The 72,089-nt window shown below is 35.7% G+C and overlaps 4 protein-coding genes and 1 non-coding gene across 11 annotated transcripts; 2 read left to right on the forward strand and 3 right to left on the reverse strand.

Annotated features, from left to right (window-relative positions):
* Positions 1–26,030: 26,030 nt before the first annotated feature.
* LOC145570446 (G-type lectin S-receptor-like serine/threonine-protein kinase At1g11330) lies at positions 26,031–30,556 on the forward strand. The gene is made up of 8 exons (XM_081629530.1): positions 26,031–26,156; positions 27,009–28,286; positions 28,429–28,539; positions 28,982–29,148; positions 29,231–29,441; positions 29,537–29,774; positions 29,882–30,032; positions 30,146–30,556. The coding sequence occupies exons 2-8, from the start codon at positions 27,029–27,031 to the stop codon at positions 30,458–30,460; spliced, it is 2,451 nt and encodes an 816-aa protein (XP_081485656.1). The 5' UTR covers positions 26,031–26,156; positions 27,009–27,028; the 3' UTR covers positions 30,461–30,556.
* On the reverse strand, positions 30,475–34,841 carry LOC145570445 (G-type lectin S-receptor-like serine/threonine-protein kinase SD1-13). Of its 7 annotated transcripts, none has more exons than XM_081629529.1 (9): positions 34,621–34,840; positions 34,442–34,501; positions 33,133–34,353; positions 32,838–32,945; positions 32,483–32,646; positions 32,183–32,393; positions 31,795–32,032; positions 31,486–31,636; positions 30,476–31,260 (listed from the first exon to the last, which is right to left on the reverse strand). In XM_081629529.1, the coding sequence occupies exons 3-9, from the start codon at positions 34,301–34,303 to the stop codon at positions 30,955–30,957; spliced, it is 2,349 nt and encodes a 782-aa protein (XP_081485655.1). In that variant the 5' UTR covers positions 34,304–34,353; positions 34,442–34,501; positions 34,621–34,840; the 3' UTR covers positions 30,476–30,954. The 7 variants fall into 7 exon arrangements, with proteins under 7 accessions (XP_081485652.1, XP_081485651.1, XP_081485649.1 ...); XM_081629528.1 differs by having other exon boundaries at positions 34,442–34,508; XM_081629527.1 differs by having other exon boundaries at positions 34,442–34,532.
* A 1,640-nt stretch (positions 34,842–36,481) lies between these two features.
* Positions 36,482–42,884, reverse strand: LOC145572209 (uncharacterized). Its single transcript, XM_081631210.1, has 6 exons — positions 42,554–42,884; positions 39,174–39,309; positions 38,642–38,726; positions 38,514–38,564; positions 36,875–36,975; positions 36,482–36,776 (listed from the first exon to the last, which is right to left on the reverse strand). Exons 1-6 carry the CDS (start codon positions 42,717–42,719, stop codon positions 36,644–36,646), a joined length of 672 nt encoding a protein of 223 aa, XP_081487336.1. The 5' UTR covers positions 42,720–42,884; the 3' UTR covers positions 36,482–36,643.
* Positions 42,885–54,093: 11,209 nt separating this feature from the next.
* Positions 54,094–54,899, forward strand: LOC145571044 (uncharacterized). The gene is made up of 3 exons (XM_081630143.1): positions 54,094–54,577; positions 54,699–54,713; positions 54,841–54,899. The coding sequence occupies exons 1-3, from the start codon at positions 54,094–54,096 to the stop codon at positions 54,897–54,899; spliced, it is 558 nt and encodes a 185-aa protein (XP_081486269.1).
* An 8,567-nt stretch (positions 54,900–63,466) lies between these two features.
* Positions 63,467–63,572, reverse strand: LOC145573504 (small nucleolar RNA R71). The gene has a single exon (XR_014097509.1). It is a non-coding gene; the product is annotated as a small nucleolar RNA R71 (small nucleolar RNA).
* Positions 63,573–72,089: the final 8,517 nt, after the last annotated feature.

Genomic DNA, 72,089 nt, shown 5'->3' on the forward strand with positions numbered 1-72,089 from the left:
TCAATTCATTAACTAAAATTCTTATCTCTCTTGCTACATTCACATAATTTAAATGCTATAAGAAACACCAATATCAAGTATAACTACTTGATAACCAACCATATTGAGTATAATCTATGTTTTGCTAACTTGGAATAAGTGCCGGTTCCTGTTGGATTTGAAAAAAAAATAAATAAAACGACTAGGTCCATACAAACTGCTCAGGCGCCCAGTGGCTCTTCTTTGACAGAGAAGGGCCACTTCCGTCGGATTTCTTATTCTTACGGTTCTTAGCCATTGGTACTAAGATTAGAGTAGAACGATTGAGATTGGCTTAATTTTTTAAAAGTCTTCCCCACAGACGGCGCCAAATTGTTTCGGGTAAAATAATGGGACCTTCGGCGAGGTCCTCAAAAATGGGCTGAAGACTGGGCTCGGTCCAAATGATACTGGGCCGAGGATTTCCTGCACAGCAAAACACACGTAATCTGGCCTCGGGGGTTGTGCCGAGGAAGGCCCCTCCAATGCCAAAGTCAGTACAATGCGTAAGGAAGAGAAAGCTATGCAAGAGAATTAATAGCTTGAGGCTATATGTGAATAAATGTAAAATGGGACAATTGATGGCTTTTATACCTTAGCACATGAGGAGAAATGGGCCTAAAGCCAAGTGGGCTTGCCATGTTAACCGGACCTCGACTTGACTTGGCATGGATTGGAGAGTTGAACCTTTGACCTTGGGCTTATGATTAAATCATTTATGGACTGGCCCAATTGGGCTAAATTGGACCCAAACATGTTGTAAGAAAGTATCTAATAAAAGATAAAATATAATAAAATATTATCTTTGACTAGATGTTTAACGTTGATCTAATCTCCCGATATTGACCCACTTTAAAACACCCCGAAACCACCGACATGGGGGTCTGTTTTCGAGGTGGAAACTGGTAAGGCTAATATTGGGATGGTTTGGGGATATTTCAAGTTGGTGGGGTAGGTTCAGGCAACGGAATGTTGGTTTGTGGGGTAAGAGGAGTGGTGGTATTGGGGTTGGAGGGTGGTTTTGGCATAGTGTAGGCATTTTCAAGCTGATTGTGTTGGTTTGAGGAAGAAAGCGGTGGTTTCGAGGGTGTTTTGAGGTGCAGTGAATCAACGTTGGAGAACTATGTCAACGGTGGAAATCCGCCCATATATAGTAATTTACAACATTTTGTTTTTTATTACGTGTTTTTTTACAACATTTTTTTAATTACGTAGTTTCTCACAAATCTAGGTTTTATTAGGTGGTTTATGACAAAAAATTCTTGGAAACAAAAGATGATTGAAGAAATGGATCAAATGTTCCTGTTTATGATGCATTGCTCCTACATTCGAGATCGCGATAATCTTGTAGATCATGAATCTGCATCTCTAAATGGCGCCTTATATGTGATGACACCATGGTTTCCTCAAGCCTAAGTGGAGTCCTTCACATTTGAGTATGCATGTTTATGGGTGCGTGTGGAAGGGCTACCTCTGAATGCATCGTCACCGGATTTCGTTAAGGCCATCTTAAATGACATTGGAAGAATAATATACTTTGATGAAGAATCTTTGGGTAGTACCCCGAAAATTCCCTTATTTTAAATTACTCTTTTTATTCTAATTAAAACTATTTTAAGGAAATAACCAAAATATTACCACCACCGTGATAACAGCTAAGGCTATTTTTCAAAGTAACACAGCGGAAGTCTGAAAAAAAAAAAACTTGAGTTCACAACCTCAAAACAAAATAAAAATAATTAAATCACAAGTTGGAACCATTCCAAACATGGCCCTTTTAAAAATCCAACTTTAAATAACACATAAAGGTTAGTCCATAATAAAATAATTCAAAACATAAAACTAGAAAAGCATAACAAGTAACTCTCGGTACTCATTCCCATCATGCTCTTCATGCTTTAAGTACCTGTCACTTCCCCTTTATTTCAACCCCCTACTCACCATATAAATGGGTCATAGTAGGGCCAACCAAAGGAAAGCCAAACATACAAAAGTACAAATCAGCAAAAGCTGAGTACATATGCACCAATAAGAATAATGATACTAACATGAATATCCTACCAATAGACAATAAAATAAATAAATAAACATGCTTTCCATACAATACAAGTCAACTTATCTTTGACTCATGATTAACAATATTAATTATCAAAAATAGCTTTGGATTACGCATCGAACGGGTTTCCTTCTTTAAAAATAGTCCATTAAAAATGGAGCTTCCATTCAGGGAGCTACCCCAACTGGAACCTATTATGTCACACCTTGGTGACGGAATTCCAGTGCATAAATAATAATAAAAGAAAGTACAGCGTCTTTTACCCCTGTAGAAGCTATGGTTAAATATAAAACCTCATAACTCCCCCTATATGTTCATACTCAAGGTATATACGTTACAAGAGTTTTGGTGCGTATCCTCTTACACTTTACATGATTTATCAATTTACATGTGAAGACTCCAACCAATCAATCAAGAATAAACATAATAATAATCGACACATACTTCCAATTAATTCTTGAATTAATTAGTGAGCACATACTATTTATTTTAATTAAGGTTCCTTGCCTAGTTTTGTGCACAAAATTGCACGATTACTACCTTGGTGCATGAATGCACTAATAAACTTTCTTGACTCGATCTCAACTAACTTGAGTGAGCAAATAAATAAACTAACTTCCTTGACACAACACCAATAATGAATGGGTGAAAATAAAATTCATGAATCATGTTCAATATTTCTAATTATAGCTCTTTTAAATATACATAAGCCTTGCTTATTATTTTCATGCTTCCTTGATACTCAAAAATAAAACATACTTCCATGATTCACATATATTCTACTTGTATTAGGCTTTAAATATCATATTCACATGCTTGCATAATAATTCATGTTCAAGCAACATCAATTCCAAGCATATAATCAACCAAACATGCTACTAATTCATCACTTCAAACACAATTCACAAACCTAGCATGATACTACGCATACACAAATATCCTTGTGCACATACGTACCTTAAAGATCGCCTAAACTCGGCAACACTTGCTAGAAATCACCTAGCTCGAAACTTCTTACAATTAAAAATACATAACTATTATTAATCCACTATTCTCACAAATTTCCAGCAACTATAATACTATTTAAACCATACTAATTAACCCTTTTTAATGACATAAAAGCCATAAAACCTTTTCTTTAAGTGGGTACTTTAAATCCTTTCAAAAAGACTTAATTTTTATGACTTAAATAAAATTCCAGCATACTTATTTAGTATAAAACATCACTTTTAGACTAGGAAATCATATATAAATCATTAAAACCTTTTTCCTTTTATGGGTAATCAAACCCTAACTCAATAATTAAAAAGTAGTGTGTGTAAATAATTTCCAGCGTAAAATTGGAGGCTTTAAACACATTAAAAACATGATTAGACCATGAATTAATCAATAACAACAACCTAGCCTTAATCCCTAACCAATTATACAAAATCCCCCATTTCTAGGGTTTATAATTTGGATTTTTGATTAAATAAAAATCTAAAATTTATATCAATAAATTAGCAACATTAAAATCCCAAAATCAACACCAAAACATAATAAAAATCATTCCTTTAAAACAATAAATCAATAGAATTAATTTGAGGATTAAAGAAGTTTTTTTTTATATACACAAATCGAAAAAGAGAGAGAGAAGGAGGATGAAGGCGTCGACCGACTGAGCTGCCGGCGCCGTCGATGGGCCACCGGTGGTGGTGGTGGTGCCGGTGGCCGGCCGTGCAAGTGGAGGGAGAATGAGAGAGTGAGCATGGGATTTTAGGGGAAAAAAAAGGAAAAAGAAAAGAAAAATAAAGGAAAAAAGGAGAGAGAGAAAATAAAGAGAAACCTTTGAATTTTTATGAAATCTGACAATTATGAACTTGTGTGGAAAAATCTTGAGGTTTTAAAGTATTTATACACTCCTTTTAAAATTAAAAATCATATTTACAACTTTGTCATTACTAATTCCTAATCCCTTACAAATTCTCCCTTTGGGCCAACTTATTGGGCCCCTAAATTCCCAATAAGTTGGTCCATCCTTTTAAATAAGATTGACCCTATTAAAAATACTTTTGTTGCCTCAATTCATGATCCATTTTATTTACACACTTATAATTTATTTAAATAAATAATTTCTTTTTATAATGAATTAAATCATTTTAATAAATAAAATAATTAATTTATATATAAAAAAAATAAAAAAACTACGGAGTATTACACTTTGAGCCCTACAACAAAGGAATTTCTTATGGTCAAAATGCGTGTTCCTTTAAAGTTGTCTCTTTTTCCAAGATTTTATTTTGAAACAATTCTTGGGGTATTTGTTTGGGTTTATCTTCGTTATGAGAATATTTTTTGTGTATTGTTAAAAATGCGGACGGATTGGGCATGAGAATGATGGGTGTAGAGTTATAGTGGGGTGATATGCATAATCTACTAGGTAAAAGAATGAGTATGGTTGCCAAAAGCCAACAAAACGTTATGATCGAAGATTTTCATAAAGATTTGTTCACCGCTAAGCTCATTGGGCTTAAAAGGTCCAACATTTACAAAAATTCTTGTATTAATTTGGTTAATTACAATAGATGGAGACCCGAGCGAGTTATAAGGAGGAAATATCCTTTGAGCAATGACTCGAGTAGTAGTTCTTAAGGGTCTGAGTCAAGTTGTAAAACAACTAAGAAGAGAAAAGTCAGAGCTCCTTGTGGGGAAAATATAGATGGAGGAATAGGTTGGGAAGAACATGCTGAGCAAGGACTTGTTAGCAAGAGGATAAGGATAACTATTCCAATTTACATATGAGGAGTTGTCCAAAATGTTGCCCCAATTTATGTTGAAAAGAGGGAAAAGGAAGAACCATCTGATGAATCGTCAAGTGACCATATTGGGGAACAAAATGGTGGTAATCCAAGTCAATCTGAAGACAAATCTGCCAGTATTTACTTTGGTTAATAACAACTATTAACTAGTATTTTAGAGCATTTATAAGGTTAGTTTGTAATGCTGTTGTTGCTTTATTTACAAAACTGTTGTACTAAGCTTGTGAAATGTGTTTAACCATTGGTCTTGTAACAATGGCATTTAAAAAAACATAAACGAACGTCAAATAATGGTAAAATATCTTTTTAAATGTTAGATAAAAGTCCTAGTGTAGCGTTGCTGTATTAAAAAAAAATTGTCAGATAAAAGTACTCAAACAAGGTGGTTATTACAAAAGAATATAGTGTTCTTATATGCCTTTGCATCAGCAAAATTGGAATGAATATTATATGTGACTCAATCATGTTAACGGATGAGTCTACATTTGTCTTTTCTCTTAGGATGATTTTTTCATTTTTTTTTAAATGCTTGGTCAAATCTCTATTTTAATTTTTTCTCTAAGTAATTCCGTTATAAGTTTCAATAGTTTTATTTTGGATTGTCGAAAATCTATTTTTATTTTAATGCTTCTTTAACTATAAAACATTTTAAATTTAATCAAAAATATAGATTGTGAATTAATTAAGAAATTTGAAATAAAATATTTTACAATCTTTGTGACTCATTTAAAATAATACAATCGCTCATTAATAAAGATTTAATATCTCGATGACAACAACCATAATCATCATAATCTTTGTCAGTTAATATATTACAATCTTTGTCACTTAATATCTATAATACTATCGCACATTTTTTTTTTTTTTTTGTATTTCGAATTCAAGGTGTGAAGAAGAAAATGATGAAGTTTCTAGAACTAATAAACCTACTACTATAATTAGTGGAGTACATATTAGAATCTGATAATGTGGAAACTAAGAATTTTGACGAATTTAAATTATTAGTAATGACATAATCTTGACCATTGGCTTTTAAATCATTACTTTGAGTAGTATGTATTATGCTTATGTTCTATCTTTATATGTATTATGTTCTAAAGATTCATTTACACTTATGTTCTAAATTTAGGTGTATTATGCTTATGTTCTAAATTTGTTTGTGAAGTTTTTGCTGTAACACAGTCGGTATAATGAGGGTGGAAATGTGTTGTACATGTGGGTGGTTTAGGTTGTTCTATTTGGATTGTGCAAGGATTGTTGTGTGATTGAGGAGTCATAGTTGTGTTGTGTATATGTAGGGGCTTGCAAGGGAGTTTGGTTAAGTAAGGGTCGAGTGTATTCATGAGCTATACATATAGTGTAGATGTTGTGGCTATTGATCGAATTGGGTTATTTTGGAATGTGTATGAGGCTGCAAGAAGTTTGCTCTGATGTGGCTGCACTTTGAGCAGCGAGTGCAGATGCTATATAGGAGGGTTGTAGAGTGTTAAATGGGTGTGTTAAGTGCAAAACAAGTAGCTAGTTGTTGGGGCTGTTTGAGTTGCCTAATTTGTGGAGTTGTGCTGCATACATAAAACAATTGACTGAATAATAAGATATGATACATTGATTTATATCATCCACAAGGAAAAGAACAAGTAAAAGTTAAGAATCAAAATTTAAAATATAGGGAAAAAAATTAGAAGATAATAAGTAGAACAAATTTAGAACATTGTTTAAATAAATTAAAACATATTGGGAAAAAAAAAACATAGGCTTAGATCATAGGGGATAAAAAAAATTAGAAAATATGATATTAAAATAGGAAAAAAATTTTGGACAAAAATTTAGAACATAGGCAGAAAAACTTTAGAACATAGGAAAAAAAAAATTAAAACATAAGAAAAAATTTAGAGCATAGGTTTAGAATATAGGGGAAAAAATTTAGAACATAGAAATTAAAGTTAGACATAGGTTTAGAACATTAGAAGAAAATTTAGAGCATAGGCAGAATATTTTTGAAAAAAAAAAAAAATTAAAACATAGAATTTAGAACATAGGCAGAAAATATTTAGAACATATAGGTTTAAAACATAGGCGGTAAAAATTTAGAACATAGGGGAAACTTTTAGAACATATAGGTTTAGAACATAGGCTAAAAAACAAAAAAAAAAAAAAAGGAAATTAGAACATAGAATAAAATTTAGAACATATAGGTTTAGAACATAGGTAGAAAATTTTTAGAACATGTAGATATAGAACATGGGTAGAAAAAATTTAGAACATATAGGTTTAGAACATGGGTAGAAAAAATTTAGAACATAGGGGAAAATTTTAGAACATATAGGTTTAGAACATAAGCAAAAAAAATTTAGAACATAGGGGAAAATTTTAGAACAGATAGGTTTAGAACATAAGGCAAAATTTAGAACATAAGTAGAAGATTTTAGAGCATATGTTTACTTGTGTCCGTATGTTAAAACCTATTAGCTCAAAAGTAGAGCACTATGCAAAATGCATAGAAGATGTAGGTTCGATTCCTACATAGGTTATCTCTAAAAATATCTATCTAACAAAAAATAAGAGGAAACCAAATTATCTTAAAAATAAACTATAATAACTCGATAGGTAAAATATAAATTTAACTATTGCTATATTTTACAAACTAAAAATTGGCTTATGTTTTTTACAAACTAATGTAAAATTATATTTTCAGCTGATATTCTAAATTTTTTCCTAAGTTATGAATTATTTTTTCAACTTATGTTCTAAATTAATTTTCTTATGTTATAAATTTTTGTTTGCTTATTGTAGGGAATATTTCAAGCTATTACCCCAAGCTTGATCCCCACTGTGATCATACACTTAAGTATGGTGGCGTCCAAAGGGAAAGAAAAGAGAGCAAAAGAGTCGCCAACAAGTTTTAGGAACTTGTAAACCGTTCTCAAGGTGAAGATTACACCCCTTAACGATCCATGAGACCGTCAACTCCAAAAGGTCTTGAACCAAATAGGGTTCGGGGATGAGGGTACAAATCCAACCTAAAAGAGATTGAACCTGCCCTAATAATAGGCCTCTACTTTATTCTTCTCGTATTCATGTGCGCTTTCTGACTAACATGCAAACAACAGATTAACCCTAAACCTATTTATCTATGTTGGTTGAATATTAATGCACAAACAAAACTATTATTGCGATCACTTGAATTATAATCATATTAGCCTAAACAAGATTATTAATTATCTTATTAAGTGTGATTATAAGTACAAATTCCCTTAACAAACCCTAGCATGTCACTAAGCAATAAAAATCAAAGCTTTAAACCTAACATGGTACTAACATGATATTAGAAAAGAGTAAAAGGCACCCTAAACATGATACTAGAAAGCAATAATAACATCCTAACATGATGCTAGGAATTAATAAATAATAAACATGCTTTCTACATGAATAGAGCAATAAGATTACATACTTTGATGCCTCGTACCTCTTTCTAATAACAAAATACACGCGTTAGTAACTTCAAGGAAAATATAAAATAAAACAATCAAATTAAATAATTGAAATAGAGATTAGGGACCAAACCCTCAGAAATTATAACCTTTCACGTCTAGGGCGAAGGCAACTTCGAACTCGGCTAGGTGCTCCTAGATCTTGTGAATGCAGAATTTTGTGAAAAGCTAGAGAGATGAGAGCTTAGAGAGAATTTAGAGAATAGACTGATTGATGATGAGGATTGATTGTTGATGAATAAAAACGGAGGTTCAGGACCCTATTTATAAGAAAACAGTCCGAAAATAAGTAGAATTTGATAAGGAATAAAACTCCACTCTATCGCTGCAAAACCGACCTTGTCGCGTGGCGACAATCCTGTCGTTTGGCGACAGCCTGGATTTCTACGCGCTTTCAAACACGGAGTCCACTTATCAATAAAAATTGACTTGTAAAGTCCGTATGAAAACTGAAATCGTATTTTTCATAAAATAATATTTTATTCCAAATAAAACTTATCAAAATATAATTATTAATTCTAATCTTATTAGGATTAAAGAGAACCTTCTAGAGAATTCTAGAAAACTATCATTAATTCTAATAACTTTAGGAATAATAATTAACATTGGGCCCTCCCCTAGATCATTGGGCCACATGTAAAGATCAAACCGGGCCCAGTTTAGTATTTTGGCCATAACTTCCTCATTATTCATCGGAATTAGGCTTATAATATATTGTTGGAAAGCTCTTTGCAAGCCCCATCCAACTACACTATTATTGGACCCTTGTCGTGGACCAAACTAAACTGGATTGGCTGTTTTCATAAAATAGAGTTGTTTTCGAAAACAGAAAGAAAGAATTTTTAATAAAAACCAACCGCAACACTTGACCTTTCACACTTTCACCTCGTTCGATAATCATTCAACGCAAAAGGTATTCATCACTGGGTTTGGTTTTGGGGAGACACATTTGGGTGTCTACACTTATGTTCTAAATTTTGCTATGAAATGTTCTAAATTTTGCTATGAAATGTTCTAATTTTTTTTCTGTTTATGTTCTAAATTTTTTCTACTTATGTTCTAAAAAATTTTCTATGTTCTAAATTTTCTTTCTTAGCTCTAAATATTTTTTTAAACTTTTTTTTTTTTTTAATGACAGATTCTTATACTCTAAATTTTTCTACCTATGTTCTAAAATTTTCTTTACATATGATCTGCTTAATAGTAAGAAAAAAAAGGAAAACAAATTAGCACTAAGTTATACAAGAGAAAAATTAGCTTGAAATGATTAATGACTATGGAAACTTTGTTACAATTTAACTCTACATACTCATACAAACTCTTGCATCCACATTACACAAATGAGCCTACGTAGGATTCGAACCCACATCTTTTGTGCATTTGCACAATGCTCTATCTATTGAGCTAGTAGACTAATGTATATTGAATTCATTATAAGTAACAAACATAATCGACACATCACAAAAAGAATAGGCCAGGGTGGTTCAGTTTTTCAATTGAGGAATTTAACATAGTAAACAAACCTAGCAACAACACTAATAAGTAAATACAAAACAAAACTTCTATATGAGTACAATTCAAAAGCCTACAAAATCTATATCCCTGCAACAAATTTAGTGGCAAACATATTATTATCATCTTTTCCATGTAAATAAATACTAGAAATTACTACTTTAATACTACATTTCTTGGAAAGCACAAGTAGAAGCCACCTTAAGTGGCTACAGCGTTTATTGATGGCACTCTTGTTGTTCTTCTCCAACTGTCACGGCCGGTGACATAACCAAATATAATATAAGTTTTTGCACTCAAATATACATGACATAACATGACTAAGAATTTGTAGTATGAGTTGTTTGTTATCTCCATACAAGAGGTGATCATTTGCGGGCTTGGACGGGTAGCGGGCCGGGCCTATGCTTATTTTTTTGTCCAACGGGCTTTATGTAGCAAACCCGAACCCTTTTAAGCGGGCTTGATACTTTGTCCATGCCCGCTTGTTAAACGGGCCGGGCTTGCCCGCGGGCTAACGGGCCTTTATTTTTGTTTTATTATTATAACACTAACTAATCTTTTTATTATTTACTTGTGCTAAAATTATTTTGGTATAGTTGTCTTATAATTTTTTGTTCACAAATGGTAATAGAAATTAAAAAAAAGGTTGAAATTATGACATATGTTATAAATATATGTAAGATAAAACTTATTTAATAAGTGTTAATGATAAAATATAAAATTGAAATGAATAATTGTAACTAATAAAAGCTTATAGTTCAATATAGTCTCTTTGTACTTATTTTTAAAATTACACAAAGTATGTCATAACTAACTAACTAAATAAAAATATTAAAATAAGAATGTTATTATTATTATTATATATTAATAAACGGGCCGGGCGGGCTAGCCTGCGATACATATATGTTGTCCATACCCGCCCATTTATGTTAACGGGCCGGGCCTAGCCCGCCCAAATATCCAATTTTTTTCAAAAAGGTTGTCCAAGCCCGCCTTTTTTGCGGGCCAGGTTGGGCGGGCTTAGCGGGCCGTACCGCCCATGAACAACTCTACTCCATACCCCAAATAATGACCTTTATATGAGCAATATTCGACTCCGGGGTCTCTATAAATTCGATTTAAGCCCCCACCATAATGCTACATTGCTACCCACTCCAATCCTAAGCACAAGCTACATAACTCCTAATCCCATACCCATCTCACCAAGCATATTAGTGTCTAGTTTAGAACACAGGAAAGTAATTTAGAACATAGGCAAAAAATTTAGAGCATAGGGTGAAAAAATTTAGAATATAGGTTAAAATTTAGAACATAGATAGTTTAAATTTAGAACACATGGAAAAAAATTTAGAACATATATAGAAAAAATTAAGAACATTGAAAATAAATTTAGAACATAGAGAAAAATTTTGAACATAGGAAATATATTTAGAACATAGACAATAATATGTGGAATATAGGAAAATAATTTAGAACATAGTAAAAATTTTAGAACACATGCAAAAGAAAATTTAAAACATAGGAAAAAAAATTTAGAATATAGGTAGAAGAAAATTTAGAACATAGGTAAATTTAGAACATAGGCTAAATAATTAAAACATGGAAGAAAATTGAAGGCACATGTTTAGAACATAGGAAAAAAATTTAAAGCACATGTTTAGAACATAGGAAAACATTTAGAACATAGACAAAAATATAATTTAGAACATAAGAAGAAAATGTAGAGCACATGTTTAGAACATAGGAAGAAATTTAGAACATAGGGGAAAAAAAAAATTAGAACATAGACAAAAGAATTTAGAACATAGGTAAAAAGAATATTTAGAACATAGAAAAAAGAAACTTTAGAACATAGGTAGAAAAAATTTAGAACATAGGAAAATAAAACTTTAGAACATAAGTAGACTAAATTTAGAACATAGGAAAATAAAACTTTAGAACATAAGTAGACTAAATTTAGAACATAGGAAAATAAAACTTTAGAACATAAGTAGACTAAATTTAGAACATAGGAGTAAGAAAAAAAAATTTAGAACATAGAAAAAGAATATTCTGTTTATGTTCTAAAGTACGTAGTATGATCATGCAAATCTTTTTTATATTCTCGTTCATGGTTTAGAACAAATTCAGTATATTTTAGAACATATGCTAAACCTATTAGCTCAATTGGAAGAGCACTATGCAAATGCATAGAAAATGTAGGTTCGATTCCTACATAGGTTAACTCTATAAATAATTTCAAAAAGAAAATTAAATAAGCACTAAGTTATATTTTGTACAAGAATAAATTGGTTGAAATGATAAACGAATATGGAAACTTTGTTACAACTTAACTCACATACAACCTCTTGTCTTGACACTATGAAAAGGAACCTACGTGGGATTCGAACCCACATCTTTTGTGCATTTGCACAATGCTCTACCCGTTGAGCTAGTAGGCTAATGTATATAAATCATTCAAACCAAAAAAATTACTAAAAAGATAGACATTAAGTTTGCTTATATTGTTATTAGTAGTCCTTTAGTGCACATTTTGGGAGGGCAAGGACTATCCCATGTTAATACTAGTACTAACCAAGCAAGCTTTGACAAAAATATGACTAACAATAAATTAAAGGGTAGTGCTTAAATCAGAAAGTATACTCATGATCGATATGCATACTATGTGAGGTTATTTGAGAAGAGTATATAAAGAGGGAGTCAATTTAATTGTTTTTCATCAACCGCAAACCAAAAGTATTCAAGCTTATAAAGAGGGAGTAAAATCATGTACAAACACCAGTAGAACCAAAAAGATTATGTGAAGGGCAGGTTAACTAATCTGGAAGAACTATTCAAAAAAAAGGAAGAAGACGATTTTAACAATTTAGGTGAGCTTGCTGATGAAACAATCTGCAATACAATGTATGATAAAAAATCAAACAAAAAAGAAAAATTCAGAAAAATAGATGAAGAAATTGAAATAATTGCACACAAATTGATAAACATAAATTCAATTACTCAAATTGAACTCATAAATAAAGAAACTCACAATTTTATCCAGCAGAAAAGAGCTCTAAAAGACTTTATACCTGTTAGTATCATATAATCCTTCCCCACCATATCCACTAATGGGAAGTATTTCTCCTTATGTTCTAATTGCCTCTTTTAAATCCACTAATATGTTCTAAATAATTTTTTTTCTCTTCATTAAAAAAACCCAGCAAGTTAAATTGAAACAATCTAACTATAAAGTTAGGCAACAAATTTAAAACTATAGATTTATAATACTTGATTCATCAAAGTGAAATTCAAATGGAAATTGGCTAAAAAAATAGAATTCAACGAAAACATACAACATTATAGACTCAATAACACTATATAATGCAGAATGTTTAGCAAAATATCATCGATAATTCGATCAAAAACAGCAAACAAGTCAAAAATATATAAAACTTATAATGAATGAACACAAAAACAAAGCATGTATTGAAATATCATCCTATTAGAACAATCTGACTATAATTCAACAATTAGAACTATTCTACATCAGACATAACATCAGTGAGATGCATAGGAATATAATTTTCTATCTAAACATGAAAACTAAGGGGAATCATTGTTATTTGTTGAACTGATGGCAGACAAGGACGTATAGAGTAAACCTTCAACATATAAGGTAAACTTTAGAACATAGTAAGATAACTTTAGAACATAGATTGAAAAACTTTATAACATATAAAAAAACTTTAGAACATAAGAATTAGATCCACCATTGCTTTGTTCTAAATAGATTTTCTCTTCTCATCATAGTATCACACATACATCCAGAGAAAAATCTCAAGCAAATTCACAAAATAAAAAAAAAATCTGGAAAAAAATTTAAAAAATAAAATCGAAAATTAGAACGAACAAATTGAAAATAAAAACGAAGAAATCTAAAGATGTTAACTCTAAAATTGATGAAAGTACGAACAAAAATAAGAAAAATCGAAAAAAAAAACAGAAAAATCGCAACAAAAAATCGCAATTAAAAATCGCATGAAAATCTGAATAGAAATCTGGAAAAAAAATCAAGGATTAAAATGAATTCAGAATTTTTTAAGAATTGATAAACTTACCAGAGTATGAATTCGTTGATGAAGATGATGAAGTTTGGCTAGGTTTGAGTTTTGAGGAGAGAGAAGATGCTGAGGGAAGAGAATCAGAGAATATGTTGAGGAGAGAGAAGGAATAGCCTTGAGTTATATTTTGTTTGAAAGGGAAAAAAAATTGTAACGAATTACAGAATTGCCATTACTAAAGGATCAATTTAGATGGTAAGATCAAAACTAATGAAGATTGGTTCTTATATAAGATTGGGTTCTTATATAGAGGAGGGTTCTTACATGAGCCTTCCTCTCTCTCTCTCTCTCTCTATATATATATATATATATATATATATATATATATATATATATATATATATATATATATATATATATATATATGTATATATATATATAAACTTTAAATTATGTTTATGTGTAAGCAATTAAACTAATTATTAATATGACATTACCTGTAAGGCTGTAAGCCTGTAACGGAGAAATTTATATGAAGAATTATTTGTCAATGACTATATATTGTATGAACATACCCAATTATTAGAGTGTCCTATACTATGTTGCTAATAGTATATGCTAAACTATTCAAAGATTTAAAATAATCTTGTATAATTAATTTTAAAAATATTATGAACTCAACATATATTAAATTTTAGAAACATTAATTAAATGTTTAGGAAATGAAAAAAGCTTTGATTCTCTTGTCATGAAAAATAAATTGTATATATAAGTAAATAATAACATGTTTGACTTGCTTGCTTACTTCTTCTTTGAGGTCCAGATATCCAGCTACTTTGTTAACTTTTAATTGATAAATCAGATTTAGTTAAGGCCCCAACCTCTAATTTGTAATTTCATATATTAAAATAGCTAATGTTAGATATAATATATAGTTAAAATCAATTTTAACCAAAATAATAATGATATACTTGAACAGTAATTTTTGTTTTTTGGTAATTTTAATTTCAATCCAATTTAAATAGTAGACACAATATTTAAAGCACATAGTCACCATTTGAAATTTAGATTAAAATTGAAGATGTTATATTTAAGAACTCTATTTAAGGAATATTACCTATATGATGATAATTAATAGCATATGTGGACATATGGGTTAACTCCAAAATATATAATAAACTATAATTGAATCCAGATCAATTGAACAATGAGGTAAATGGACTGAGTTACATTATTTGTGGTACAGTAGGCATTGTTGCTACAGGTCGGCCTAGGTCCGAATAATAACAAATATCTCTTTATAAATAGTACACAAAAATATTTCAATCGATATAACAAACAGAAGAAGAAGGCTGGTTATGCGGACTAATTATGAAGTTGTCACTCACACGCTGCGTTTCAATTCCTAGCTTTTTCTTTAATATAAAAAAAATGACACAAGTGTTTAATGCAAAAATCTGGATGCCATTTTTGAGTTGTAGACGTAAGCAAATGGCTATATTACTATAAATAGATATAATGTTGTGTGTGAATAAGTGTTAATTAATTTTGTCAAAAAAGTGTTACTTAATTTAACTAAATAAAACGGTAAGAACAACACAAATAAAATTCAAACTAGCGAATGATCTAGTCATTGTAGAAAAACATAGTAAGTCTTAACACAATCATACAAATGTTTAAAAGCATGTTAGGGATACATAGGACATAATCACCAGAAATACATTTGATAGATAAACAAACTTCAATGCCCAGCTATTTCCTCGCACTAGGGATATGATACCATGCAACACCAATCACAGTCTAGGCTTCTTTGTTGCTCTTGAAGTTGTCTTTGTAGGACGAGCGTTAGTTATTTCATTTGTGGCCTTTCGCTTATCCTGCAAAATTACACGGAAATTCTTAAGTGACTTAAAATTATGGAACAACAATTTAGGCGGCATATGTTGGTTACTGTAGGGAATATTTTAAGCATCCCACACTTGAACCCCACTGTGATCATACACTTAAGTATAGTGGTGTCCAAAGGGAAGGAAGCTAGAGCAAAAGCCCGCCAACAAGTTTTAGGAACTTGTAAACCGTTCACAGGGTGAAGGTTACACCCCTTCACGATCCATGAGATTGCTAATTCCATAGTGGTCCTGAACCATGACTGGATATTCGGGGATGAAGGTACAAATCCAACCTAAAAGAGATTGAACTTGCCCTAAGTAGGCCTCTACTTTATTCTTCTCATATTCATGTGCGCTTTCTGACTAACATATAATCAATTGGTTAATCCTAAAACTTGTTTAATCTATGTTGGTTGAATAATAATACACAAACAAATCTATTATTGGTGATCATTTGAAATAAAATCATCTTAGCCTAAATAAAATTATTAATTATCTTATTAAGCGTGATTTCAAGTGCAAATTCCCTATAAACCTGCAAAAGAGGGCGTGATCAAGTAATAACAATAATATATCAAACAACATGATAGTATTGATATAACAAATCATCATCATCATCATATTCTTATCAAAGCATAATAATATCAGCAAGATCCTAGGCATGATACTAACAAGATTAATAACAGATCCTAGCATGTCACTAAGCATTAAAGATCAAAGCTTTAACCCTAACATGATAAAAGAAAATAGGAAGCAACCTAAGCATGATACTAGAAACATACATGATATTAGAAATATTAGTTAATACCCTAAACATGATACTAGGGATTATAAAGACATCCTAACATGATACTAGGAATTAAAATAATCTAAACATGCTCTCTAAAGATATATAGAAATAAAACAACTTACTTTGTTGCCTCGTGTCTCTTTCTATCAAAACAATACACACGTTAGTAACTTCAATAAAATATTAAATCAAACAATTAATTGAAATAGGGATTTGGGACCAAACCCTCATTATTCATCGGAATTGGGCTTATAATATATCGTTGGAAAGCTCTTTTCGAGCTCAATCCAACTACACTATTATTGGACCCATATTATGAACCAAACTAAAATGGACCGGACATTTTCCATAAATAGAGTACGAAAAGAAATATTTTCGAAAACAGAAAGAAGTATTTTTATTAAAACGACCGCATCACAAGACTTTTCACATTTCACCTCGTTCGATAATCAATGACGTGAAAAATATTCATCACCGGGTTTGGTTTTTAGGGAGACACAATCAGGTGTCTACAGTTACCGTACTAACCTTTTTTTTCATGTGTACTAATGGCACCAAATTGTATAGCAATTTAACCTTAGGGACCTACATTAACATAAATCATATAAATGGGTAATTTGAAAGAAAATGGTAGACATGTAAATTTAAATAATACATTTGTTAGTGGTACCTTGTTTGATGTAGCCATTTCCTTCCCTTTTGTTGATCTTGTGACGCTACCATTGCCAGTCCGAGGAATCACTTTGTTACTCTTTACACCACAAGTAGCGGTTTTCACCTTTCATGTACACTTCTGTAATTGTGCAATTGTTTTGCTCTTTGGGTTGTGTGTGCCTGCTACATTACACCTTTGTTAGTGTTAACCCTAGTGGTGTTCTGCTTTTTCTTTTCACTCTTTCCAGGTATCTTAAACCTTATCTCTGCCAAAATCTTATTTCGAGATCCCTTAGGCCTACCACGAGGTTTTTTTTATTTAAAATAGGATCTTTTACTAAAATATTACAGGTAGGTTTGAAATATTCTGGGCATTCCATCTGTGCATCACTTGTATTATCATCGCGTTGATGAGGCTCATTAATAGTTGACACGATATTCCTATTGTCATTTACTAGCAATTCCGGATCAGTAGCCTCATCAGGAAATGATTTGGATAACTCTCTGCCGCCTTCTTATTCATGCACTCTAGAACTTCATTCCTAATATGCATCAATGACTTGCATACCATGGTAACTACATCATCATTCACCATATCAGCTGCGTCACATAACTATTCAAACTCAACCATCAACTTATTATATCTTTTCACAGCCGCATATATATTAGGATCGTGGTATGAAACTGCAACTCGTGTGTGTTTCCTAAGGATATCCTTGTGCCATCTTCTTAGAACATATTTTTCAGGAATTTCAACCACATGATTCTTATCAAGTATTTGCATCATATGTTTGCACATTATACCATGTGTGACAAATTTCTGGCATTGACATTCAACCTCCAATGTATCCTTGTTGAATGTGGCTGTAAAATACCTTCTACGATCGGGTTTTACTTCTTCACCACTACTACAAAAAGTAGCAAAGAGACCTGTTGAAAAATGCTTTACAAACCGCCAAGTAACGGGTCTCTAGCTAAGGGGTCTGTCAGATAAACAAACCGCCTCTTTGGAGGGGTCTGTTTTAGAAACATAACAGACCCGTTAATTAAGAAGCCAGGTTTGTCAAACTAATACTTTGATAAAATATTTAGAAGGATAAGAGACCCGTTATTTAACATAATAGGTCTTTTCAGTGGGGTATCAAACAAACCCCATATGCTACATAACGGGTCTTTTACTTCTTTCTTTTTTTAAAAAAAAAATTCTCGTGATTTTTTTTTATTAAACGTAGTATTTTGAAATTTGAATTTCATTGCTTATTGAATTGGCGGAAAACTGAAAATGCAAACTTTGACTATATAATTAAACAAACCGACATATATTAATTATTGAAATTTACAGAATAATTACTAGAATTTACAAGTGGTAGCTTATTGAATTCTTTACAAGTATATGCTACTCCAACCATACATTAATAGTGTATCTTGTACTCCGTATTTCTTCCATAATTATCAATAGCATAATATGTCCAATGATATAAACAATATTAGGAATAATAATACCCAATAATATAACAATATTAGGAAAAATTAAGCAAATTGTTATGTAGTTATATGAAATTAAAATATATATCTTGCTAAATTCAGAGCCAATAAACAAGTCAATATTCAGTAAAATGAAGAGCAATAATCTAAGTTAACATTCAAACTAATTAAAAATAAAAAATACCAGATAAAGATCAGAACACCAACAATTGAAAGCCAAATCTAAATTTTACTCAAACAAAAAAAAATTGCAATTGACAACAAAAAAACGATATGAATTTCAATGAATTGAAAAAATTAGCAATTAAATTTTTCAAAAAAACCAATAATACTTGAATCGGTGGTGAAACATTAATAGATATCAAATCCTCAAACTTCTGCTTTTGCCTTCACTTTCGTCCATTAACATAGATCTTCGGACCTTTACTCAAAAAATCCGGATCCAAATTATTAGGGTGTGAATTACCCAATCACATAATCTTTCAATAGATCCAATAAAAGGATAATTACAATCAATTTAAAGTAAATTCGAGAGTACAAATAGAATCAAAACCTGTTTTCGTTGTTACCGGCATCTCCATCATTGGAGTTGTTTCTGGGTTGTACCGAATCCCCATCTGGAGTTTGAAATGGTCTTGAGCTATTTTAAGAGCTCTCAATCTCTTTCTCATCTCAAATACTGCTTGTTCAATTGAATCTTCTTCCGTCACCAAAAAAGCATGCTCAAACTACTTCAGTATTTACAAATTCAGGTAAATAAAGATAGAATAATAAAGATAATTTCAATAAATAATGGGCTATAGAATGAAAGGGGCGTTGATAACTAAGAACAAAATCAAAAAGAGAAGGGAAGAGATGAAGGGTCAACTATCCTATAGGAAAATATGAGTGGAGGAAATAAAGGCACGAGTGATAAGGGAGTATGATATAAAAGAATTAAGAAGTTAAGAAACCCCTTCAATCTCACAACGGGTCTCCTAGACTTCTATTGTTTTTTCCATCCCAAAATTAGTGGGCCCTACTGTATTTTAGAGACCCATTAGGTTTCACAACGGGTTTCATATCTCTCCTCTAAATAAATTGGTGGGACCTATTGCACTTAAGAGACCCGTTATCACTAATGTTGGATCTCCTACATCAAACAGATCTATTATTAAGATGACGGGTCTTTTATTAGAGGTCCTTTTTCCAGATTTTGTAGTAGTGCACTCTTACCTTCTGGTACAATCCACACACGGTCTTCTACATCATACTCAATAGTATTTTCATCTAACATTTTACTTTCCTTATAGTAACAATACATCATTCGAGTACATTCATTCTGCACCTCCTGAAACTTGGTGTCTGTGTACAACCTCTGAAAATACTTCTCAATCATAAAACCAGTTACTAGCCTCCTTACATATTTGGCACAATTTGCATCAGCAGCTGTCTCATCACACACACGCTTCTCCATGGCCTTTGCATATTTAATCATTGGAAATTCAAATAGCTTGGTGTGACAATTGACAAAACTATCAAAGAAACTATTTATACTTTCCACCCGTTGAGTGGTCTTCATCCCAGCCCAAAAATAGTCTCTCACGTATGCGGGAACCCACATATGCCTTTCTGTATAAAGGTTTGACAACCAATCATTGTTCTCTAAATTATATTCAGTTATAAGATTAGCCCAATCGTTCTCGAACTCTTCAACAGTCAAACTTTCATAAATTATTGCCTAGGTTTGAAATCTTTGTACCTGCAATTCGTACAAATTAAGGTTTTAAATTAGATTTAATATTCGTAATAAAGGTTTAATCACAATCTATAGACTAACAAATTAATGTTACTAACCCTTTGCATTTCCCCAATTTTTCTAGAATTTTTCTCATAATGTGCCAAATGCACCATCGATGTCGCGACTCAGGCATCACCTCTTCTAAGGGCTTCCTCATTGACTAATCAGTAAGAATTGCTCCCGCGGCTTTGTTATTCATACATGACAACCACTCCTAAAAAATCCATCTAAAGGTATCACAATCCTCGTGGGAAACCAATGCACATCCCAACAATATGGTGGTTTACACCCACGAAATTAACAAATGGTAATTTGTACTCATTTGTTAGTGACGAGGGGAAAAGACTAGGTTGTTGACTAATCCTCCCTAAGTCAAACTAAATTTATAAACACTTAACAAACCTAAATACAAGTATAGAGGTAAGTCAAGGGTCGAACCCAAAGGAACAGTTATGTTCAAGCGCTCTCAATTATGCGCCTAAGCTAGGTCGAAATCAAGAGTAAAGAAGTAACACTAACAACTAACAAACAAATAACCAAACAAATGAAAGACTAGGAATGGGGATCAACAAGTAATCATGACTATTGCAACAACTTGGGACAAACATGCAAATCAGTGGTTGTGAAGACTAATGATAAGAGCTATCAATTGGAATCAAAGAGCTATCTCCTAATCGTTAAGCTAGATGTCTCTACGAATAACAAACTAAGAGAATCACAATCCAAACCAATCGATAATTGCAATTCCTAAATCAATTGGTCGTGTCATTAGCAATTGCAATGCAATTTGCAATTTAGCATAATTCTCAAGGCCTAATCGAATTACACACATGCAAACTTACATTAATCACTTTAATCTCAACAATCAATCAACACAATTTCCAAATTAATCACAATCAATCAATCATACAAGTTTCACCCAATTCCTAGCCAAACAACTACCCAAGAATCATCATCTAATCAACAAACAATTAAGAAACCAAGAATCAACAAAATATCAAGAACAATTACACTAATGAAGATCAAACATCAAAATCAAACCAAACAAACATGAATCTAAACAAAACAATAAGATGAGATAGAGTTAGAAATGCTCATTGATAATAGAGAAGATCTTCAACACAATTGTCATCCTTGTATCATCAATCTCTCACATCACCATTGAAATTCCTCACTTTCTCTCTCTAAATCTACTCCTAAACTAACCCTAAAACCAGAGAGAGAACTCTCAACTAAGCTAAAATTATGATCAAAATTATGTCTAAAAACTTCTTTAATGATTCTCTCTCTAGAAATGAAGGAAATCTATATATAGTAAAACTAACTAAGGAGAAGTTAGTTAGACGTCAAAAAGAGACATCAAAAGGCGCGGCCTCTCACTCCATTGTGCTACCACAACAAAATGGGTACGGAAACAGGGAAAAGAGGGAGCGCGGCCGCTCCAGGCTTGCGCGCAGCCTCGCAGGTGCTTGGCGCTGCCGCTCCTCTCTCGCGCGCGCCCGCGCCAGGGGAGGCTTCATTGTGTGGCCGAGAATGAGCCCGTGAGCTCCGGATGAGCCATGATGGTATAGGCAGTCCCTAGAAGCTATCTTGGTGGGTTCGACACCACCCAATCATGCCCACACGGTATGAGGGCGCAAACTTGAAGACTTTGCCCTTGGACTCCATTGCTTTTGTGCTTCAAAAAGGAGAAACGGGACATCTCTTTGGCTTGAAAACCCCGAGAGGAAAGTTATTGAGGCTCTCAAACATCGCCAACTTCCTAGAATCAAAGAAAAACAAGCAAGTAAAGAAGAAAATGCAAAATAAACTAGAAAAGCAAGAAAATAAGTAAACATCTAAAGAAAATGCAAAGTAAGGAAAATACAAGCAAAACTAGAGAAAAGGAAATAAAAGAGATACAAAAATCATGTAAAATCATCCTAAAAGAAGCAAAATGAGTGCCATAAATGACACTCATCAGTTAGATAAGTGGCATCAAAACGTACAACATCACCAAATTCTTCATCTGCTGCCCGACTTCGCCCATCCACCCAGATTACATCTTTCAACCTACCCTCTAGGTATAGGCGTTCGGAATGAAAGATATTCGTGTTGCCTTCTTCCATTTTCTTAAAACAAGTCATCATTGTTCTTGAATCACCCCCAAGCATTTTCAACCTCCTAGCCTTGTATACCTCATGCTGCAAGTCTTTAACAATAAATCGGAGGTTATCAAACCCATCTAGTTCATCGGAAAAGCACCCATGAATTTGTGACACAGGCACACCTTCTTCGAAAAAGTCCACCAACTGCTTCCCAGCTCTCGATGTTAAGCCCATCATTCTATACTCTTTCACTAAACTTGCCTTACGTGGGGTAGCATCGTGCGTATGTTCTAATTCCACTCTCTTTATCTCCTACTCCCCACCATGGTTAATACTAGCATATACCTTTGCCAGACACTCACATTTTTTGGACTTTCGCTTATGTTGGTTTAGCTCATCCACACACATGCCACCACCAACAACTCCCCCTGAACCAAATACATCCATTGCCTTTGCACTCTTCTTTGCTTCCCTCATCGCTCTCATGTCTGGTCTACCCCACTGTCACACCTCCATGTTGTTGCAACACGGTCTCTACCCTCACCTTTTGAATACACACCTTGAGCCCTAGTCACTCCAAATCCCTATTGCTCAACATATGATTTGTAATAAGCCTCGACGTCTTGCCAACTCTTAAAAATCATTCCAATTTTAGGAAACTCAACATAGTTGACTACACTCACGTTATTACTACCAACAACAGTGCCTAAAGTGCCGATCGTGTTATTTGGACACAAATATTGATCTGCATTCTGCTCCACACACCCAACTTCACTCACATTGTCATGAACCTCCACATATTCACATTCTTCATCCATACTGTCACCCATACTTTATCTCAAGCATTATCTCAAGCCGTTTCTACCACAATAATAACCTGCTTGCAATACATATCAAGACACAATACATTAGTGTCATAATCTTCCAAGTATAATCACTGTATCACAACCAATTGCACCCTTACTTTTGAAGGGCTTTTATATAAAGAAAACCACATACTGGCTACATTATACTCTTAAAAATTCTTTGCTCCAAAAACAACACAACTTTTACTGCACCAAGCGTCATTTTCATAACCATATTTGTAATATTAAGAATAAAGATGCATATATACTCAATAATAATTTTGCCTATTTAATACATGTAATTTTTTATTTCTTGGATCACACAATACCCAATCAATTAGTCCTAAATACCAACAAATTACTACTTTTAGCTTCTAACAGGTTACAACATCCAACTGCTAACACAATTTCTCACAATAAAGATTTCATCAGAAATTAAAAAACTCATCCATTACAATTTTTCTATTTGATTTTATAGTCATAAACCTAACACATAGTTTAACAAACTATTTCGTAAGATATCCTCTAAAAAAAAAAGCAAACATTTCTTAAGATTTTAAGAACATTTTAATTCTCGAGATTAACCTTCCAAAAAGTTTAAGGTTGGGCAATTACATCAGATTTGTGATTTTGAGTACATCAACTGCCATGAGTTACTACCACTTTACCTGATCCAAATTCAACATTTCTCTAGAATGATCACTCCGTTGTTTGCTCAATCATACTTGCAGCAAGAAATTTTTCTACAATTTTCCAACAGTATGAATCTTGGAAGGGAAGATATATCAGTCAAACACCTAAGTTTGACTGTTGTTTATCTACCAACTACCAACAATAAAAGCAGCCTTTAATGTCATCCTTCACCCAGGATTAACTCACTAACTCATCCGCTAACTCAAGCACTAACAGAAGTACACTCCCAGCGTTTACAGAAGGCTTTCCTACGTGTATCTTTCTTTTGCTGACTCATATTCCAGTGACTCAAAATGCTGATGTGGCGTAATAGATTGACAAAGTTTGTCAATCAGAAAGATTAAATGGGCAACGCCTAATAATTAATAAGATCAAACTCTGAGATGATCAACAGCAAACTACATACACTGTTGTATTCTTGTATATATAGTCCAAAGTAGTTTTGGAGAGAATTGTAATATCAAGAAATAGTTACTTCCTCCGTTTCTTTTTAGTTGACACATTTCTTTAATCATGTTTACCAATGCACAAATTCAACCATTAATATCTTTAATTCTAGATAATCAAAAATTGTAAAAGGTTGATATTGTGAAATTATATATTGTCACAAATTTAACAATGTCCCACGTGATTATATTTTACATTCCGTATAAATCACAAAATATGATCAAAGACAAGTGTATGAATAGTGCTAAAATCCAAACGTGTCAATTAAAAAAAAAAAAAACAGAGGTAGTATTATTTATCAAGTTATATTAACTACTTCGTATATAATATTCATTCGATCTTACTCGTTTGGGTCGTTTCCCACCCGTTTCGTTTGAATCAAAAGTCATGTTGAATATTTAGGTTGCCTGACTTCTCTCAGTACACATTACACAACTGCTTTTGTAACATATTATCAATTAACGTCTTATAGATAGATTGTTAGTTAAATATACTTGTATAAGATAGATTATTAATTAATATTATTAATACTCCCGTATTTCATGGTGATTGGACAAACAGTGGTCATCGATAAAATCCAAAAACCCCAGTTGGTGCATGTTGCCATGTTGTGCGTGTGCTACCTAGTTTGTGTTTTGTATTACTGAATTATTGTCTGTATTAGTTTGTTATAATACTATTGTAACCTTTTTATTTTCTTATCAATTTGTTAGATTAGTACTATAGTAACCTTTTTTATTTCTCATCTGGAGAAGTCAACATCTTTGTTACAAACAATATTTCTAATTTCATAGATTACATATAAATTTGCACTACATTATTATTAATATTATGGATACGGAAAATCACAATCTCAAATTTCTTACAGCCTTTCAGGTGTTTGTTTTAATTGTCCTAAGAATTAAACCCTCATAAAAGTTGTTATTCGTGAAACGTATAGTAATTTTCCACACATATATCTTGAGAATTATTTTTGTGTTTGTTTACACAACCTTTCATGAATTTTTTTTTCATCGATTGGAATTTTGGTAATTTATATTATAAATTTTGCATGAACAATAAATTCTAGTAAATTACCACTTTTTTCATGCTTGTTGTCAACCATAACTTAATATCGGTGACTAGTTAGTGTATGAAAGCTATCTAACTAGTGCAAACAATGCGATTAAATAAAAAATTGTGTCATTTTCTTATGAAAAAATTGATATTGTACACATATGAGAACTTATATATATTTCGTCAAAGGACTAACGAGTACGGAGTAATTCATTTATGCCTTAAGAAATAGGTAACATAGCTAATTTCTATGTAGTGACAAAAACAGACCCTTAAAAATATGTTAGACTTAAAAGCAGCCATGACATGATGATAGATTAGCAAGTTGCACAAGCATATAAAAAGAAGGAAAATGATGAAGTTCATACTATTTCCAAATTAAAGCTGTGCAATTTCTCAGCTTCCTGCTTTACGCGTTATACGCATTGTTCTGGCCACCATTTCCATTTCTCCACCACCCTCCATTCATCATCGATCACAACTTATCTTACTACTACGACGCTGCTGTGGTATGTTTTTCTCTCCTTCTAACCGTTTTTGTTTTTATATATCATTGCGTTTTTGGCTGAAATTTAGCTGTATCGTACTGTCTCTGTCTCTATAATTTTGCCTTGTTTGGACGGTAATTGTCTCATAGAAACAGTTAAAATGGATTAACATACTTTTAGAGATGGAGTATGGATCGAAATATCTTGTGTGCTATATATATGTATGATTAAATTACAGATCAATTCGAGTCAAATTGGTTTGAATTTTGGGTCAAATTTAGTCAACATATTTTCTATTACAATATAATGAAGCTTATGAACCGAAGATTGGTTGCTAAATGTAAATTCAAATAATTATAATAAACAGGAGTGTGTATATTTATTGATTCTTAATTACGGGTAGTATTGATTTTATTTGTGTGATTAAGTATAAGATCATGTGAATTTGTACAGTCTTTCAAAAAAAAAAAAAAAAGTCAATTTGTACTTAGTATATGTATTGAGGTCTTTTGAGATTTTTGTGATAGATTAACAGGATACATTTTTTGATACTCTTAATCACAAATTTTTAGTTTTGAATAAATTATTAAGCCCACTATACATCTTTTGATAATTTACTTAAACACATTATTTAGTTTTGATTTAATTATAAGCTCAGTATATATATGTTTTGTTGAATTATCAAATTGTTGATTTTTTTAAAAAAAAAGGAGGTAGGGGTGCCTCAATGGCTTACTGCACCTTTGTACACCAAACAAAATAACATAAAACCACGGTCTAACCCAAAACATAAATTGGCCATAATGTGTGCAACATGGTACTATGTAACTATGTTATCATGCTTGTTATTTCATTTTGGTGTTAATTTTACAGGATCACATCAACATTCACTAATGACTTCTATACATGTCCTGTTACTTCTGTGTTGCTACTTTAGTTCCTTATGCATAGCAATAGACAGCATCACATCGTCAATATTTCTTAAAGAACATGAATCTATAGTCTCAAAGAATGGTGAATTTAAGTTAGGCTTCTTCAGCCCCTCGAACAGCACTAACCGGTATATTGGGATTTGGTTTAACAAGGTACCTACAAATGATTTTTTTTGGGTAGCAAACAGAAATAACCCGCTTAATGATTCTTCTGGTGTGATGAAAGTATCTGCAGATGGAAATCTGCAAGTCTTGAATGAGAGAAATGATGTCCTTTGGTCGTCGAATATGTCTGTCACTGCAGCAAATGCCTCTTTATCAGCAGAACTTCTAGATACTGGGAATCTAGTTCTGTTTTCTTCTGGTACCAATGGCACTATGGTCTGGCAAAGCTTTGATCACCCTACGGATTCTCTTATGCCGAATACAAAGTTGATTATTTCCAATTCTAATATTAAGCATGCTTTACAACCTTGGAAGAGCCCTTCTGACCCATCATTTGGGAGATTTTCTGTTGGGACCGACTCTTTCATTCATTCTCAAGTAATTATATGGGATGGTGATCGGCCACATTGGCGTAGTGGTCCTTGGAATGGGAATATATTTCTAGGATTGATGTATACTGATGAAGCTACCAACTATGCAAACACCTATATTCGTCAGAATGACAAAGATGGGACAGTCGACTTTGTCTATACTGGTGCAAGTACTCTGGCCTATTCTCACTACGCTTTCAGCTATGATGGAACAATAAGCGAGAAATGGTGGGATGGAAAGAAGTGGCAGTATGTTTGGGGCGCCCCTGTAACAGAATGTGATTTGTATGGTAGTTGTGGAGCGTTTGGAAGTTGCAATCCTACAAGTTCTCCTGTTTGTAGGTGTTTGAAAGGGTTCAGGCCGAAGAATCCTGAGGAATGGAAGAAAGGAAACTGGACGAACGGATGTGTACGAAGGGTGCCATTGCAATGTGGAATTCAGGGTGGTAAAGATGATGGGTTTTTACCGGTAAAGAATGTTAAAGTGCCAGACCGTACAGAGTGGTCAGTGGGACTAAATCAGGTTAACTGCAGAAGCCAATGCTTACAAAATTGTTCTTGTTTAGCTTATGCTTATGATGCTGGTGCTGGATGTATGTACTGGAGTAAAGACTTAATCGATATTCAAGAATTTTCAAGTGGGGGGTTAGATCTTTATCTTCGCCTACCACATTCAGAGCTAGGTAACCTTTTCCTTGTTTATCTGTTCAATCAGACAGTACATAATTTCTTTCCCTTTGAAGTTGAATAAACTTGCCTTGAAAATCTACACAACTCTATATTTCGGAGTTCACTAATGAAAAATATCAACTGTCTGCCTCACAGTTACCAGTAATAAGAAAATAGTTGTTATTATAGCGACAGTTATCTTAGTCACTATTGGAGTTGCAGCTTTGACATTATTCATCTGGTGGAAAATTATGACTCAAAGAAAAGGTAGCTCCAGATCTTTGTTATTACGGAGTATTTTTTTTTATGAATGTTAATGTAGCTATTTGGCTTTGCATCAAATAAACTAAGATAGCTAGCCTGACATGTCCTGATTTATAGTTATAAGAGCACATTCTTTTCACCTGAACTTATCTAAACTTAATTGATTAGGCCGGAGTTTCACATGATTTTACACTGGAACAAAATGCATCCTAATTTATCAAGAGTAAATATTATTTAAAACATTAATGTTATCTTGTTCCAAGTAATTTCCTTTTTTTTTTCTTGATAATTTGAATAATGGTTAAGAGACTTTGTTCCTTTTACCTTATTTTTTGCAATCTGTATTGGTGGTAACTAGACAGTAGAAAATCAACTCTATTATTTATGGAATTAATTACCATAACAAGATGTCACTTCTAATCCTAATTTACATTGGATATAAAAGCTCAAAGGAAGAATGAACAGCTGGACAATTTGAAGCATGATGAGAATGGACACCAAGTTCAACTCGAAGAGTTGCCATTGTTTGAATTCAAAAGGCTTGCAACTGCAACAAACGACTTTCAAGATAGCAATAAACTTGGACAAGGTGGTTTTGGTCCAGTATATAAGGTATAACAATAGTTAATGTTGCAAGTACTTTATCATGATCACTGAAGTCAATAATGTATATTTTATCTATGCTTGATTCCAGGGAACACTGGAAGACGGAGTACAAATAGCAGTGAAAAGACTTTCTGCTGCTTCAGGACAAGGCTTAGAAGAGTTCATGAATGAAGTTGTGGTTATCTCTAAGCTGCAGCACAGGAACCTTGTTAAACTTCTAGGTTGCTGCATAGAAAATAAGGAAAAAATGCTTATTTATGAATATATGCCTAATAAGAGCTTGGATTTCTTTCTGTTTGGTAAGTACCATCCTGCTTTAATTTCACTTTCACGCGTCTTGCTTCATGTTTGGCATGTCTCTTGAAGTATTTAATATTTTTATATCAATATTCAGATCCTGTCAAGCGAGAGCTTTTGAGCTGGGAGAAACGATTCACCATCATTGAAGGCATAAGTAGAGGCCTGGTTTATCTTCATAGAGATTCTAGACTAAGGATTATTCACAGAGATTTAAAAGCAAGCAATATATTGTTGGATGAGGATCTTATCCCTAAAATATCAGACTTCGGAATGGCACGTATCTTTGAAAATAAACAGGATCAAGATAACACTAGAAGGGTAGTTGGAACATAGTAAGCTCTCCAGTTCCGTTTTTCTTCCCTTTTTTTTCAAACTTCAGAGCTGTGCTTCTTTTTCGAAGTTAGAAACTTCTTAATGTATTTGTGTTTCCAAAATGCAGTGGGTATATGTCTCCTGAGTATGCAATGGAAGGTCACTTCTCTGAAAAATCTGATGTTTACAGCTTTGGGGTGCTGTTACTGGAGATTATGACAGGAAAAAAGAATAATAACTTTTGGTTGGATGAACAATCACTGACTCTTCTAGGATATGTAAGTCTAGAAATTGAACCATATAAATTATGTGCTTCTAAGGTTATAGGACTACTAGATTTCTGACCTTTTGTTTTCTTGGTTTCTGATGATTTGTTTTCAATGATTCTTAGGTATGGAAACTATGGAATGAAGATGACCTTCAGTCTGTAATTGATCCATTAATAGCTGAACCAACCTTTTCGCCGGAGATCTTAAGGTGCATCCATGTAGGGTTATTATGCGTACAAGAATTTCCAGGAGATAGGCCTAGCACTTCTACACTACTATCAATGATAGTTAGTGATATAGTAGATCTTCCATGTCCTAAGCAACCCGGCTTTATTAGAAGGTTGGTTTCTTCTGACACCGATTCCTCTCAATTACATGGACCAAAGAGTTCATCTAGCAGCAATTATGTCTCAGTTACACATTTGTCTGGCCGATAATCATCTGTATTATAAATGATTCTAAAGTTTTGGTTCCTTGTAAATTGTTAAAATGACCACTATTCAGTTTCTAATAGAAAAATGAGATCATTTCTCCTTGCAAATATATATCCATTGCAATCTTACAAATTTACAATATCTAGTATCCAATGCAGTCTTGCAAATTTACAATTTCTTGTCAAATCATACTCTCAAAATCCAATGTAGATTCGTGTACATGTATTCATAGCACCAAGGAGAAGTTATGATTTTATCTTTTTAAGATTTGTTGACAATAAGCTATTTGGAGTCTTTGCTAGGAGTTGCAGCCCCATTCCTTTTACATCTTGTGTCCTGCATTCCGAGCTCCTTTGGTATTCTCAAGGGATCTTCAAGCACCAAATGAGCTCGGAATATCAAAGTAGCATCAAAAGAGCTCGGAATGCTATCATAAGTATCATTACAATTGAATGTTCAAGAGAGTTTGGTGTTTTACCACTACTAGCTGTCTATGTTTATCGAGCAATCAGACGTGTAATAGACATATCATTCACGGAGGAACTCTGTTGCGATTGGTAAGATTCAGTACCAGTTGCTGCCAAACGTTTAATGAACCCAGGTTGTTTAGGGGATGGAAGGTCTTCAATGTCACTTGTAAGCATTGAGAAAACAGTAGAGATATTAGGCCTATCATTCACATATTCTTGAACGCACAGCAGACCCACTTGTATGCACTTTTCAGTCTCCTTTCTGAAATTTGGATGAGAAACTACAGAGTCGACTGCTGGAGCGACATTACCCTCAATCCATAATTTCCATACCTGTATACAGCATATCAAGAAAATCTTAAGTGAGATTGTCTCAAAATAATTCACTGTGAAACACTAGGAGTTACCCCAATCTTACAATAAATTATTGTATGACTATCTCAAATCAGAAGTCATTGAAATTTCAAAAATCACGATACTATCAATTCCTCAGAGGATCAAGCATTTTCTGGAAAGCAGAATTTTTTTGTAGCAAGAAGCCAACAATTCAAGACTTACATAGCCTATGAGCGTTAAGGATTGCTCTTCAAACCAGAAGGTACTGCTCCTTTTCCCTGTCACAATCTCTAGCAGTAGGACACCGAAACTGTAGACATCTGACTTTTCAGAGAAGTGCCCTTCCATCGCATACTCAGGTGACATATAACCGCTGCATTATACACAGTCAAAATTAAGGTGCAATATTACTATACAAGACTATACTGTTTTTTTGAAGTGAGCTACAATAAGACATTGATTAGTTCACCTTAGACAAAGATAAAAGTTGTCCAAGACCAATGTCAGAGATAAACATTATATAAGACTTACTACGTGCCAACTATCCTTCTGGTTTCTTCTTGATCTTGGCCATGACCAAAGATCCGAGCCATGCCAAAGTCAGAGATCTTTGGATTGAGCTCTTTGTCCAACAAAATGTTGCTTGGTTTAAGATCCCTATGAATAATTCTTAACCTAGAATCCCTGTGAAGGTAAAGAAGGCCTCGGCATATCCCTTCAATAATATTGAAGCGTTTACTCCAGTCCAGAAGTTGTCGCTTGGCAGGATCTAGTTATTGGTATGCAGGCTTAGTAACTACCTTGAAAATATAAGCTTCAAAGACAATCATATTATGATAATCTATTAAGTGAAGATATTGCATTCTCAGAAGATTGTTTAATGATGCAGTTTGGTGAAAACAAAAAAAGCGATACTTACTGAACAAAAATGCATCCAAACTTCCATTAGGCATGTATTCATAGATTAACATTTTTTCTTCTCCTTCTATACAAAATCCAAGCAGTCTGACAAGATTCACATGTTGAAGTCTGGAAATTACAACCACTTCATTCATGAACTCCTCCAGGCCTTGTCCGTAAACTGTGGAAAGTCTTTTTACAGCCATCTCTTGGCCATCTTTCAATATTCCCTGAGAAAAATAAACAGCATATCAACTCACGCTTGTTAGATCCCAATGCACTGCTACTAGTGGCAACTGGGAAAGAGTGATTAATTTACCTTGTAGACCTGTCCAAAACCACCATATCCGAGCTTTTGACTTTCATGGAAGTTCCTAGTAGCAACTATGAGGGTTTCAAAATCAAACAGTGGTAGATCTTTCAGCACAGCTGATCTCCCATCATATTTAAATTTAATGTTCTCACGTATCTTCCTTCTGTTTTCTGTTCCAAATAAGTAAAAGGTTTTAATTAAACACCAGACAGTTACTGAAGAAGTGTACTACAAGGCTAGTTGCTTAAATTTCAAAGCAACAATGATTTTTGTTAGCACCTTAAGGAATAGCCAATGTTTTCAGAATATGGTTCAACACTTTCATCAATGGTATCAAAAGTGGTTAGTGATAACAGTTTACCTTTCGGTTCAATCAGCCATCTCCAGAGGAAGCAGATAAGTAAGACAATCAAGGTTGCTCCAGAAATTATTGCTCCATAAATAACAGCTTTATGTTTATGCTTGCTACCTGCCAATAAAGAATAAACAACAAAGAGTATGATCTTTCCTCTGATATGTAAGGCTTATAGAAGTTATCCTGCTGTTGCATGTATGAAGCAGAAAACAACACCTGGAAAAGTAGAAATAAATAAGACGAATATGAACCTAACAGGCAAAATGTATAATGAGAGTTCTGGATTTTGATTTTCATTTACCTAGTTCTGATTCTGCTACACGCAGGTAAAGATCTACTCCGCCAATAGTAAACTCTTGAATATCAATTAAGTCTGTACTCCAGTACAAGCACCCTGCACCGTAATCATAAGTGTAAGCCAGACAAGAGCAATTCTTCAAGCATTGGCTTCTGCATTCATTTGGATTTAGTCCTGTCAACCACTCTGCGTGATCTGGCAATTTAACCATTCTTAGCATAAGAAAGCCATCTAGGGTCGTTTCAGTTCCACAACGCAAAGGCATCTTTCTAACACATCCACTAGACCAGTTTCCTTTGCTCCATTGCTCTGCATTCTTCGGTTTAAATCCCCTCAAACATCGACACATTGGAGACTTTAGAGGGTTGCATGTTCCAAATGCTCCACATTTGCCATAAAAATCACACTCAACATCAGGAGCTTTATATACTGTCTGCCATTGCCTGATACCAGAATCCCACCATACCTCATTTATTGACCCATCAACTTCAAATGCATAGTGTGAAAATGACAGCTTGTTTATACCAGTATATACCAAATCAACTTCTTCTTTGTTAGTTTGCTGCATATAGGTATCAGCATAATTATTAGACGGATCAGAATAGAGCAATCCCAGAAAAATATTGCCATTCCATGGACCACTTCGCCAGTATGGATGATCTCCTTCCCAAATTACTATTTGAGGATGAGTGAGGGAATCAATACCTAATGAAAACCTTCCGTATGATGGATTTGAAGGACTCTTCCCAGATTGTAAAGCGTGTTTCATGTTGAAACTGCTCATGCTTAGCTTCATGTTTGGCAATATTGAGTTTGTAGGGTGATCGAAAGACTGCCATACAGAGATACCATCTTTACTACTACTGTTAGTATTAAGTTCAAGGAGAACCAGATTCCCTGAATCTGAAAGATGGACAACTCGAGATGTACCAGATGCAAATTCTGATGAGATGTTTGATGACCAAAGGACATCTTTCCCTCCACTCAAGATTTGAATATTCCCTTCTTCGGAAATTCTTAGTACACCTGAGGAATCATACAAGGGGTTGTTCCTATTTGCCACCCATATATAATCCATGGCTGAAACTTTATTGTACCATATACCAAGATACCGATTTTTAGTGTTTGGAAGGGTAAAGAAACCCAGCTTGAAATTGCCATTACTCGAAACCATGGTTTTAGGATCCTTGAGGATCTGAGAAGCAGTAAAATTGCCTATGGCAGCTGTAACTTGAAACTTTAAGCATGAGTAGGATAGCAGAATAAAAATAGTAATTAATCTACTTACTTGCAGAAAAACCATCATACTTGCACAAGTTTAGAATTTGTGTTTAGCGTCCGTTGTTCAGAATAATCATATCCAGCAGTCTACCTACAGGCTACAGTAAGTTTTACACCACAACCTGAAATTTGTTTTGCAATAAATATATGTAGAGCTCTCCAACAGAACAAATTCAGAATCTAAGCAGGAAATGGAAGCTTAAATCATACCAGACCAAGACGGCAAGTATGGTGACAAATGCATAGCAGGTACTACTATTAATAACATGGCCGAGCAGTTGAGAGTCGAACATGAAAGTAAACGGAAAAGTGCTGCACCTATGGAAGATGACCAGATGCTGAATAGTGAATATAACACCAATAATTTATGTAAAGATTAATGATAATACAAGTAAGTTGACAGGAGATTACTAGTAATCTACTGTTGTCCTTATTTAAGCAAGTGATAATTAATTGGTTAAAATATCTCTATTGAGATTTGTACTCTTTCAGATGTACTAATAGCAATTTAGCAGCCTTGACATCACATCGTATTGACTCTTCAACTCTCATCATTTATTTATTTCAACATCACAATTTTATCATAATTGCTTGCATGGACCCTGTGACCCTACTATACTAGCATCACGGTCAAATTACACCCTCACTAAGGGTTGAGAATGTGCAAGAATGTAAAATTACACCCGGATGTATAATAGAGCTAACCGAGTAGCATTTATGGAAGTGTAGGCAAGTGGTAATTTGGTATGACCCCACAGACGGAAGACAAAAACAAGCGATTCTTATTGAAAAGAAAATAGGTAACAAAATGGAACGAGGATAAAATATTGTAGTAACACTTTAAAGAGATTATCTTTTTTGAAATATCATAGGAAATAAACAAAATTATTGCTTGTTTAATTTCTTCACTCTGTCATAAACTACTTTTTGAGAATGCTAACAAAAGCAAAATTGTGAACCTGAGCCTGAATAGTTTATTAACTCAATCTAATTCCTTAGATGAGCAAACAAAATAGTTAGGCCATGTTCTTTAGAGCTGTTTTGCTCTGCTGAAATCTGCTCTGCTTTGCTCTGCTCTGCTTTGCTGAAATCTGCTCTGCTCTGCTTCAATCTGCTCTGCTCTGCCCTGCTCTGCTTTGCTTAAAATTAATACTTAATATTGAATTATTATAATAATAATGTATATTTAATAATAATAATAATAATAAATAATTAATACTTAATGATAATAATAATTAATATTTAATAATAATAATAAATAAATAATATTTAATAATAATAATAAATATTTAATAATAATAATTAATATTTAATAATAATAATATATAAATAATATTTAATAATAATAATAAATATTTAATAATAATAATATATAATTAATATTTAATAATAATAATATATAATTAATATTTAATAATAATAATAATATATAATTAATATTTAATAATAATAATATATAATATTTAATAATAATAATATAATTAAATATTAATATTTAATAATAATAATAATTAATATAAAATAATAATAATAATAATATTAATAATAATATAATTAATATTTAATAATATTAATATTAATAATAATAATATAATTAATATTTAATAATATAAATATTATTAGTTATAATTAATATTTAATAATAAAATTTAATGATTATAGTAGTAGTAGTAGTAGCAGCAGCAGCAGCAGCAGTAATAATAATAATTGTAGTAATAATAATAATAATAATAATAGTAATAATAATAATAATAATAATAATAATAGTAGTAAAAATAATAATAATAATAATAATAGTAATAGTAATAATAATAATAATAATAATAATAATAATAATAATAATAATAATAATAATAATAATAGTAATAATAATATTAGTAATTATAATAATATTAGTAATAATAATAATATTAATATTAATGAAATCTGCTCTGCTCTGCTCGGCTCTGCTTTGCTCTGCTTCAATCTGCTCTGCTCTGCCCAGAAGCTCAAAAGAACAGGGCCTTACTGGTACATGTCTAATCTACCAATATGAAACATTCTATGAAACCCAACGGAGGGACACTGAACAAGCAGTGATTAAACCTTACACGTGCTTTTTCAAGAAAACGGCCAGCAACAAAGCAAACATCAAAGTTACAAGCATTGTCGAGAGAATTTCGCTAAGGTTGAGGCAATGCATTGTCAAAAAACAAATGTGATTGTTGCATTGTTAACAGAAACCAAAGTTGTTTCACTGGATAAGTTGAGCAGTTATACGGCTATTGAGACAAAAAGCCCCATTCTTTCTGATTACTGCATTCATTGCCTCAAGCTGCGAGGGGAAACCCACTTTTGCCATCCTCATAGGCTCAAATTGCATTTGCCTGCAGTTGCAAAACAGTACTTGTTTTAATCTGAATAATCTTTAAAAATTACGACACAAAGCTACCTTGTAAGCTTGTATGAATGATTAAGTTCTGACCTAGTAAACAATTCAAGGGAGGAAGACTCATAATTGCAGCCAGACAAAAATCGTTCTACATCTTCCAAAAGTGCATTCCGTGGTATTCCTCGGAATAATACCTGAATAGCAGAAAATTAGAGCAGTATGTGTCACATATAAAAAGCACCAGCACAGAAACAGTTACAATCCAAAGCAACTATTTCCAGAAAATAAGAAGGTAAGTGGAGATGCATTCCAAGGCAAAAATAATTTTCATACCTGAAGTACAATGCACACACAATTCAATAAGATATCAATCAATCAAAGCCTTAATCCCATAAGTGGGGTCGGCAACATGAACCAAAAGTGATTATTTCGTGTAGTCATCGACTAAAATCTTCCTCCTTAATCCCTTACATTCAAATACCTCATCCCCATGCAAATCCAAATACTTCATATCTTTCCTAACTCCTTCCAACCAAGTCATTTTCGGTCTCCCTCTCCTTCGTTTAACCCTTCCCTCGTCCCATGACAGTTCAATAAGATAGTACATAGAAAATATAGCATCAACAGAATACAAAGTTCCCCCTCTCTCACTGTCCCCCTCCCCACCCCTTTCTCTCTCTCTCTCACTAGATTGAAGGTTGGATCATTGAAAGGTATGATTTCTCACATTTTTGATGTTACTAGGTGCTAGACTGAGGGGGTTAAGAAGCAGCCAAGTGGGATATAGTTGCGAGGAGAGCAAAGAGAGCACAGAACAAAACTGAAGGGGGAGAGGTCATCATAAGAGGGGAAGGAGTGTCAAAGGTTAGCACAGGGAAGCGGAGAAAAAGCAGTAACTGGAAAGGAGTGTGGTTGTATCAATGGGGTCTGGTCATAGACTTTTCTACTTCATCTGTTTTTTATTCTTTAGGTCAATACCAAGGGTCCAATGATAGTTTTAAGGAAACCATCTTCCCCCACTCATTAGCTAAATCATATACAAGGATTTCATGATATAGGTGCCCCTAGTATCAATTTCAAACACATGTTGACATGCAAGGTTTTAATGCATTCCAAACACATACCAACCCTTTCAAGCAATATAACCAACTGACGCCTAATTTGAGTCTTGTGAATGTGCTTCTAAATAAACCTTCCAAGATGAGAGCCATATTCAACGAACTATATACAAATAAACAGCAAAATAGGTTCCTCGGCTTAGTGGCAATTGCAGGACTAAAATGTCTCAAAGTATCTACAGATCCGTTATCACAATTAAAGCAATGACATTTGATATTATAACAGCAACTCAAAAGGAAAATAGACAAATGAGAATGGCGCTTCAGCTGCTACTTAGCAGCAATCAAAAGCATTAAACAACTTCCCTGCAAACGGTCTGCAAAATTAATTACAGATCACTTCAAATTCAACAAGCACATAGATGCAATAAACAATAAATAAATAAAAAAAATAAAAAAAAAATACTCAGATTGCCTAAGAACCAACTTTTTGTGAGGACTTGAATCATGTTCTGCAAAAATTAGAGTCCAACAAGATCACATTTTCTTAACGCACTTGTTCACCTTTTAAATTAAGACATTCAAAAGTCAAAACAAATGAGATAATGATAAAAAAAAAAAAAAAAAAAAAAAAAAAAAAGGCCTTGAGAGTTTCGAAAGGCAGCCCTACTTACATATCTTCCATTATAAGGTGCTACAAGATCCCATTGTTGATGATCTACTACCTGAAATTGAACAAACCAATATCAATACACCGAAGCTACACAAATTATTTAAAGGGGAGACAACTCAAATGATTCACCTTCTCCAATTTAAAAGACCGGTTCTTCCTTGTAAGCTCTCGAATGGCAGTACCATAATCAGATTCAGAGCGGAATTGCACCAGCCTGAGATAGACCAACTTTAAAGTTACTGCTTACAAATGCTTTACTAATCCAAGAACAGTACAACACTTTGAGGGATCCGTTAAAGGGTTAATATTGGTCCCAGAAAAAGATATGGATCTAGGTGATCCAAGTAGTAACCAAACAAACCAAACCTTCAAGTCAACGACTATAATTTTCTAGTCAAGCTAGTCTCATCAATGACAAAAAGCTAATACTCTTAAGAAAATATGAAAATAAATTCATAAACGTCCACACTTATGAGGAAGAAGATAATAATCGATCCCTCACAATACAACTGAACTCGTTTTATTCACCATTTTGCATAAGAATGTATTGTTTTCTCAATGATTAGAAAAATTGATGGACAACATAGCCAAAATACTTCAAAATGTGTTGCACACCATAAAATAATTGCACAATGCATGCTTTATAAATCAAGAAAATTACATTGCCATCGGATGATATGTCCTGTTGTAATCAACCTTAATGTCATCCATTGTCAAGTTGCATCCTTCAAACAAACTGATGATGTCAGTCTTCAGTGTATTTGATGAGATGCCAAACAGCCTCCCATAGACCGAACCTAAAATGTGACAATGGCATAAGACAATATTTCACAATAACAAAAGTGACAAAGCCATGAATGTAACAATAATTTATCTTCCATATATGATTGGGCACGCAATTTAGTTTGAGAAGATGGAATGCAGCACCAGCAAAACAAAGATACTAATGAAAAAGTAGAAGCCCAGAATATCTGCACTCTTTAAATTCTATTTTTTCAATTTACTCAATCAAAGAAAATGCCATCAACAAAGACAGAAAATGACAATGTCATTATGCTTCATCACGTGTCTCCAAGTCTACTAAATCCTATGAATTTGTAATTACTTATCTGAAATGGGACCATGAACATAAAATGAAGGTTCACATGAAGTATTGAGAACCTCTAATTATCACATGCATGCATAATATTTTTGACCTAACATAGTAACATCCAGCTTCTCTTAGACAGCATCACTCATAAAATTAGTAAGAAAGTTTACAGGAGCAACCTCACTGGTTGTGCACTGAATACCATTCCCTTATAAAAGACGTATGAGCACATAATAATGTACTTATATACTCTGTTATAACCATTCAAAAACTAGGGTACATGGTAAGATGACCATTAGTAAAATTTACTTATACAAGAGACTGAAAAGGCTTTATAATTAAAATAAATATTGCAGATGATCAATCTACACCAAATCAAGGTGTAAATTCAAGGGATTCTCCAGATTGAAAAGGCTTTTACTATAACAAAAATAAATATTGCAGATGACCAATCTACACCAAATCAAGGTGTAAATTCCAGGGATGCTCCAGTTTGGAGAATACTGAAACCATGAAGTAGAAGAAACCGTTGTAAGATGGTATGAAAGGGTATATCATTATATATTCAAACTATTCATCTTAAATGACTAGACAGCTTAAAATTTTCACAATTATACCATTACTTATAACAATTATGTAACTCTATTCCATTAGCCTATGTGACTCATGCTCAAGTACCCATGTCCCCAAGTCAAGAATACTTCCCAACACCCCCACCCCACCCAACCCCCCCCCCCACCCCGCACATATTCCGTATTAATACTTGCGTTCCAATAATACTTTTACGTATTAATACTCCCGAATCAGCGTATTCACTGTATTATGATATCTCAATGCACATAGATAAGATTTAACGAGGAGTGATGGAGAGTAAAAATAGATAAACAAGGGTAGGGTTTGTTTATTTGTCTCCATTTTTGCTTTCCTGTTATAATTTGTTTCTTTTGCAGGGTGACCTAATACTCCCATCCCCTCCATGAACTCCTTATTTAAGTCTTGTATACCAATTCTCCCTTCTTTTTTTTTTTTTTTTTTTTTTTTTTTTTTTTTTTTTTTTTATGAAAAACCCTTTATATTTGTTATGGTGCATTATTTATATCGTATTATGACCCAAAAAATATTATATTACAAAAACACCTCAAACGTATTACAATACTCCCACCTAGCGTTTTGCGAATTCGTATTCGTTCCGTACATTGAAGCATATTACGTATTTATCTTCTGAAGAATTTTCATGATTTTATCCCAAAAAAAGAGTCGAAGTGTCTAACCCATTTTCAAGTGTCAAGGATCCAACACAAGTAGTTGAGGTAAAACAAAGAGCTTGAGTAACATAGCCATCAACTCTATTACTCTAAAGAGTCTTTCCAGCATATTGAATTGAAACAAAGGGATTTAGGCACATCTTGAGCATTTTATTAAAAAAAAAAAAGTTTAAGAGCAGCCCTATGGTGTATAGTGCAGTTTTTATCACATGCGAAGTATGTTGTTTATCTTCACCATGATTTTATAGTTAGATACATCATCTTAACCACCCTAATGTTAATCACCCTTCAAGTCTTATAGACTGTTATTGTATTGATTCAAGATTATGTTAGAAGCTCCATCTATTTCCATCACTAAATTTAATGATCAACTTCATAGGTAATTTTTCAGAAATAAACCTACACTATAGTGCATGGTAATTTTTGTTATCCCACAATTATCTCTTCTCCATTCATTTTCATTACCACTTAATATCACCTCAAAAGTGAAACTGGAAACAAGAAAGAAAGCACAAAATAAGGACAGAGTTGCAATGCTATTTATTGCAAGGCAGAGCTTGTTTTACAAAATCAAATATCTAGGTTATTACTAGGGGTGCTAATTGAGTTGAGCAGCTCGCGAGCAACTCGTACTCGACTCGGTCAACGCTCGGTCAAAACTCGACTCGAGTTGGCTCGACTCGAATTCGACTCGACTCGAGATGTTAACGAGCACGAGTTGAGCAAGCTCTAACTCGACTCGATAAGCTCGTGAGCAACTCGATAATATAATATTAATATAGAATTTGCAAACAACAAGTTACTATCTTTAAACAAATTTGACACTTATTAAGCCTTAATTTATATCATAAAAAAAGAAAGAGTAAATTTTTAATAAAATCTATATATAATAAGGAAAACAATATTAATTGAACAAAAAATAAATAAAGGCATATAATAATAGAAGGACCAAAATTTTAACGAGCATAATGTGAGCTGCTCGACTCGACTCGAAACTTTAACGAGCACGAGTCGAGCAGGTTTTATTTGCTCGAAACTTTAGCGAGCACGAGTTGAGCACATGTAAAAAGTTTTGGAGTTGAGTCGAGCACCCCTCAGCTCGTGATCGACTCGCTCGATAAGCACCCCTAGTTATTACCATTACCGATAATTATTAGCGGGTTAACACCCCCCAAACAAGAAAAATTGTTTTTTTTTTAAAAAAAAAGCCTCAAATTTTATCTATCATGCTAAAAAAATTAAAACTTTGACGTTCAATCAATTTTCCAAATACCATAAAATTACCATCCAAGCTAATTATCCATACTTGACATCAAAGATGATATATTTCGAAAATCCAAACATCCTTATTTTCTATGCTCCACAAAATTAAACCATGAGTCCATGTTTCAAAGTTTCAACAGATTGATTGTATTTTGGTTTATTCCCAAAAACATGATATAACTATAGTTTAATAGCAACATAAGGTACATTTTAACAATCAATTTATTAATAATCCTTCAAAGAACCAATTTAAATGTATAAATCACATCATAGCTCGAGCAAAATAAATAGTTATTCGAAAATCAAACAATTCCCAGCAAAATTAATATAAAAATGATATATTAGTGTATACAACCTAAAAAAAATTGAAAACTTGAAAAATAAAATAACAATTAGAAGAAAATGGGTGAGAAATTAAACGACCTGAAGTTGGGGAAGGAATAGATGAATGCGGAGGTTGAGATTGAGGTTGATGCTCAAAACCTGTAGAGAAATGGCGGGGCGAATCACGAAGAAATTGTGAAAGAAATTGAGGGTTTCTTGCATTGGTAGATTGAAGTAATTTCTGGGTTCCTCTTGAAAAAATCATGGCTGATTTTGAAAAAAGGAGGAGAAATTTGCAACTGAGTATTGAAAGAGGGTTTAAGTGTGGGAAGAAGAATTAGAGCTGAAAACACTTTGAGTTTCTCCGGGGATTAAGGCATAATGGTTTTAAGTTTGATTTAGTAAGAAAAAAGATTCGGTCATACGCAGGTGTTTTGCGGGAAGCCGAAGCTTACATTGAGGCAGCGGACTTTTGTTCGCTCACAAAATCAGAAGTGGCAACCAAGGGGGCTGAGAAGAAGCAACCTTCTCAGCAAGACTCGGTCGGCCGAAAGAAAGAAGGAAACAAGAGGAAAGAAGTCTGGGTGGCCGACGGCCAGTAGGCTAGGTCAAAGAAAGTCAAGACGTACGAGCCCCAGTATGAGTTCAACAAGGACTGTTATTCCATCCTGATGGAAATCAAAGATAAGTTCGAGTTTGAAAAGCCCCAGCTGCTAAGAGGCCCGGCTTAGTACAGGAACAAGAACAAGTACTGTCACTACCACAAAGATGTGGGTCATGACACGAACGATTGCATCAACCTGCAGAGGTTGTTGAACAAGCTGGCCGAGAAGGGTATGCTGAACTCTTATGTGATGAAGTCCAAGATCATATACACACGAACAGACAACTCGTCCGAGAAGAAACAGAAAAATGATAAGAAAAAAGACAAGGAAGATGATGGGAATAACACTGATTCAGGCTTTGTGGCTGTGATATCAGGAGGTTTCGCCTCAGGCGGCCCCACCATGAAAGGGATCAAGCAGGACGCCTGGAACTTGGGAAAGGTAATGCAAACGGATGCAGTAAAGGCCGAACCCTTCCCTGAAGTAACCATCAGTGAGGCTGACCGAGGGGAGGTCAAAGCCCTGCACAATGATCCTATGGTATTCATTATGAAGATAGCTAACTTGAAGGTCGGATGAATATTGATTTATACAGGTAGCTCGGCCGACCTCATCAGCCTGGCCGCCCTGAAGAATCTAAGCTTCCCAGAGGATGCTCTTCAAGACATCACTCACTCGTTGGTAGGATTTGGGGAGAATGTTATCCACCCAGTTGGGCAGATAAACCTACCCGTCCGATTTGGGCAAAAAGGGGAAGGAAGAGATAAGGTTGTCCGCTTTCTGGTGGTAAAAGAGCTGACTGGATATAATGTCATATTCGGCCGTGCCACGCTGAATGCAGCTAAGGTAGTCATTGTAGCTCATCTAATGCTGCTAAAGTTCGAGAGGACGGACGGTAAAATTGGAACGATCCAAGGAAGTCAGAAAATGGCTAAGGAATGTAATCAGTTGGCCGTTAAGCCCACCACACGCGGACCAAAATCATCCGAGCCAAAAGAAGAAGGAACCTCACTCCCAGCATACCAGGTCGGCCAGAAGCGCAAGGCGGCCAAGATAACAAGCCTAGCAGCTAATGACTGTCGGCCGGCCAGAAGAGTTAAGGCCCCAGCCGGCCGGCAGCCACCAAGATATAGTGCTTGACCCCGATCAACCAGGTCGGACAGTTAGTGTAGGCACTATAGCTTTGGGTATGCTTGGGGATGAGTTAGTTCAGCTGCTGAGAGAATTCAAAGATGTATTTGCATTCGAAGTTGGTGAGATGCCAGGAATAAGTCCTGACCTGGTCGTGCATAAGCTGGCCGTGAATCCATTGATAAAGCCTGTCCGTCAGAAGAAAAGAAATCATGGAGAGGAAAGGAATCAGGCGGCCGCGACTGAGGTGAATAAGCTGTTGGACGCCGGTTTCATTCGGCAATGTTATTACCCACACTGGGTAGCTAATGTAGTTCTCGTGAAGAAGCCAAATGGGACTTGGAGAATGCGTGTGGATTACACAGATCTGAACAAGGCATGCCCTAAGGATAGTTTTTCCTTGCCCAAAATCGACCGCCTGGTTTATTCAACGGCCGGGCATGCCCTGATGAGTTTCATGGACGCATACTCCGGATTCCATCAAATTCCCCTATGGGAAGAAGATCAAGAGAAAATAGCGTTCGTGACTGAGCAGGGGTTGTACTGTTACAAAGTTATGCCATTTGGCCTCAAGAATGCCCCTGCCACCTTTTAGCGACTTGTTAATATAGTCTTTAGAGACCAACTCGGCCGGAATATGGAGGCGTACATCGATGACATGATTATCAAGTCGAAAGAGCTGGGCGACCATTTGAAGGATCTGCGAGAAACTTTTACTGAACTCAGGCGGCATAAGATGATGTTAAATCCAAAGAAATGTGTCTTTGGTGTTGAGTCCGGTAAATTTCTCGGATTTTTGATTGATCAACGTGGAATTGAGGCCAACCCTGAAAAAATTCAAGCCGTCCTGGACATGAAGTCACCAAGAATAATCAAAGAGGTGCAAAGGCTAACCAGCTGTTTAGCAGCACTTGGTAGATTTCTGTCAAGGTTAGGGGATAAGTGCCGTTATTTCTTTCAAACCATTAAGAAGAAAGCCATGTTCGAGTGGACAGAAAAGGCCGAGGAAGCGTTCGTACAGCTAAAAAGCCATCTGCATACATTGCCTCGGCTCATCAGTCCACTCAAGAATGAGAAGTTATTCATTTATCTCGCCATCTCCGAACACTCTCTAAGTGCCGTCCTGTTTACTGAAAGGGAAGGCTAACCTTGGGGTCAGAGTTGACAGCTGCAAAGAGTAAGCAAAAGTTTAACTCAATAAAACTTTGTTAACATTCGTGTAGATACAGCTGGGACCCTGCTTCCAACATACCAACTCGGACAAAAAAAAAAAAAAAAAAAAGTTTAATTACGGAACAGCGTCCGTGTAGGCTCAGGAAGAAGCCTTTTGCTAGCCTAGCAACACGAACGTTAGACCTTGAAAGGTTTTATACCTCCTTGGTTTGCTCGTACATCTTCTGACGAGCCTTGTATCTGGCCAAGTTAATCTCGGCCATGTCAATCACGCCACTTGAACACACGGTCCATCACCACCATTTAATCCTTTGTGGTGCTAAGTATAAACCATTCGTCCGGGAAGTCCGGCTTGAAGCCCTTACGGATGCACGTCACCAAGTACCCAAATATGTTCAACCAGCTGTTTGGCACCTGCTGAAAGAGGGCAATATCGTACTCGTTCAGTACTGTACGAATAAAGGGGTGAAGGGAGAGACGAAGTCCAACGTCCAAAGCAGCTCGGTAGACGCTGAATGATTTGCGGCACAGCCGCTCATCCTCCCAGGCGGCCACCGAAAGAGACCTTCTTGGGGCTTTAATTTCAAATCCTTCTCCCAGCTGGAGAAACGCCTTGTACTTCTCAAATCCATCATTGAGGTAGCCCAATGCTGTGCTACCCACTGTACAGACATACAGATCTTTAAAATTATCTACATTGGTGACTGCATCTTCGGTCGCCTCCTCCTCTTCGGCCGCCTCACCTTCGGCCTCGGCCTCATCTTCTACCTTCTCGCCCTCTTGGTGAGGGGCAGTGCCAAATTCGGAGAACAGCACTCTGTCCAAGTCAGCTGCCTCGGTCGAGCTACGGCTTCTAGAGACATGGCCGCCCCCAGTTGAAGGAGGCTCTTTAGAAACTAAGGGACTTTTACCCTTGTCTTTAGCAGTGGCCGCCCTGGTTTCCGAAGTAGGGCCACTGCGAGGGGCAGGTCGGACGGTTCGTTGATAGATATCCCAACTCTTGGCCTGTCTGACTTGCTATGTTGGAGATGGAGTTGAGAAAGAGTTAGGATGGACGGATCAGCGTCCGTCCGAGAAGAGGAAGGAGGTCCTTCACGGGATAGCAACTCGGCCTCATCCATGACCGAGTTGGCATATTGGGGGAATCTTAGTTCCGGAGTTCGCCTTGAGCTCTTTGGCGTTCCTCGAAAGAAGAGGTAACCTCCACGGCCGAATGATGAGTGCCCGTGGAGGAGGTTATCCGGGTAGTAGACCCGGTCTCTTTGTCAGCGCTATTTGGGTCATAAGGGACGCTAGGATTCACCAGATTGCCATGAAGATCATATGTTTTCCTTTTCCTTGCCATGTTCGACTGTAGGGACAGAGAAGAATAGGTGGAGGTGAGTAGGTACGCACTAGAAACTTTCCGTAGGGACCCGGTCTCTACTTTCTCTCTCTAAACTTTCCGTTTCCCGATCTCTAACTTGATCGTCGGAGGCGAATATTCCGGTAAAGGAATATTCGTTGTTTTGCAGGTGCATTAGTCTCGTTGCCAGAAGAGCACGACCAGTATCCTAGGAGATCACAAAAACCCCGAAACATTTGGCGCCGTCTGTGGGGATGCTCGTCCGTTATAGCAATAGATGGTCAGACACCTAATACCGGTCCTCGTCCAAGCGAGGAAGGTCATGTAGAGGATATAGTCCCTACAATTCATTCCAGTGACCCTTTGACCGCCTCATTTCAAGAGGCCGATGACCCTCCTGTTACCGCAGCCTCTCTAAAGGCCGCGCTCAACAAGATCCGAAAGGAGTTTGAGAGCAACAGAGCCTCTACCTCTAGGCAGCCGCCCAGGAAGGAGGGGGAGAGGGCTCTAAAGAAAGCTCAAAACAAAGCGACTAATGCAACAGACGCTGGGAACACCCCATTTCGCCGGCCGACTAGAAGGTCTCCAAGGGTGCCACAGACAAATTTCTCTTATCTGTTGGCGAATACCCAGTCGGCTGGGGGGAGGAGCAGGCAGCCTCGAAGAGGAGCCTGAGCCATCTAGAAAGTGGAAGGATGCAAGGGATTATCTCTGGCATAAGCAGCGGGAACGTGCCGCTTACTCGGACACGACCTCAACTCCAACAATGCTGGATAATTTCTCCAATCATTCTTTTTCCCAGCATAACAATTCGGCCATCTCTAGCAGGAGTCAAGATGTGCGGACTCAAACCCCCATTCCAGTGCAACTGCCCCAGTATACACCTCCTCAGGGTCTTAACGGCATTCTGCTGCCGAGTCCCCAAGTCTTCGGACAATATGGGCCATTCGGTCAGACGTTCGGTCAAACTCCTTATCTGGCCAGACAGCCTCAGCCAATTGATTGAGAAATGCGGTTGCTGACTCTGGAGATAAGCCGCCTCCGTTTTCGCAAGATATTTTAACTACCCCTCAGCCGCCGAAGGTGAAGAGTGTACTCGTGGGAGCCTATGATGGTACGGGCAACCTAGAGGAACATATCACCTCGTACAGGAACCTGATGTACTTGCAAAGTGTAGATGATGCTACATGGTGCAAATGCTTCCCGACCACCTTAAAAGGAGTGGCGCAGGATTGGTTCAATAGCCTTCCGGCCGGGTGCATTAATTGTTTTACCACCCTCAGTTTGCTGTTTGTAGGGAATTTCTCCTACAACATCCCACCAAGGAAAACAAGTCTCAATTTGGCAACAATTGTGCAAGGAAAAAATGAAGGACTACGTTCGTACGTCCAAAGAGTTAACCAAGAAAAGGCCCAAATCCATAATCTTCCAGACGAAATGGCATACTCTGAGTTTCTCCGGGGATTAAGGCATAATGGTTTTAAGTTTGATTTAGTAAGAAAAAAGATTCGGTCATACGCAGGTGTTTTGCGGGAAGCCGAAGCTTACATTGAGGCAGCGGACTTTTGTTCGCTCACAAAATCAGAAGTGGCAACCAAGGGGGCTGAGAAGAAGCAACCATCTCAGCAAGACTCGGTCGGCCGAAAGAAAGAAGGAAACAAGAGGAAAGAAGTCTGGGTGGCCGACGGCCAGCAGGCTGGGTCAAAGAAAGTCAAGACGTACGAGCCCCAGTATGAGTTCAACAAGGACTGTTATTCCATCCTGATGGAAATCAAAGATAAGTTCGAGTTTGAAAAGCCCCAGCTGCTAAGAGGCCCGGCTTAGTACAGGAACAAGAACAAGTACTGTCACTACCACAAAGATGTGGGTCATGACACTTACGATTGCATCAACCTGCAGAGGTTGTTGAACAAGCTGGCCGAGAAGGGCATGCTGAACTCTTATGTGATGAAGTCCAAGATCATATACACACGAACAGACAACTCGTCCGAGAAGAAACAGAAAAATGATAAGAAAAAAGACAAGGAAGATGATGGGAATAACACTGATTCAGGCTTTGTGGCTGTGATATCAGGAGGTTTCGCCTCAGGCGGCCCCACCATGAAAGGGATCAAGCAGGACGCCTGGAACTTGGGAAAGGTAATGCAAACGGATGCAGTAAAGGCCGAACCCTTCCCTGAAGTAACCATCAGTGAGGCTGACCGAGGGGAGGTCAAAGCCCTGCACAATGATCCTATGGTATTCATTATGAAGATAGCTAACTTGAATGTCGGATGAATATTGATTTATACGGGTAGCTCGGCCGACCTCATCAGCCTGGCCGCCCTGAAGAATCTAAGCTTCCCAGAGGATGCTCTTCAAGACATCACTCACCCGTTGGTAGGATTTGGGGAGAATGTTATCCACCCAGTTGGGCAGATAGACCTACCCGTCCGATTTGGGCAAAAAAGGGGAAGGAAGAGATAAGGTTGTCCGCTTTCTGGTGGTAAAAGAGCTGACTGGATATAATGTCATATTCGGCCGTGCCACGCTGAACGCAGCTAAGGTAGTCATTGTAGCTCATCTAATGCTGCTAAAGTTCGAGAGGACGGACGGTAAAATTGGAACGATCCAAGGAAGTCAGAAAATGGCTAAGGAATGTAATCAGTTGGCCGTTAAGCCTACCACACGCGGACCAAAATTATCCGAGCCAAAAGAAGAAGGAACCTCACTCCCAGCATACCAGGTCGGCCAGAAGCGCAAGGCGGCCAAGATAACAAGCCTAACAGCTAATGACTGTCGGCCGGCCAGAAGAGTTAAGGCCCCAGCCGGCCGGCAGCCACCAAGATATAGTGCTTGACCCCGATCAACCAGGTCGGACAGTTAGTGTAGGCACTATAGCTTTGGGTATGCTTGGGGATGAGTTAGTTCAGCTGCTGAGAGAATTCAAAGATGTATTTGCATTCGAAGTTGGTGAGATGCCAGGAATAAGTCCTGACCTGGCCGTGCATAAGCTGGCCGTGAATCCATTGATAAAGCCTGTCCGTCAGAGGAAAAGAAATCATGGAGAGGAAAGGAATCAGGCGGCCGCGACTGAGGTGAAGAAGCTGTTGGACGCCGGTTTCATTAGGCAATGTTATTACCCACACTGGGTAGCTAATGTAGTTCTCGTGAAGAAGCCAAATGGGACTTGGAGAATGCGTGTGGATTACACAGATCTGAACAAGGCATGCCCTAAGGATAGTTTTTCCTTGCCCAAAATCGACCGCCTGGTTTATTCAACGGCCGGGCATGCCCTGATGAGTTTCATGGACGCATACTCCGGATTCCATCAAATTCCCCTATGGGAAGAAGATCAAGAGAAAATAGCGTTCGTGACTGAGCAGGGCTTGTACTGTTACAAAGTTATGCCATTTGGCCTCAAGAATGCCCCTGCCACCTTTTAGCGACTTGTTAACATAGTCTTTAGAGACCAGCTCGGCCAGAATATGGAGGCGTACATCGATGACATGATTATCAAGTCGAAAGAGCAGGCCGACCATTTGAAGGATCGCGAGAAACTTTTACTGAACTCAGGCGGCATAAGATGATGTTAAATCCAAAGAAATGTGTCTTTGGTGTTGAGTCCGGTAAATTTCTCGGATTTTTGATTGATCAACGTGGAATTGAGGCCAACCCTGAAAAAATTCAAGCCGTCCTGGACATGAAGTCACCAAGAATAATCAAAGAGGTGCAAAGGCTAACCAGCTGTTTAGCAGCACTTGGTAGATTTCTGTCAAGGTTAGGGGATAAGTGCCGTTATTTCTTTCAAACCATTAAGAAGAAAGCCATGTTTGAGTGGACAGAAAAGGCCGAGGAATCGTTCGTACAGCTAAAAAGCCATCTGCATACATTGCCTCGGCTCATCAGTCCACTCAAGAATGAGAAGTTATTCATTTATCTCGCCATCTCCGAACACTCTCTAAGTGCCGTCCTACTTACTGAAAGGGACGGCTAACCTTGGGGTCAGAGTTGACAGCTGCAAAGAGTAAGCAAAAGTTTAACTCAATACAACTTTGTTAACATTCGTGTAGATACAGCTGGGACCCTGCTTCCAACATACCAACTCGGACAAAAAAAAAAAAAAGTTTAATTACGGAACAGCGTCCGTGTAGGCTCAGGAAGAAGCCTTCTGCTAGCCTAGCAACACGAACGTTAGACCTTGAAAGGTTTTATACCTCCTTGGTTTGCTCGTACATCTTCTGACGAGCCTTGTATCTGGCCAAGTTAATCTCGGCCATGTCAATCTCCCCCTTCTGCTCCTTGTCTGGCATGGTGTACGCTTCCTCTGCAAAAACAAAATTTAACCAACAATTAGAATAATTTCCAACATGAAATGCGTTCGGACGCTAGAGAGAGCTAAAGTCCACCTTGGGGAATGTTTGTGTACAGGCCGCATGCGGACATAAAAATTGGGTCCCTGAGCCATCCGGCCAAGGGGATCCAGTTCTGGGGCACGGTCACCAACTTTCCATCCTGTCTAACCTTCTTGACTTTAAAATATTCAAGTTGGTGAGCCTGGTCCGGGTGGACGGGTGGTTTGTATGATCTGTGGTCCCCTCGGCCGAGTTGGATTGGCTTGGCATTAAACCGATTCATCTGCAAATTGAACTCTGTATCCTTGGTTTTGATGCGGTAGAACCGATTCTTCCAATCACGCCACTTGAACACACGGTCCATCACCACCATTTAATCCTTTGTGGTGCTAAGTATAAACCATTCGTCCGGGAAGTCCGGCTTGAAGCCCTTACGGATGCACGTCACCAAGTACCCAAATATGTTCAACCAGCTGTTTGGCACCTGCTGAAAGAGGGCAATATCGTACTCGTTCAGTACTGTACGAATAAAGGGGTGAAGGGAGAGACGAAGTCCAACGTCCAAAGCAGCTCGGTAGACGCTGAATGATTTGCGGCACAGCCGCTCATCCTCCCAGGCGGCCACCGAAAGAGACCTTCTTGGGGCTTTAATTTCAAATCCTTCTCCCAGCTGGAGAAACGCCTTGTACTTCTCAAATCCATCATTGAGGTAGCCCAATGCTGTGCTACCCACTGTACAGACATACAGATCTTTAAAATTATCTACATTGGTGACCGCATCTTCGGTCGCCTCCTCCCCTTCGGCCGCCTCACCTTCGGCCTCGGCCTCATCTTCTACCTTCTCGCCCTCTTAGTGAGGGGCAGTGCCAAATTCGGAGAACAACACTCTGTCCAAGTCAGCTGCCTCGGCCGAGCTACGGCTTCTAGAGACATGGCCGCCCCCAGTTGAAGGAGGCTCTTTAGAAACTAAGGGACTTTTACCCTTGTCTTTAGCAGTGGCCGCCCTGGTTTCCGAAGTAGGGCCACTGCGAGGGGCAGGTCGGACGGTTCATTGATAGATATCCCAACTCTTGGCCTGTCCGACTTGCTATGTTGGAGATGGAGTTGAGAAAGAGTTAGGATGGACGGATCAGCGTCCGTCCGAGAAGAGGAAGGAGGTCCTTCACGGGATAGCAACTCGGCCTCATCCATGACCGAGTTGGCATATTGGGGGAATCTTAGTTCCGGAGTTCGCCTTGAGCTCTTTGGCGTTCCTCGAAAGAAGAGGTAACCTCCACGGCCGAATGACGAGTGCCCGTGGAGGAGGTTATCCGGGTAGTAGACCCGGTCTCTTTGTCAGCGCTATTTGGGTCATAAGGGACGCTAGGATTCACCAGATTGCCATGAAGATCATATGTTTTCCTTGTCCTTGCCATGTTCGACTGTAGGGACAGAGAAGAATAGGTGGAGGTGAGTAGGTACGCACTAGAAATGGATCCACTCCCTGAAGGAGATAACTCGTCTCTGTCCACTCTAGACTCCTCAGTCCCAGGCGAACGGCCGGCCTCATAAGGAGAATGGACGAATCCAAGTGTTGAGCCAGATTTAAAAAATGAAAAGCAAGAAAATAATACAAGTAAAAAGTGAAAGAAAGCAGGCGGCCTACCTCTGTACGTGTTGAAAACTTGACAAGTTCTTGAAGGTCTTGAAGATTGACCGGAAAACTCAAAAAACGTCCGGAAAACTCAAACTACGCGGCGGAGCTCTTGAAGATTCAGGGGAAATCACTTTCTCTCTCTAGAAATGCTCTGACTTCTCTCTAGAATTCTCAAGATTGTAAAGTTCCAAAATGAAGTCAAACCCCTCATATTTATAGACCAAATTCATGGGGGCAAAATGGTAAAATCATCTTTCCCGCTCAAGAGTTTGAACGGTTATTTTTTTAAAAAACTAACCTAGAATTCAAAAAGTCGGTATGAGGGATCCGTCAATTTGGATGAAAAAAGAGACGGATGACTAACAGCGTGTCCAAACAGACGGCCGAATCAACGGAATCAAAATTTCCATCTCAAAAGACCTAGCGTCCGCACCTTCTTTCAAAAGCCCAGGTGGCAAGATCCAGACGCCTAATTTCCAGACCTTATCAGTCTGGGAAAAATTCCATGCGGACAAGACACGACTTTTGGTCTAAAAAGCGTCCGCCCCTTCAACTGGCGGACATGATCTGTCCGCCCCTACATACAAGCTCAAATCTCCACATACTCGGGCGCATTAAGACGAGCAGAGGAGGCGGCCTGTAAGCGTGTGAGCCACCCCCTCTGAGGGGTAAATGTTTAGGGTAAAAATAATCCTAAAAACGTGGTCCAATTCCGTAGTGACACGTGGCCCAGTCAAAGGGCAACACGTGTCCCTATGGGAAGATAACACGTGTCAGATGCCCTAAAGAGCACTTGAAATCAGAAAGAGAAAGGGCCCTTATTGGGCCCTTATTACATCAGGGCCCAAATGCTGAGGAAAGTTATTGAAAGCCGCAAAGCGACGCCCCCCCCCCCATGTGACACGTGGCACTCTCTGATTGCGCAGCCAATCATGTCACGGAATTTTAGGGTACAAACCCTACAGGGGCACATACTCCCACCCCTATAAATACCCCAATCATTTATGATGGGAGGGGTGGATGATGACATAACCTTAAAAAAGAGCATTAAAGAGCTCCAACTTCTCTCTACTTTCTCTCTCTAAACTTTCCGTTTCCCGATCTTTAACTTGATCGTCGGAGGCGAATATTCCGGTAAAGGAATATTCGTTGTTTTGCAGGTGCATCAGTCTCGTTGTCAGAAGAGCGCGACCAGTATCCTAGGAGATCACAAAAAACCCCGAAACACAGCCTGTTTCTGATGTGGTGTTGAAAGTTGTAGTTCTCTGTATAGAGATGGTGTGGAGTTTTCTGTAATTGTTGATCATGAGAAAAGGAAAAATTTTGATGTAAATTTTGGCTTGGCTACATATGAGTCAAGTTGTACTTGTAAAATGTTTGAGAGTTAAGTCTTCTTATGTAGACATCTTTTTATTATGGAAGGCAAGTCTATACGTGAAATTCCTGATTTTTATATCTTGAATCGTTGGAGAAAAGACATTCGGAAGAAAGCTTCAGCCATAAATGTTGTTCTGGATGATGCTTCTAAGTATGATAAGAAAAAGCAATTGGTGAGTGATGTATGGTCCAAGATTTTCAGTTGTATGAGTTTATCTGACCAATCTGAGGATGATTTATCTAAGCTTATTAGGACATTATCTTCATTTGAGGAGCAGATGCTGACAAAGAATAATCCTAAAAATGCAACTAGTTCAAAAGAGGTGAAAGATGCTGATATTCAGGTTTCGGTTGGGTCAAATGAAGTAGATGTAAACATCTTGCCTCCAAATCAATGTCTTAATAAAGGTTCTGCCAAAAGTTCAAAGCGGTTGAAGAGTGCAAAAGAAATAGCTTCTGAAGAAAAATCCAAAAAGGGCAGAACCTGTAGAGCTTGTGGGCAATCTGGTGTTTCACATGACAGTAGAAACTAGCCAAACAACTAGTTATTCGTGTATTTTACTTTTAAATGTGTTCCATTTACTTTAATCTGTTATTTATTTACTTTAGCATTTAACTTGATTTACTTTTTATTTTTGTGCAGGTATTATTATACTTGGTACTTTTTTTTTGGTATTTTACCTTTGTACTTTTCTCATTTACTTTAAGTTGAAATTAATTTACTTTACATTATACTTTATTTACTTTAATTTGTAACTGATTTTCTGATGTTTATTTTTGTGCAGTTATTATAATACTTAATAATTTAAAGATGTTTTGGAAGATCAAGATCAAGATATACTGAACAAATATTCTTTTAATTTTCATTATTGTAATATTTTTACATTTACTCTAAGTAATTGTACTACAAAATTAAAGTTCAGTTTATTTACTTTTAGCTATTATACATTAACTTTATGAAATATTTCATTTACTTTATGATATTTTATATCATTTGAATTGTGTGATTTATGTAATGTCCTTAGTTACAACATTGAAGATAATATCCTGTATTACTCCCTTCATCCCAGAATACTTGGCATGATTTCCATTTCCCATTTCAAAATACTTGACATATTTCTAAAAATAGCATGGAACCACATTTACCATAGGACCCTATGGTCTCGTGGTATTAAAACTTGTTAATATACAGTACTCTTTTATAACCAAAACATTCTTTTCTCTATCCCTTATCTCTATTGCACAACCACCTACACAACCTTCTACCATTGACAACCATCGTATAACAACTAACACTATCACATGGTCAGTAATTCAAATAGTGTGGTGCATGACCTTCTAACCAACAATCTTTCGGAAAATTTGTACTTTTTTTTAGTGTGAATAAGCATTGAACTACCACCTCCACAACCACCTCACAACCTCCTCCACTTCCATAATCACCTCACAAAGACTTTATTTTTTGAAATTTTTTCATTTACTTTTAACTTCATGGCTTTTACTTTAACACTAATTCCCTTTACTTTAAATCGAACATCATATTTTTTTACTTTTGAATTTTTTTTTTCTTTTAAATTTCTTCCTTTCACTTTAATGATAATTTATTTACTTTTGGTCCATTTTCTATTACTTTAATAGTATTAGTCTTTACTTTTTTCTGAAAGATTTCACTTTCTAAACTTTTTTCTTTTAACTTTAACATACTTCTTGTTACTTTAATACTATTTTCATTTACCTTTTGATTAATTTTTTCTACTTTTATATCTAGCACCATTTTCACACAGAATAATTCTAATACTTCAACTCAAAGATATAATATGTATTTATATCTCACAACCACTTCCACAACCACCTCCGGCTGCACAACCACCTCTAGAACCGCCTCACAAAGACTCTATTTTTGAACTTTTTTCTTTTAAATTTGTTTATTTCACTTTAATGATAATTTATTTACTTTTTGTCCATTTTCTTTTACTTTAACAGTATTTTTCTTTAATTTAAAATCGAACACCATATTTCAGAAAGATTTCATTTTCTAAAATTTATTCTTTTACCTTTAACATAGTTCTTGTTACTTTAACACTATTTTCATTTACATTTGATTGATTTCTTCTACTTTTATACCTAGCACCATTTTTCACACAGAATAATTCTACTACTTCAACTCAGAGATATAATATGTATTCTTCATACAAACATACTACTTAAACCTTCAAACTAATGTTTTGGATTAATACTATACAATTTAAAGTACTCTAATGCCTATGATTCTTCACATGCTTTTTGTGCTTTCTTCTCTTCCCAATCCTTAACATTTGTCAGCAGTTTCTGTTGCATTTGATTGTTATTATTGAGAAGTAGGTCAAGTACTGTTTTTATATGATGGTGTGTCAATCTTTGAAATTCCTGTAAAAAAACAAAAGATTAACCTAAGTATAAATTAATTTTGCTCTAAGTAAACCAGATAACTTAAAGAATTTAAGGACTTCAAAAATAAGTATGGTAACTTACCTCTTTTATGGTTCCCAATCCTATCCCATTAACACCATCATACACCTTCATGTGCAGCATTAAATAGCAACCTGAGTAATTTTATTCTCTTTCTTTTTGGAATGGAAGTTCAATTATTCTCAGCTTGTAGGACAACATATTATTTGCCTTTGGATGCTTTCTTTTTTAAAACAACTTCTGCATTTGTATGATATGCAATGAAATGAATATTAATGTAATATGATACATTGAAAAATGAATTTAAAGACACTTTGTTAATTTATTGATGCTTTACCGTTTCTAAGATAAAACTCTGTACATGCTCATATTCTTCATTGGTCTCGTATAAAGTGTTGTCCAAATGATCAATTGTTTCATTTTTGAAGTTTATGACAGCAAGAAAATAATGATCTTCCTTCTTCAGAGGTATAAATACCTGCACATAAATTTTTTTTTTTTACATATATTTACTTTAAAGCTGTTTTTTTAATTACTTTAAACATATATTTTTCTACTTTAAATATTTATTCTATGTCTTACACATTGAGCTGCATCCAAGTCCAATGATTATGAATTGTTCCAATCAATCCATACTTTTTGCAGACTTGTTACTCCCTTTTTCCCATGAACATTCAAACACATAGTTAAAGCATCCTGCAAAAAAATTCCCAAGATTATTTCAAATGCTTATTCAATGCATAAATTTATATTATAAAAGTAAATGTAAAAAACTTACCATGAAGTCAAATCCAAAGAAAAATCTAACCAAGTCATTTTCAAACCTGTCTTTTTGCATTTCATTGTTATTGAGGTGGTTTGCTCAACCAGTGATTAGATTAGTTGAAACTTACCATTCATTGAGCAAAGTGTTACAATCTTCCCTTACTATTTCAACTGAATCTATAAACCAACCTACTACTTCGCTGTAATGTTAAATTAAATTTAAAGTTAAATTTATGCCAAACAATTTTATATATAATACAACATGAGTCTTTATTTTTTTGCAAGTATAAAACATACCTCTTGTTTGGAAAGTTTTCATCATCATTGATTGCTAAGTAATCAATCACTTGGTGACATTTCAAGCTCATGTTTTCCATTACTTCCTTGTGTGTTTTCAAGAAATCAGAAACACATATCATATCTTCCACCCCTTTCTCCTTCTCAAGTTTCCTAACTACCTTAAACCTTGAAACTTTTTCCACAAGATGTTTTCTTTTAGTGTTTATCTCTGCCAAAGCAAGTGTAGCACATATTTCTACACGATAAACCTTTCTCCTATTTGTTAAATCAAGGTCAGAATCAAAAGTGTCTCCAGAAAAACACAACATATGGATCATTGCAAAAACACCACAATCAAGAGTATATCTTGGTGTCTTCCACTTGAAGTTAATTTCATCAAAATCATATTTTAGTATTTCATCAGTTTTTTCATGATTAATTCCTTGTTTGGAAAGTTTGATATTTCCTCCACCTATAACATTTGTTAAGCAATACATAAGTAAACAAATTTATAGTATAGTTTACTTCAAAAAACATATGATTTACTTTAATAAGAATATCTTTTACTTTATATTTTATCTTATTTTTTTACAGGCATTATAATGTATACTTTTAATACAAACTTATTTACTTTAATAGTAATGTTATTTACTTTATATTAATAATAATTTACTTTTGATAAATCAAAAAATCGTACCACAATAGATCCAAGAATTCTGTAGAAAGGCTTATGTTTGTCATCATACTCCCTGTTATCCAAGTATTGAATGGTCTCTTTCAACAAGTTAACCACTATCAAACTATATTGGTTACTCGGACAGATTGGAACAAAGATCTGTCATTAAAATTACACTTATTAGTCTACAAATTCAAAATCTTAATGCCCTACAATATAGCTTAATTGACATGAATAACAAAACATACCAACTGAGCTGTCGTAATTTTCTCCTTTGCATCAGAGAGGCACATCCAATCATACCATGCCTACTTCAATTCTGTCGTGTATGTTGAAGGAGACTTCATGTCTTTTTTATCTGTTTTATCTGTTGGCTGGGAAGCATCTTGTGACATGAGAGACAGCTCTAGAGGTCTCTGTGTATTAATGAGGACATAAAACATGTCACTTAATTAGATCATATGCATTTAATTATGTATTTTACTAAACATTTAATTTAACACTTACATTGTGGTCAATGCCAAAGAAAAAGCATGATGGATCTTCTTTCAATCGAGAATTATTCATAAGAAATGACCAACATTGAACTACATCGGATTTTATCATTTGAGGGGAAGCTGTTGGAGCTAAGGATATTATGTCATCCCTTGTCATCATGAGAGGAGCTTCTTATTTCACAAGCTCTTCACTGTGCACATTTTAAATGTTTATAGTAAATAAATATTATTTAAAATAAACTAAATATTAAATAAAGTAGATAGAATATTTTTAAAATTAAAAAAAAATTCATAACTTACTGTTTGAATGCACTCTACTTTACAAAATAGTAATCAGCCACTAATTGATACAACTCTGGCATTTCATTCATTCTTGATATGTTGCTTTTCATTGTTTTTGATACAAAATCGATTTCAACATCTTTTCCTCGACAATCCAAATTGATGTTTATCTTTGAAGTTATCTCTTGATGAATGTCCTTAAGCACAATGTTTACTTGTGCAATAGGTTGTTTATCACCATCACATGAAATAAACATAGCAGAATTAGTATCAAAGAAATCATACACTATCTACTTTTAATTGATTTGAATTTACTTTTATACAATATTTACTTTCTTTTGTTAACATCTTACCTTCAATTGTTTTTTCTGTTCCTTTCTTTGTAAGTGTTGGCTGATTTTCTTGAACAACAGTATCCTTTAGGATACTCTTAGTGACCAAGCTTACTACAATAGTAAGATCAACATCAACTGCTTGGTTATCAACTTCAGCTTCTTTCTCTTGTTTCTCTTCATTCTTCTCTTATTCCTTTTCATTCTTCTCTTTCTCCTTGTCATCTTTGCTTTCATCCATTTCCTTTTCCTCCTCTTTTTCAGAATTTTCCTGTTCCTCCTCTTTTTCAGATTCTTCCTTTTCATCGTCTAGATTTATAGCATTAAGTTCAAAATTTGAAGGATTATCTACATCCTCTTGATTATTGCCATCATTTTCTGGATTAGTTTCAGGATATTTACGATGATCCTCCCATATTGACAGAAACACATGAGATACATCTCTCAAATCATCATAGAACTCTACTATTTCATCCATAGCCCTTTGTACTTTAGGGTCTTCCATCAGCTTTCGTGTTTCAGAAAATTGAGAATCTGATGCAGACACATTCAATCTTTGCTTTTTAATCTTCGCTGCTAAGCAGGTTATACGCTCGGCATGTAACATTGTAAAAAAGGAGATCTTCTACAATTTCCTTCAAATAAATAACAAAAATTTATTATTGTTTGATGATGCATATATAATGTTTCTAACATATATGCACATATAATAATCTTCCTAGCAAAGATTAGGAAAATAAGCATGGGAACCATGACAAAGAGGTGAAGTTTGTGACATTCGTTCTCAGTGTTATTGTTTAGAAGATGGCACATACATTCCACCTCTCCTATTCAATCAAAGAAAAAAACAACTCCATTTGAAGTATATACATGTGAATCATAGACCAAATAGCTTAGCTAGTTAAGTCTTTAACGGGCAGGATGGATGTCAGAGCAAGTGTTAAGGTGGAAAACTTCAAATGCTTTTCCCATGTTCATATCTAGGAGTTATCTGAATCAATAAAGAAGAGACTTGGAATTCTAATTGGTTGTTATAACCTATAGCTCACAATTCTTATTCCTGTGAAGGGAAGGAATTGAACAAGGCTCTTAATTTATACTTAATTCTAAGCATTTGGAGCTTCCAAAGAGTCAAATTATTAGATAAATGAGAAAAGGATACAAGGAAAAATTTTGACAAGCAGTAGAGAGGGGTTTTGTTTTCTTGTGGAATGTATGTATACAAGGCAATAACCAAGAAAATCTAACAGTTTCTAGAGAGTAAATGCACACTCAGTATTAACATTTCAAATTAGTATATTTAGGTGCCACTGGTACAGCAGAACTATTATAAAAGAAAATACAAACTTGCTCATACTTTATATGCATTATGACCTTAAAAATGGAAAATTTGAAATCTTAAGATTTTGTGGTGGAATTTACAGTGTGGTTCGAAGGAACAAAGTACGAAGCAAAGATTAGAAAAATAAGTAGGGGAAACATGACAAAGAGGTGGATTTGGTGACATATCACGAGCTGAAACAACGTGTTCAAAGGAATTTTTGAGCACATTATGGTGTTGCTGATTAGAGGAAGCAACCTGAACATGATTAACATCAAGTGAGTGAGGCATTGCCGCATTATGGTCCAGTGATGAATTATATTTATATAGGGTTCTTAGGCACGTTTATGTTAGTTTTTACACCTTTTTCTTAGTCTTTTTGGTCGATTTTAGGGTCATATTTGCATAAGTCATCATATATCGCTCTATTACGCTTCGTTTGTGTATTTCTTAATGTTTCAGGTTATTTCGTAGTCATTTGGACGCTTTCGAAGTGTTTGGAGATGATTCAAATGATTTTTGAATGGAAATAGGTGGATCGAGTTCATTGACCGAGGGATTTATGCTCGTGGATGTTGTCTCTAGGATTATATGCATGGGAATTGAAAATAGAATCCACTAGGATCGATATGCACTTTACAGAATTGAATTTGAGTTAGAAACAAAGAAAAACGAAGGATTGCAAAGTATCAAAAAGGACCCTTTTGCATTGGTTCAGTCATATCTCGAGTTCTACAGATCGAATTGAGGTGATTCAAGTTGGGTTGGAAACTTGACTTGAAGAGCTTTCCAATGATAGGTCGCACTCCTTCATACAATTCCTAGATTGTGAGTTACAGCCTTCCGAAGTTGGTCCTGCAAATCTGCCAGCAAGCGCCCAGCCATCGGGCGATGGTTTAGCCGCGCACACGACCCCTCGAATCTGCCTAGGCTGCTGGAAAACCATCGGGCGATGGTCGAGCATCAACTTCGTCGCAGCCCACAGCCACTCGACCATCGATCATCCATCGGGCGATGGGTCTGGCGTGCGGGAATTTTGCTTTCCATCGATTGTAATTCTCGCGACCAATTAAAAGACGACCTTTGTTATTTTTGTTTCCTTATTTTATTTTTTTCTATTTTATTTTACTTAGGATTAGGCTTTAATATAAATACTAGAGAGGATTTTATTTTCCTCGTTTAGGCTTTATTTTCTAGATTAAACGCTTCTTAGTTTTTTTTCTCTCCATTTTTGAACCCTAGCTTTTCATTCTCCATTAATTCAATCATTGAGGTATTTTCATTCAATCTTTCGTTTTTTATTTATTTTATTAATTATGAATTCAAGTTTATTTATCTCTTTTGTTTTGTTTATTTCAATTATGAGTGAGTAGTCGTTTTCTAGGGTTAAGTGAGGGAAGCCATGTTTATACCATGATTATTTGTGCTTAATTATTTATAAATTTATGAATTAGGGTTTGAATAATTCCAATTGATTTGTGCTTTATTGTTTGATTCATGTAATAGGCCAATATCATGAGTTAATTATTTAGCTAATAAAAATTAGAATTGAAAGATCATATTTTTAGAGGCTTAATTACAATTGGCGAATTTGATTATGTTAGCGACCGAACTACATATGTTAATTCGTAAGTGTTAATTCCTGACCGTAGGATTAACAAGTGCTTTAATTATTCGACCTAGTTTGTTTATTAAAGGATTGTTACGAGTTAATTATTTAGCTAATAAAAATTAGAATTGAAAGATCATATTTTTAGAGGCTTAATTACAATTGGCGAATTTGATTATGTTAGTGACCGAACTACATATGTTAATTTGTAAGTGTTAATTCCCGACCGTAGGATTAACAAGTGCTTTAATTATTCGTAAGTGTTAATTCTCGACCGTAAGTGTTTATTAATGGATTTATTAATGGTTTGGTATAAGCATGGTGGACCGAACGTATGCCCTACACTTTAATTTATCTGTGAACAACCTTATTTTCATTATTGTCATTCTTTAGTTAATTAATCATCAAATCACTCTCCGTTTATTGAAATAGTTTATAATAATTGGGCAAAAACTAACAGAACCTGTCTCCCTGTGGGATTCGACCCGTATTTTCTAAGTCTCTACTAACAACAGACACCGTGCACTTGCGGTATAACTTTTTATTCATCAAGTTTTTGGCGCCGTTTCCGGGGAGACGGCTAGATTCTATTAGTTTTAGTTTGATTGTTTGAACTTTTCCATTGTCCCATTGGAACTTTTAGTTTCAATTGGGACATTCTCATTGCTTTCTTTTCTTTTTGTTTATGCCCAGGTCAAAACGAACAGGTGATTTGATCCCTACGGATCCGGACTTGGACAAGACCCTTAGGCAACTCAAAAAACAAGGGAAAGGGAAGCAGAAAAAGACCCACTCACAGAAGAGCTCTTCAACACAGTCTGACATACGCAAAGAGATGACTGATAATAGGTCTCTTAATTCTTACGGGGTACCATCCCAAGATGGCATTCCAACGGGTCTTAAAATGCCAGAAATCACTGCAGAGAACTTTGAAATTAAACCCGCATTGCTCAGTATGGTCCAACAAAATCAGTTTAGCGGCCATCCTACTGACGAACCAATTAATCACTTGCAGCGATTTCAACAATTGTGCTCCACTGTTCATCACAAAGGAGTCACTGAAGATCAATTGAGAGTGACGTTGTTCGGATTTTCCCTTCGCGATAGAGCTCAAAAATGGTTGAATACCGTTAAGGAGACGGAGTGGAGCAAAATTTCTCAAGCATTCCTCAAAGAGTATTTCCCTCCTGAAAAAACTGAAAAGATTCGACATCAAATATCAACATTTTCTCAAGAGTCGAGGGAATCTCTTAGGGAAGCATGGGATAGATTCTTAGATCTTCAACGATCATGCCCGCATCACAATTTTAAGAAGTGGAATCTTGTTCGTATTTTCTATAACGGATTAAAACCCGAGACTAAATGTATTGTTGACTCTACCGCAGGTGGTGTGTTCCTTGACAAGACGATCAAGGAAAGCTATGATTTTCTTGCAAATCTTGCAGCCAATCAATTCTCTTCTCCAAGAACGCGAGCAAAGAAAGGGAAGATGGAAGTTGAAGCCTATTCAATCTTGACCTCTCAAATGGCTCAATTAACTACAAATATTGATGCATTACAGGCTACTCAGGACTCCTCTCTTGTATCTGTTAATGCTATGTCTTCTCAACCTCTACAAACTAACTTTTTTGTGAATTGTGTGGTATACAGGGTCACTTTGGATATCAATGTGCTCAGAATTCTAAAGATACCAATCAGATGGAGCAAGTGAATGCCTTTCAACAAAGGAAACCAAATGACCCATATTCTAACGCATTCAATCCAGGTTGGAGGAATCATCCCTAGTTCTCATATAAAAGCAACAATGTTCAAAATCCTCAACCTCAGCAACAGTGGTCACAGCCTCAGAACCCTCAGCCTCAATAATATGTTGCAAGGCTTGATCGGGCTAGGATAGGTCGTTGGTCTACTAACCCTAATCAAATTAATTATTTATAACCTAAACTACCCTAATACGAGTATAGGGGTAAGTAAAGGGTCGAACCCAAAAGGACTAAGTGTATCAATCTATGCTAATTAGACTACTAGGAAATCTTGTGAGATAGAGAGAGGTTCAACTAAACACAACTAAGAACAAATAACTAAAACTAGGGAAAGTGGAATCCAATTACATCAATACGTTCAATAACATCAAACAATTAGATGAAAATGACCTCGATTAGGAACAATCAACACATTTAACTCACTCTCGCACAATTAAGCATGTTAATTATCCTACTAAACTAATTCACTCTCGTGCAACTAGCCTAGCAAAGGTATGGAAGAATTTAGGGCTCTCAACCAACTCACTCTCGCGCAATTGATTGAAAATACAATTAAGAACATAGAATCAATCAGCTAGAAAGATTCTAATCCATAAAAGCATCATCCATACACAATAATAAAGAAACAATTCCATACTAATCACAATCAATCATTAAATTAATTAACATAATCTTCACCCATTTCCCTAGAACAAAACCTAAGCTAACATGGTGAACAAAAACATGGAAAACAAGGTAAAATAATAATAAAAGCAAGAATCAAATAACTAAACTAATTAATCTACTCAAATCAACAAATAAATAAGCAAAAACAATAATAAATGAAATCAATAAATGTGAGAGAAAGTTAGGAAGACTCATTGAATAAATGAGAAGAAAAATCCACCAAAAATGCTTCTTCAACCTCTCAAAACTCCATGAAAAATCCAAGCTTTCTCTCTCTAAACTACTCCTAAACTAGAGAGAGAAACTCCTAATCTAACCCTAAGAGAGAGAAAATAAAAGAGCTAAACTACTCTAATCTAATCTAGGGTAGAATAAAAATGTTGATTGAAAGTTAAGAGGAAATAACCCCAAAGGGGTATTTATAATACAAGCTAAAAATAATAAAGAAAATAAAAGAAAACAAATAAAGAAAATAAAATAAAACAAAACAAAAGAAAAGGGAAATAGAAAAAGGGAATAAAAATAAAAAAATAAAATTAAAAGAAATTAAAAACCAAAATCCCCCAAATTCCCTCGACACATCAGAGTATCAGACCCCCGAAATCTTCCTCTTCGTGGCTGCTCTAAACTTCCATCATCCAACACCACGCAAGAAACCATCATCACCGTTCATACTTCATCGTCATCAACCAAGCATCAATCGTGGCTGTCCAATCTTCATAAAAATCACGTGAAAAGCTCGTGATTGAACCCACAATTGTGCGCCCGCGAAGACGTCGCGCAAAGCTTCTGCCTCGACTCTGATTTGTACTCCAATTTGTGTGCGCCTTCTGACAAAGCTGCGCCCTCGCGGTGGTCTGGGTTGCTGCAATTTCGAAGGTTCGATTGAAGATGCTGATTGTTGTTGGTGTTATGTTCGTTGCTGTTGTTGGTGGTTGTTTTGTTGTTGTTGCGGTGGTGGAAGAGAGCAGGGGAGGTACGAATTTTGAGGTGTGAGATGCGGGTCGGTGTTGTGGTGATTTTGGTGGTAGATTGGAGGTGAGTGCGGTGGCTGGGTGAAGGTTATTAGTGTTGTGGGGTGGCTGCGAGGAAAGTAGGGGTTGTTGGTGAGTGTGTGATTTGTGAGTGGAAAGCAGGGAGCAGGGCAGTGTGGTGGGGCTGGTGGTTGTTGTTGTTGTGGGAGCAGGGAAAGTGTTTTTGGGGGGTTTTTGTGGCTGCTGTTGTAGCTGTGTGTGGTTGGAGATGCGGGGCTGTGCAGGGAGCAGCAGGGGAGGTGCGTTTTGGTTGCGGTGGTGTTGTGTTTGTTGTTGCTGTTGATGTGCGTGGTGGAGATTGATGGTGGTTGGAGGTGGTTGTGGGGTTTGCTGGTGATGATTGGAGGTGGTTGATGTTGTGGGTTGCGAACAGAGGTGTTGGTTGCTGCTGGGGTGTGTGGTGGAGGATAAGGTGTGTGTGTGGTGGAGGATAAGGTGATAGCAAATATAGGTGAGGGGCAGCAGCTAGGGGGTGAGATGTGCTTGCAATGGCTCGGGTTCCAAAATTCCAATGTGGTAATTTGACCTTGAATTCCGTGCTTTGACCCGCACACATACTTGCACACAAAAACAAACCCGAGGGAAAAACGGGACAAAGACTAAAATAAAATAAAATAAAGTAAGAAAAATAAAGTAAAATAAAAAAGATAAATAAAGTAAAATAAAATAAAATGCTAAAACTAAAGAAATAATAAAATAAAATAAAATAAAATAAAACAAAATAAAATAAAACAAACTAGAAACTAAAATAAAATAAATAAAACGAGAGAAGCGGGAAGTTATTAACTAAAACTACAAAAATAAACTAAAAACTAATAAAAAGGGCAAAAATACACAAATTAAGATAAAAGACGAGAATAAGAAAATAAAAGAAATAAAGGACAAATAGGGTTAAATTATTGGAAAATAAGCCGAGAAACGACTCGATAAATACCCTAAAAGTGACATAAAAGTCACTTATCAAACTCCCCCAAGCTTACCTTTTGCTCGTCCTCGAGCAAATTAACATGAAACACGGGAGAAGGAGAATGATTTATTCAAGCAAAGCTAGAACACTAAAGGAGACAAGAATGTACACTAACTCACTTTCGTAGGAATCAGGATCACTTTTAGCAACTAATGACAAGCCCTTTAAACCCCTAGATCGCCCTAGAGGACGAGTGTGCTCTCGTGAGGGTGTCCTAAGAGTTTAACCCACAACTCTAAATAAAAACCAAGGCACGGCAATAAAAAAAAGAAAAGAAAAAGAAACATAAAAAGAGAAAGCAAAACACAAGTTCATATTTGGATAAGAGATAGGAACAAGCACCGATGGATGCAAACCTTTCTAAATAGACAAATGTATGCACGTTCCAAGATGTCAATGGTTGATTGAAACATAACATATGCTAAGCATAGAGAACTAATGAGGACTCAATCCACCCTAGCCCAACCAATCGGGCCGCGTTCTCTCCACTAGCTTCAAATCAACCCTTAAGCTAGCTTCTCATGATTCCACGAAGGAACCGGAAAAAGATAAAGAAATGAAAAACTTTGAGAAGGTAATCCCGACATCTCAACTATGCATACTCTCTCCATAGGTTTGAAGTCTATCTCCCTCCACCGTTCTTTGACCTAACCCCACTAAAGTCTAAGGGTCTTTTATTGGGTGTAACGTAAGGCTAAGGGTTAAGGCGGGGTAAAAATTTGAAAATTTTGGTGATATTTCCTAAGTGAAGCAAAAGAGTGGCCTACTCTCAAAAACAAACTCAAGAAGTCACAAAATATCAAACAAAAATACCAATAATGCCATCTCCCCCAAGCTTACTCAACACTAACACACAATATATACAAAAAAATGAAGGAACGCTCCCCCCCAAGCTTGAACGAAGCATTGTCCCCAATTCTTAAACAAGGGAAGAAAACAAAACCAAACTAAAATGTATTTGTTTTTTTTTTTTTTTTTTTGTGTCCTTGCCTTTTTCTAACGATGGACGGCTTTTTCTTGAAACTTCATTTGATTTTCTTGAATTGCATCTTTCTTCTCAAACTTTTTTGCATATTCTTTTCAAGCTCAACTTTCAAGACCTTACTTCAACCAATTCACAAAGTTTTCTTGCTCATGATCAACACAAAAAAAAAACTCAAACCTCACATGCCAATGCTTCACTAACTAAGAGGGTTGGTAAACATAGGCCATTAGGTTTGTAACGCGGTTTAAACAAGAGCGGGAAACATTAGGCTCAAATTGGTTAATAAGTAGGTTGATGCAAAATAGAAAATCAAATTTGTAACAAAATAAAAAGAAGATAAAGAAAAATGAGAAAATGTGCCCTTTTCCTCCCCTAGAGTGGCTCGGTCACGATCTTGGGAGCTAGAGGTCAAAACAAGGATTAAGACATGCATAGTCAAGGATCCTAAATTGCCGCTCAACAAGGTGATGAAGGCTAGAACAAATGAAGCTCACAAGGGATTATAACCAAACAAATACCAACCAAGGGTTTCAAATCCACTATAGAGAACAACTCCATCTTACCACATTCCCGTGAACTAAGGCTTCATGGACCCCTAAAAGTTCTTAAACCGGCTACCTTAGCATATAGTATCCTAGAGTCAACCAATGACACTCTCAAACCGTGCACACATTTACCACTTAGGAAGAAAAACATTCAAGAATGCAATTCCCAAAACACAATGTCCAAAATAAGAACAAACAAAACACATTTTGCCAAAATTACCTTGAAAGTAAACAAAAATCTTTTTGGACTTTTCAAAATATAAGAAAAGACATGGAAATGCATATACTCAAGTGCATGGCATAAATAAATCAACATCCCACCAAAGCATGATAGAATACCCTCCCCCAAGCTTGAATGAGACAATATACTCAAACATAAACCAAATAATCCATGGGAGGGGAAAAGAAAGAAATCAACCCAACAAACCAACACGTGTCCAACGAGTCACCAACCATTAGAAAAAGAGCTAAGAAAGATATTACCGGATATTGGTGGGTGTAAATACCCGCAAATGAACCAATTTAACCTTTCAAAGCCGATTTCCTTTTGAATTGAATCTCAATTTCCATATGCTAGCAAAAATAGGCATCAAAATTCCTTAATTCTTGATCCAAACCAATGCATAAGTGTATATCAAGTCATGTACCTAGCAAAAGGCACACAAACATTTCCATGAGAGAAAATCTAATCTAAAAAGAAAGGAAATGAAAGCAATAAAAACCTCAGGTTACTTCCCGAGAAAGGCTTGTTTAACGTCCAAGCGAGACCGCTCTAGTAAATAATATTGCAACGAACGCAAGAGCTTATCAAATGCACTACTACACATTTCGTATGATAACAAGTAGGCAAATGAAGGGAGGAGAACGTGCAACAAGATTATTGCACGTAAGTGAGGAGGAAGATGCCAAAAGAAGGAAGAAAAATCAAAAGAAAAAACAAGAAAATAAGAAGAGAAAGAAGAAGAAGAATAAGAAAAAGAATAAAAAGGCAAAACCTCCTCAAAATCTTTTTGGGTGGCACAATCACCCATTTCCTCAATAATCGGAGGATGAGAAGGAAGAGTCTCATCAAAGAAGAGAGGGTCCTCAATAGGCTCTTTGACAAAAGGGGGGAGGAACATAGGATAGTAGGGGATGTAGTCAAATTTCCTTGAGAAAGGAACATGAGGAAGGGGAGGAGAAACAATGGTCTCACAAAGCCTCACATCACCAATGAGGGCATGAAAATCAATCATAGAATCCTCAAAAGAACACTCATGACTCACATCTCCCTCAAACAAAAACTCTCTAATAGAAACAACCTCATCCTCCTCTCTATCACAACGATGAACAACAACTCCCTCAAGATCCTCAAAGCCTAGAGTCTCTAACCCATGCATGAAAGGATAAAGGTTTCTCTCAAACTTATCCCTTTCCCATGAAGCATTGCCAATGAACTCTCTCAAAAGGCTATAATGCTTTGTTACACCTTCAACAAACATACTAGCCATATCCTCAAAAGAATCCAAAGATTCATGGATAGAAGGGTCACAAACATGCAAAGTAGACTCATCAATATGGGGAAGGGGGTTGGAATCCTCAAAATCGACATTTTCTTCATTCTCAACTCTTCCACCATCACTCAAGGGACTCTCAATCTCTCTTGATCGCTCAAACTCATCATCATCATCCTCATGAACTCCCTCATTCAAAATGGAAGATGGCTCACTCACATCCTCACCATGGGAAGCTCTCAAAGGGGGTGAATAAGGGGAAGGATGGCACTCAAGCTCGAATGGGGAATGAAAAGGATCAAAATCCTCAAAAATCCTCTCATCACAAGAAAATCTCTCCTCACCTTTACACCCATGGCCCACATCATCCTCAAAAACACTCTCACACTCCAAATGAGGTGCCTCACATCCATTTACATCAACCATAACACTCATCACTTGGGCAAGCCTCACTTCTCTCAATTTTTGTTCCTCTTGAAGCTCTTGGAGTTGTTGGGTGAGATATTGCATTTGAGAAAGAATTTGGGGAGTAATGTTATCGGGTTGAGGTTCATGATCAAAATCAAATTGCATATTATCAAAATTAGCACAAACCTCATCACAATGAGCATAAGAGGGGAGGGGGTCAACATGCATACATGGATCATCACAAGGCACATTAGAAGTATCAAGAGAATTCATGCAAAAATTAAAAGAATCTTGACATTGAGAATCAAAACAAGAAACATTACATTCTCTATCATAAGAATCTCTAGCAAGCCAAGTAAAGAAATTCCAAGCATCATGCATAGAAAAATGGCGGAATATACCATTGTGCATGTTCTCAACCATACCCCTAATATACTCATTCATGCCCCAATAAGCTATACCACAAGCATCACTAAGAGAACACCCATGGTAACTAAGGAAACCATCTAATCTATCAAAGTACACGTTAAAGGGTTCATCATCAAATTGAGGAAAAGATAAGCATGCCATTTTTATACAAAGAACAAAGAAAAGCAAACAAAAATCAAATAATATACAAGAACCTAGCTAATCTAATCAACACAAACTAATGAACGCCTTAGTCCCCGGCAACGGCGCCAAAATTTGATCGGGCTAGGATAGGTCGTTGGTCTACTAACCCTAATCAAATTAATTATTTATAACCTAAACTACTGATGAATCTATTTTATATATATTTTATTCCCCGTCCCACGGTCATATTTGTGCTAATTTGAGCTCTACGGAGCTATTTTTATTACTAATATACATTTTCTAGTGTTTTTGTAGAGTTGGTATTATTTTGTAGGAATTTGCAAAATTATGATAATTCCCGAGCTTATTGAGCCACTACAAAGATATTGGAGTTGGATCGTATTTTTATGACCGATTATTTTAGCCCAAGGTCGAGTTAGAGAAATTCGATTCAGTAATTTAAGGGCTCAATTTGGTGAAGAGCTAGTACTGCAAGTTACGAACTAATTAAAAGTCCAAATGAAGTACATCGGACCGAACTAGAGGCCAAGGCAAGTAAAAGAAGCCCATAAGATCTGATCACTCTTATTGGACCTCTCTCACAGTCGGGCCCGACCGGGCTGAGCATGCTAAGCTGAACGCACCTTTCTCTTTGGGCCATCTGCATTGGGCTTCGTTTGCTGATATTTAAGTCGATCTTCAAATGTTAGCAGGGACAAAATTATCTTCTTGCTTTAGCTTTTAGGATAGGTTTTGGCAGCTTTTGTTTGTTTTATAATAATTTTAGTATGAGTAGGATTGGGTGGATTTGCCTTTTCTTATATAAGGGAGGTAGTAGTAGACTAGTAGTTACGTAGGTAAATTTTAGATTAGGTAGTTTTAGTTTTCTTTTAGTTTAGTTTTATTTTATTAATTAGTTTTAGTTTTAGTTTTTAATTTAGTTTTCTTTTCTCTTTCTCTCTCTAACTTTTCTCTCTCTCCTCTTAATTAAACTCTTAGTATTATTTTCTCTCTTGTTTCTCTCTCTACAACTCTTGGTTTAATTTCAGTTATTTATTTTCTTTCTTCTATCATGTCTTCTTTTATTGCTTTGATTAGTTTAGATTTAATTATGCTTGAGTAGTTCTCTTTCTAGGGTTTGTGGGGATCCATGAATAATGTGAAGGGGTAATTTATTGTTGTTAATTATCAATGCTTAATTGATTTCCTATTGATTGATTTAATGCTCTGTGACTAGATTAGGCCTGATCTTTTAGGCATGAGTTTGACAATATTGATTCGAGATTCGAGAGATGAGAATTGATGTTTAGGTCTAGTTTTAATAGGCAGGTTAATCTATAAATGGTTAAGTCGAGATTCGAGAGATGAGATTTAATACCGGTAGATTAATTCTGTGATTGTAATACGTAGCG

This window comes from Chenopodium album, chromosome 12 (assembly GCF_948465745.1).
Source record: "Chenopodium album chromosome 12, dcCheAlbu1.1, whole genome shotgun sequence".
NCBI lineage: Eukaryota > Viridiplantae > Streptophyta > Magnoliopsida > Caryophyllales > Amaranthaceae > Chenopodium > Chenopodium album.

Coding starts and splice junctions, on each gene's coding strand:
- LOC145572209 (XM_081631210.1), bottom strand. CDS start 42,719: ATGATTTTTTCAAGAGGAACCCAGAAATTACTTCAATCTACCAATGCA. Junction 38,727..39,173: donor ACATATCATCCGATGGCAAT/GTAATTTTCTTG, acceptor GGTCTATCTCAG/GCTGGTGCAATTCCGCTCTG. Junction 36,777..36,874: donor TCCCTTGAATTGTTTACTAG/GTCAGAACTTAA, acceptor TTGCAACTGCAG/GCAAATGCAATTTGAGCCTA.
- LOC145571044 (XM_081630143.1), top strand. CDS start 54,094: ATGGAAGGCAAGTCTATACGTGAAATTCCTGATTTTTATATCTTGAAT.
- LOC145570445 (XM_081629526.1), bottom strand. CDS start 34,435: ATGATGGTTTTTCTGCAAGTAAGTAGATTAATTACTATTTTTATTCTG. Junction 32,946..33,132: donor TGTAGCAGAATCAGAACTAG/GTAAATGAAAAT, acceptor CTTTATTGGCAG/GTAGCAAGCATAAACATAAA. Junction 31,637..31,794: donor AGAAGGATAGTTGGCACGTA/GTAAGTCTTATA, acceptor TGTATAATGCAG/CGGTTATATGTCACCTGAGT.
- LOC145570446 (XM_081629530.1), top strand. CDS start 27,029: ATGACTTCTATACATGTCCTGTTACTTCTGTGTTGCTACTTTAGTTCC. Junction 28,287..28,428: donor CCTACCACATTCAGAGCTAG/GTAACCTTTTCC, acceptor TCTGCCTCACAG/TTACCAGTAATAAGAAAATA. Junction 30,033..30,145: donor CACTGACTCTTCTAGGATAT/GTAAGTCTAGAA, acceptor AATGATTCTTAG/GTATGGAAACTATGGAATGA.